The sequence below is a fragment of the Lutra lutra genome, chromosome 6 (genome assembly GCF_902655055.1).
Source record: "Lutra lutra chromosome 6, mLutLut1.2, whole genome shotgun sequence".
In the NCBI taxonomy this organism is placed as follows: Eukaryota; Metazoa; Chordata; class Mammalia; order Carnivora; family Mustelidae; genus Lutra; species Lutra lutra.
In genome coordinates this window covers 153,486,453-153,556,619 of record NC_062283.1, presented here as the reverse complement: position 1 = coordinate 153,556,619, position 70,167 = coordinate 153,486,453, and the positions used below count along the sequence as shown (strand labels likewise).

At 54.5% G+C, this 70,167-nt stretch overlaps 1 protein-coding gene across 1 annotated transcript; it reads left to right on the top strand.

The window, feature by feature from the left end:
- The first annotated feature begins 32,694 nt into the window (after positions 1–32,694).
- Positions 32,695–58,457, top strand: THBS2 (thrombospondin 2). Its single transcript, XM_047734518.1, has 22 exons — positions 32,695–32,996; positions 35,475–35,547; positions 36,953–37,509; positions 38,708–38,792; positions 41,292–41,488; positions 43,024–43,164; positions 43,656–43,752; positions 45,747–45,917; positions 46,141–46,317; positions 47,024–47,197; positions 47,635–47,762; positions 47,833–47,985; positions 48,420–48,638; positions 49,420–49,527; positions 50,156–50,315; positions 51,526–51,644; positions 52,252–52,486; positions 53,752–53,979; positions 54,395–54,666; positions 55,228–55,325; positions 56,513–56,652; positions 57,475–58,457. The coding sequence occupies exons 2-22, from the start codon at positions 35,496–35,498 to the stop codon at positions 57,480–57,482; spliced, it is 3,519 nt and encodes a 1,172-aa protein (XP_047590474.1). The 5' UTR covers positions 32,695–32,996; positions 35,475–35,495; the 3' UTR covers positions 57,483–58,457.
- The last annotated feature ends 11,710 nt before the right edge of the window (positions 58,458–70,167 follow it).

The following is a 70,167-nucleotide window of genomic DNA, read 5'->3' as shown; positions in this document are numbered from 1 at the left end:
TCACAGGAGCACAGGCTTAGGGAGAGCCACGGGCATCGACGGTAGCAGTCGTGCCTGCGTGCGGGGGTCCCGTGGAAGCCTTCCTCGGCAGGCTCGGCTGGTTCTCACCGTCTCACAGTGGATTTGTAACCTCGGGGTGTGGAGGGCTGATGCCCGCGGGACCCCAGAGAAGCCCTGAACCCTGCTGCCCAAACCGAAAGCACGTACCGTCTGTATATTGGGAGTAAGCTTTGTGTCCTGATTCATGTACATGAAAGGGATTTAAAAATCGATAATGTTTAGATGAACAGACCATTATTACTTTGTTATAAAATTCTAAATTTAACCCACAACTAAGATCATTAGCCTCTCTAGGTTAGAAGTCATGCTTTGTTTCCCTCAGGACTTAGGAAACAAGTGCAAGTGTCTTCAATGTCAGACGAAGACGGAAGAGGCCATGTCGGAAACTCGGTTTATATTCACGCTGCTTTCCCGGCTGGAGATTCAACAAGGCAACGAGGTAGAAGCACATTTAGACTGAGGAAGCGTGTTGGCTCCTGGTTGCTTCCCTGACCCACTGAGGGGACGGGGAGCTGCTTTGTGGATGGTTCGGCTGCACCTGTTGGAGAACAGAAGGACGTGGCTGTGGGTCCCGGGCACTGGGGTTATGGCAAGGCTGTCCCCTGGCGCTGTGGGATGATTTCATGGGATGCATGACCGTGAACGCTGTGGGAGGTGGTAAGACTTCAGATTCTCGGTGTTTAAGTTCGCACGTTTTGACGGGAATTGCGGATTATCTGTGTCACTTGCATTTGTGCCCGGTAAAAACAGATACTAGGGCTTTTTAGACTAAAAGAATTGTTGAGTTTTGTTTTACGGGCAAACGTATGGTGTGGTCTGGGGGGTGCTCGCTGTAGGCCTGTTGGATGCGGTGTTCCAGAAGTGTTCATGAAGTCAAGTTGACCAGTAGTTCTGGGCAGACCAGCTCTAATCCGGCCGGTGCTTTTGTTTTTTGTTTTGTTTTGTTTTGTTTGGTTTGGTTTGGTTTACCTTATATTTTTTTTAATTTTTTATTTTTTCAGTGTAACAGAATTCATTATTTTTGCACACACTCAGTGCTCCATGCAGTCCGTGCCCTCTCCAATACCCACCACCTGGTTCCCCCAACCTCCCACCCCCTGCCCGTTCAAAACCCTCAGGTTGTTTTTCAGAGTCCACAGTCTCTCATGGTTCACTCCCCTTCCAATTTCCCTCAACTCCCTTCTCCTCTCCATCTCCCCTTGTCCTCCATGCTATTTGTTATGCTCCACAAATAAGTGAAACCATATGATAATTGACTTTCTCTGCTTGACTTACTTCACTCAGCATTATCTCTTCCAGTCCCGTCCATGTTGATACAAAAGTTGGGGATTCATCCTTTCTGATGGAGGCATCATACTCCATAGTGTATATGGACCACATCTTCCTTATCCATTCGTCCGTTGAAGGGCATCTTGGCTCTTTCCACAGTTTGGCAAAATATACAGTGGAGAAAAGACAGTCTCTTCAATAAATGGTGCTGGGAAAACTGGGCAGCTGTATGTAGAAGAATGAAACTCGACCATCTCTTCCACCGTTCACAAAGATAAACTCAAAATGGATAAAAGATCTCAACGTGAGGCAGGAATCCATCAGAATCCTAGAGGAGAACATAGGCAGGAACCTCTTCGATATCGGCCACGGCAACTTCTTTCAAGATATGTCTCCAACGGCCGGTGCTTTTGTAATTGGTCGGCTGGGAGGGGTGTCGATGCCTCCAGGGAGCAGGACGCCTGCTTCTCCTTGCGCTTCTGTTGGATTTGATTCCCCCCAATTTTTCTTGTGAAGTTTGTTTTCTCTAAAACCAGTGTAGCCGATGCAGCGGTCCTTCGCTTAGTGTTCCGTGCGGATCTTTCTCCGTCCTCCTGCTTTTAACCTGTGGCGAAAGCTCTAACCTTCCAAGTGCATCTTGTGTAGACAACAGGCAGTCAGATCTTGCTTTATCCTCCATTCTTGAAGTTCCTCTTTCAGCGGGTGTTTCCAGACCCTTTACATTTAAAGTGATTGACGACTGGGGCGCCTGGGGCCTCAGTCAGTGAAGCGGCCGCCTTCGGCTCAAGTCATGATCTCAGGGTCCCGGGATCGAGCCCCGCATCAGGCTCCCTGCTCAGTGGGGAGCCTGCTTCCCCTCTGACCATCACCCCGCTGTGTTCTCTCTCTCTGACTCTCTCTCTCAAATAAATAAATACAATCTTAAAAAAAATAAAGTGATTGATTACTGGCATATTTAGATTAATATCTGCCGTGTTTCTAGCTATTTTCTCTTTACCGTACTTGTTCTCTGTTTTTTTTTCCTACTTTTCTGCCTTCTCTGGTTTTGAACATTTTATGATGTAATTTTATCTCCTATCTTAATATATTATTTATACTTCTCTTATAAACATTTTTATTTGATGTCTTAGAGTTTGAAACATGAATTTTCATGGAATATAAATCCATGAATACCACCGGACCCCTTCTTGGGTGCTGTAGGCTTCTTGTAACAAAGTGTTCCCAGTTATCTTAGCCCCTTCGGCCCTACTTGTGCCATTTATTTCATTATCCATATGCTGTTGAGCCTGATACAATGTTGCTACTCATATTACAATGTAAACACGTTATCTTCCAGGTCACTTCAAAATAAGAAAAATAAAGATTGCGCGTTACCTTCCTTTACGCTCCTTCTCTGAGGGCACGTTCATGAGCCTTCCTTTGCTTTTGGATTCTCCAAGACATTTTCTATTGCTACTTTACTTTAGAAGGATAATTATTCCGAATATGGAATTCTAGTTTGGTGGATTTTTTATACCTACACTTCTAATATTTCATCCCACTCTTTTCTTGCTTGTGTGGTTTCTGAAGAAAATTTAGTTATAATTTATATCCTTGTTCTTGTTCAGGTAGGTTGGGGATCCCCCCCCGGATTTACTTAAAATTTTCTCTTTGTCTTTATCTTTCCATAGTTTAAATGTGACTTGTCTTATGCCAAAGCGCGTGTGTGTATGCCTCTGTGTGTGTGTGAATTCACTGTTCGTCCTGCTGCGTAGTATCCTCTGAGTTTCCCGGATCTGTGGTTTGTTTTCCATCAATAACTTTCAGGAGTTGTTTTCCTTGATTGCTGAATCGGGGGGTAGTTCCATGTTCAACTTCTTGGGAACCTCCACCGGGATCTCCTGATGGCGGCACCTGTTTGCCTTCCCACCAACAGCACACGCCGCTTCCCCTCTTTCCACCTCCTCGCCGACATCTGCTGTGTCCTGGGTTGTTGATTTGAGCCGTTCTGACAGGCGTGAGGGGAGGTCTCACTGTGGCTTTGATCTGTATTTCCCTGTTGATTGGTGATTCTTGGCTGTCATGACTTCAGACGTCCTTTGAGCTCTATTATTTGTCCTTCCGGTAATGTAATGACGTGTTTGCTAAACATTTTAAAGTTGTCCTGCAATTCTTTTATATTCTGCTCGGTTTTTTCTTTTTTAATTATTTTCTCTGTTTCCATTTCAGTTGGGAATTTCTACGGACATACCTTCAAGTCACTGAGCCGTTCCTCAGCTGTGTCCTGTCCACCGATGGGCCCAGGGGTTTTCTGTATTTCTGGTCTGGCCAGTGTTTTTGTTTATAGCAGTACCTTTTGATATGTCCTTGGAGTCTCCATCCCTAGCCCTGTATGAGCCATTTTTCTTGCATTTTGCATACTTTCATTTAGCTTAGAGCCTTAGTGTACGGATCTCCATCCTTCTAGAGTCCTGCTCTGATAATCCCTAAAAGCTCCGCATGTCTGTGTCTGGTTAGCACGCCAGCTCTCTTCATGCTGCTCCATTTCTGGTCCCTTAGTGCGGCTCTTTGTCTGCTGGCTGGCGGGTTAGAGCGGACGTAATGAGCTGTGCGGTGAGCCTTCAGTAGGAGGTCGGCAGGATGTGGGCCTGGCTGTGTCCCTACGGCCGAGTTGCCAGGACTTCCATGTCCTTGTGCTCATCTCCCTAAGACCTTCTCCTTAGCTAACATCTTTGGGCTGAAATCAATTGTCATTAGAGGGAGCCCCACCTGCCCAGTACAGAGTGGGGAGGGGAAGCATTTTATTTATTTACTTTTTGGTTGACTTTCCCCATGTACTGGGCTTCTGAACCTGGGCTCTTCCCTTCATGCGCATCTTGGCTTTTTCCTTCCTTAACTGAGCCTGGGGGCCAGTGGGGGCTGGAGTCCAGGATTGCCTCCCTCCAGGCGGGACAGGAGAGTCCTTTCCCCCAGACTCTATGCCTTTGCTGTGGAGATCTCTCTGTGCATCCTGTGAAATCATGTCTTTTCTCCCCTTTCTGCCGCCAACACGAGGGCTCTTTCTTGACTCCTTATCACAAGCAACTGGGAAATCTGGGAGACGAAATCCATGAATGTGGGAGCCCCCCTGGAGACTGCCATCCAGGGACTCTCCTTCATGCCTGTCCGCACTGTGCTCCTGCAAAGTTGTTCGTCCAAACTGCCACTGAGGCATTCCCACCAGCCTGTGGCCCGTGTCTCTGTGGGTCTCAGTGTACCTGCACCTTCAGATTTCGGAGGAGGACTGAGGGGTTCCCTGTGACCTCCGTTCCCCAGTGGATCTAAGCAAAGTTGCTGAATTTCAATGTTTTTCCAGGATTTTACAGTTGTGAGGAGGAGACGGGGGTCCACGCTCTCTGTGTGTCAGGCTGGAACTGGAATTCCCATTTTGTGTTTCATTTTGGGGACTTGCCACGTCCTCTGACTTTCCTGCCGTACTTCACGGGTGCAGAATCCTCTTGGGAAATATCAGCTATAGTTCCAATTAGTTTAAAATCATCTGCCTTTCTAAGGCTGAAGAATAAAAAGACAAGCCCCACACTGGGAGAACTTGTCTGTAACCACTGCGTCTGGTCAAAGACTCGCATCCAGACATCAATCGTAGTATCAGAACTCACAGTGAGAAAACAGCCCATTTACATCAAGCAAGAAGGATGACGGGCGACAAACGATCCCATGGAAAAGTGCCCCACCTCTGCAGACGAATTAAAGCCATACGTGGCAGCACCGCCCACCACGCCCCTGCTGGAGTGTTTGCGAGGTGACGGACGGGCCACGGCCGTTGGACGTGTGTAGATGACAACCAACTTGGGAAATGGTCCGGCATTTTCTGAAAACCTAAACCCACTCCCTGTGTGCCATAGCCTCTGCTCCTACTTACCTAAGAGAGAGGCAGGCATGTGTCTTAGCAAATATTTGTACATGGATGTTCAGAGCAGCTTTAAGAGTCAAAACCCGGAAACAACTCAGAACTTTATCAAAAGGTTCATGATTAGGGTAAGAGCCAAACAGCGCAGTCCTGCTCAGCCTCTTGGAGGGGACAGCCATGTGGACCTGTCTCGGGATGGTCACGCTGATTGAGGGAAGCCGGACAGAAGAGTGTGTCCTGTGAGTCCCGGGTATGGACGTGTAGACGGTGCACATCTGTCTGTAGGGACAGAGAGCAGATCAGTGTCTGTGGATGACATCGGGGAGCAGGGAGGAGCCCAATGGAAAGATCTGGAGGGCATGTGGGATCTTGCGGGGAGTGATGCACAGACTCGTCATACTGATCACGGTGATGGTCTCACGGGCGACATACATCAAACTTCCAGACCGCACACCTCACTTCACTTACCCGTCGATAAACTCCTAAAGTTAAAAACAACTGAAAGGTCACATGTTGTTCAATTCAATTCATGGAAATTCTAGAGATGGAAACAGCAATCCGTAGTGACAACGAGCGAGTCAGGGTTGGCCTGGGGCCCAGGTGGGGGGACACGTGGGGGTCTCGGGGTCACGGACTTGTTCTGCATCTTGATGGTGGTGGTAATTCCCGCACACTTGTTTGTCAGAGCTGGTCACACGCTACACCTGAGGTGCGTAGGACACTCAGTACATAGATTATACCTCAATGCGTCTTATTAAAAACACTGTGTCTGGTTGCTGTGTTTGGTTCTGTGGGGTTCTGCTGGGGAGACTTGTGGGGTTAAACAGCCCCGAGAAGAACGCACGGGGTTCTGTGGGGAATGGATACGTGAGTCGTGTACCGAGCCTGTGCAGTGTCTTCAAGGAGGGAACGGCTCCTACGTTGGGGTGTTCCTGGGTGACTGTCAACGCATCTGTGTCAGACAAATATTTACACAATGTTTGAAACAGTGGAACGAGTCTTTTTGTTCCCCTGTAAGGAAACCCCGCCTCAGGAAGGGTGCTGACACGAGTTCAGAAACGTTCACACCATCAGAGATTCATGGGAGCAGAGAAAACACTCTGTTCTGAGGCTCTGATTCAACCCACTTATTTCTAATTCTTATTCCGCAATGAAGGAATTAAAACCATCTGATTTAGTCATGTTTGCAAGATGCTCCTATTAGTAACTACTTTGAATGTTTTAATTGTGTCTGTTTATAATCGCCTGGTAATAGCCCCCTTTTACGTTCGTATGTGGAACTTGGAGGTAGGGTGACTTTTAGCATCTATGACAGTCGTGTGTGATGTCCAAAAATATCTCGTTAGCCTTTCCTCAGTGGGCTCCTGCCCCGGGAGGCTAGGGATGGTTTTAATTATTTGTTGAAGAGCACGATCTACAAACTATTAAACTATGATGAAATGGAAAGATTTTTCTGAGGCAGCCACAGACAAGGCCCTGCCCGGCAAGATGAAAGACGGAGCATGAGTCACTTAGTGGAGGGAGCTCTGGTGCCTTTCCCCAGTGAGGGATCCCGGCCACTGCCTCAGTTGTGCAACCCACGGCCTTCTCACCACGGGGCCGTGGGGCCTGGGTGGGAGGCTGGGGTCAAGGCCCGGCCGAGCGGTGCCGCGTGTTCCAGCGGGCGTGGGTGCCAGCCCCCGCCCCACACCGTGCGGACCTGGCACCTGGAGCATCCCCCATGCATGAATCCACTGATGTGAGGCTTTCCTTCAGGTTTCTGGGGTCAAAGGGATGCAGACAGTATGCAAACGTCAAGGAGACTTCACCCAGGGGATACGGTGGTTCCGCAGCCCCGCGGCAAACACGGCAGGGGCGGGAGAAGAGTGAGGAGTGAGTGCGAGTGGCTGTGGGAGGAGGTGGGAGAAGCCGTCCGAGCCGGGCTTGGAGCTTTGGAGGAACAGGCTCAGCGTGGTGGGGGGGACAGGCTGCTGAGGAGGCCGTGAGCCCAGAGGCAGAAATCGTGCACGTGGACCATGAGGGTGTGAGTATGAGTCACAAACAAGGGGCATAGGTCATGGTTTCATAATGACCGAGAACTCCTCCTGGTTTTGTGTCCTCACTGTACACCTGCCCTAACGTCTGAAGACACGGCTCAGCCTGTGGCACTACCCGTGGTCTGAGCAGCCATCCCGATGGGCCAAGGGTTGCCAGCTCCTGGACAACACTCCCGCCCGCGTCAGAGATCCGCAGCCCCAACTTCCTGCAAGGTCGGTGGTCCCCATCTAAAAGGAGCCACCACAGACCCCGATCGTGATGCCAGGAGGGTTCTGAGCGAGGCTGGCAAAGGCTGGTACTGCTTCTGCCGGTGGGGTGGGGCTGTGAGTCTGCGAGTCTGCGAGGGTGCTCCCGGCTCAGGAAGGGTACAGGAGGTGGGGCAGCCGCACAGGACGCTGAGGGTGAAGAGGCAGCAGGGCAGCATGCAGGATGTCCATGGGCAGCCCAGTCCTCAAGCCAGCCACACAGGCGGGCAGTGTGTCTGCTGTGACCTGGGTCACGGGGTGTCGTGGGAGTACAAGGGGACTTCCTCTGGTTACTGGGAATGGGGAGCCATGAGCAGAGGAATCCCTTAGAGGTGAGTCTCCCAGGAGAAGGCCCAGGTGAGGGAACACGGCAGGAGGAGTGGCATTCAAGGCGGCGACGGCATCTGCAAGGAACAGACCCGGAAGAGCTGGCGGGTCCGCACTCGTGGTGCCCGAAGTTCTAGGCTGGCATGCGGCCGCAGCTGCTGAGGGTCTCCCACGTTCCCGGGAAGTCCGAGGTTTGTGTGCGGCCAGTGTACCACCAGCCACGGGAAGCCAGGCCTCCCCTGAACGGGATCTGTTTGGGGTGAAAGGAAAGTCCGGTACGAGTGTGGACAGGGAAGGGCACAAAGGCAAGCAGAGGTCATGGGGGGTCAGGACGGGGCTCACCCACGGAGCCCGGGTTATCCTTCCGATGATCATGCCCTGCCTCACCAGCTGCAGGCTTCAGCCAGCTGCGTGACGCTCTTGGGACTTCAGTTTTCTTATTTATAAAACTGGAATCGTAACACTCTGCTGTTCACATGGTGGCTCGTAACCGGGCCTGTCAGCAGTGATAACCTATGCACGGGCGCTTTGCCACTGCGTGCTGCTCTGTGAGGTGACCAGCCCCATCGGGTGACTTGGGACAAGGATGTGCGGGATCAGGTTGGGGGACACTCAGGAGGTAGGTGTGTTCGAGGAAGAAGGAAATCATGCTGTCGTCTATCCCCAGAGGCCCAAGGGGAGTCTGGGAAGAGACGGTCATCTGCTGTGTCTGAGGCAACCCCAGTGCGGCAGGAAACATCTGGTTCAGAGCGTTCACCTGTGACTGGAAAGGCAGAGCTCTAGGGCGTGTGGGTCTGGATGTGCGAATCTGGAAGGGTACACGGGGACACTGAGGTCATGGGAACAGACGCTGTAGTGCGGAAGGATGGGGAGGGGCACAGGGAAGGGTGAGGACAGAGGCTCGGCATCCGCACTAGGGACCGGAGTGGGTGGAGAGGAGCCGGGAGGGGCGGCCGTTGCCGCCCCGGGGTGTGCAGAGAACGCGCTGCTGGTCTCCGTCTCATCCGCATCCAGCGTCCTGTGAGTCCACCTGCGGTTGCTTCCAGCAAGCCGAGTCTGCAGGCCACTCGTTAAAGACGCGTCTCCATTCCGCCTGGAAAATCCGCGGTCGGCGCGCCTGCCGGCTCCCTGCGTGAGGCATCTGGGCCAGAGCGGCGCCGGCGTGGGCCCACGTCCAGCCTCCGAGGCGCCATCCCTGGTCCGTGCAGAGGTGCTCTGTGGACGGGAGGTCCCTGTGCTCGCCTGCACTGCACAAGTGGGTCCATGCGGGGTCCCTCCTAGCGCAGCGCATGCGGTGGGGAGCCCTCCGTCAGGGCGTCTTCACAGCCACGAGCAGAGTGACGAGCGTGGTGTCTGTGTCCTTCCTGCAATGGGATGTGCGTGATGGTGAGTCCACACACACGAACACACATGCACTCACGTACGCACTTGCCTCACGAGCGTACCAGCCTCTGGTGTCAGCACCACTGTCATCACCGAAATGGGGACCCTTCTTGATACAACACTCACCTACCAGCGTCTCACTGGGCTACATTTTAAAATATTTTTAAAATGGTTTTTGACCTTCTTTCTAGTCCTACCTGGAATGACGGGCAGCTCACGTCTCTTGTCCTCACTCCCGTTCTTGGGTCTCACTGACAGGCCCCTCACTCTGGACCTGCTGGTGGGTTAAGGAGGCCACCGAGGAGGGCGAATCCCGCGTCTCACCCCACGTCGGCCGTCGCCCTGGCTTTGCTCGTACAGTGTGCGACTCCTGTCGGCCAGGAAGGCTCTCCCCCTTCTCTGCTCTCCAGAGACTTAAGCCAGACACCCCCTTTCTTGGTGTCACTGCGGCAACCGTCCTGAGGATCATGCCCATGGCGCCAGGCTCACTGACCCGACCCTGGCGAAGGCGGTGCAGGTCTCCAGGGACTGAACCCCTGCACGGCCCTCAGAGCGGCATGGTCAGCGCCTCGTGCTGTCCCTCCCAGCCGGCTGTGGTGGGCCCACAGGAACCCTCTCCAACCATGAACATAGAAAAGTGTGGACAGGCATGTGGACTCACTTTGAATTCCGTTTCCTCAGTTTGAACCCTTGTTTCAGGCGTCTTCTTATTTTAAAATAAACCTGACGTGCCCGCGCGACCGGATTCCATCGTATGTCCTGGCATTTGGGCTTGCGATAATCCTCTTGTGGTAACTGGAAATCAGGGATTTCTCTAGAATAAGCATCCCATTATCCCCACATCAAATATTCTTTGTACAGAAAAAACAGATTTATAAGTGGGCCCATGGCTACTGTTTTCTTTTCTATTTAACTTTTACTTTTGAGTAAAAATAAGATTTTACTCAAAAGTGAAGCTAGTCAACTTTCTGGGAGCATTTGATCTCTTAAAGCCTCTTCTTAGCCTTGTGTTTGGATCCAGGCACCAGTCGTCCCCATCTAAGAAAACAAAAAACAAAAAAATGGAAAGCTTGTTTTGTCTTACTTTGTTACTCAGTGTTATTCATTTAGAATGAAAATAATTTGATACTGTGTTTCATTTGAGTAAAAACCCATTTTCTGAGTATGAAACAAACACGAAGAAGAGCCTTGCCGTTACAGACACATTTAAAAATAAGTTGGCTCGTTTACAGTAGTTTCCTTCGTCAGTTTTCAATTGCGCTTTCAATAGTTCTCCTTGTAAACGCTTATATTTGACCCAGTGAAAATTGCCTCCAAGTCAAGGGTAAAAAATAAATAAGTTCAGTTTCCTCATTTTTGTTTACATATTGATGCATTCAAGTTAGATATTAGTGATTTCGGAATAGTGACTACTTGGGTACGGTACACATGGCGTGTTCAGAGGACAGAGGAGCGAGTCCGTCCACGCCCGCTGGCTAGGTCCCTGGACCCCTGCGTCTTCCTCTCCCCGACGCCGTCGATGCGTGAATTGTCCCGCACATCCGCTTTGAAGCACAGACTGTGCCTGAGTCAGTCAGAGCCTGGACACACGCTGGGCTCTGGAGGGGTGCACCGACATGGGGGGAGGAGTGCACCCCTGAATGAACGTCCTGCAGGTTCTGGGTTGTGTAGCGAGAATGGGGCCAGAGACTATTGTAACAGCTTTGGTCGTGGAGCCGTCATCGACAATGATAACTTCCATTTTCCAGAACGGAACTACATTTTTGGGTCACGTCCATGAATACCAACTCATTGCATCGTACACTCTCAGTGACTTGCACTATTGTCAGTTATGCCTCAAAAGAGCTGATCCCATGCAGGCTTCTTTTGTGGGGTGAAGCTTCCATTCGACCTGCCCACCCGATGGAAGACTCCAGAAGCTCAGGAAGGTGACGGGGAGAGTCGGTAGAACTGCAAACACTCACTGCGCGATCCAGACGTGCTTTCCTGGACCAACCAGCGTGGAGGGAGGAGCCTCAAGTGTCTGAGGCTGAGCACTGGGCTGACGTGCTCTGTGTGTTTTCCACGAGGGACAAGAGCCCTCCCTGAGTGTCGCCTGCGATTGTCCCGGACTGCACTAGTGGAGCGCCCTGGGGGCTGCCAACCTCACGGAGCTTCTGCAAATGGCAGGAAGCCATGGGGGGCCGTCCTTCTGTGAAGCAAGCCGACCCTGGGCTCCGCGTGACGTGGCTGTGCTTTGCATGGGGTCCCCGGCGTCCTGCCTCATCTGGAGTGGCAGCCACAGGCTTCAGGTCCCTGGCTTCCAGGTGCTGGGACTCCCCGAGCCACGGCCATGCATCCAGTTGCCCTCCTCGTCCTGGGGAGGGATGGGAAACAGAACCCTGCGGGCGGCCCATCTCTCAGGGCCTGACTTCTCTCTCCTCACACGCTGAGGACCCAGAGTGAGGCCTGGGCGATGGCTGATGGAGGGGGCGTCACTTCAGATGCACCTGCGGCACGTCCGTCTTTGCCATGTGACTTTCTGGAAAGATCTGGAAAGTGGATAGAACATGGCCTCGCCCTCAAGAAAATTCAGCGAATCAATGAAAGTTGATCTGGACACATATTCATGTCCCTTTGCTCCCACCGGGACCTTCTCACGGGCTGCGTCCTCCTCCCCCCATTGAGGCAGACCCCTGTCCTCAGCGGGGTCCCCGACCCCTGCCTGCCTCTTTGGAGAAAGCCCCCAGGCTGCTGGTCTTCATTCTCTCCTCCTTCCTCAGGAATACGGTCCCCAAAGAAGCTCGGCAGATGCGGTCCTCTAACCTGAAGGCGTGCAGTCCCGTCCAGGAACCATCCTGCTACTTCACGTGGTGAAGAGACGTTGCAGGTGTGACGGGATCAGGGTCCTGCTGGGGAGGGATCCCAGAAGGGCCGTGCGCCCCTAACGCCATCGCAGTGTCCTTGCAGGGGGGCGGATGGGGATGCATGGCAGGGGAGAAGAAAAGGGGTCTGGCCTCCGAAGGAGGCGCGGGAAGGGCCTGGAGCTGACGAGTCCGACAGGTTAGAAGGGAATGGAAACTGGTCTCCGTCCAGGAAAACCGGGCTTAACCATCCCGGATAAACAGGAAGGACACAGTCCGCTTGGGTGGTTTACAGCACTGTGTTGGCTACAGACCCTTTCATGGTTGACAGCTGAAGAGTAGTTTCAGTCAACATCTGTCCTCGGAGGGAAGAGGGCGACCTCAGCAGCTCCGGTGCATGGGAACAGAGTGCGTGAGGGACAGCGTGCATGGGGACAGTGTGTGTGGGGGACAGCATGCGTGGGGATGGTGTGCGTGGGGACAGCATGCGTGGGGGACGGCATGCGTGGGAACAGAGTGCGTGGGGGACAGCGTGCGTGGGGACAGTGTGCGTGGGGGACAGCGTGCATGGTGACAGAGTGCGTGGGGATAGTGTGTGTGGGCACAGCATGCATGGGGACGGCATGTGTGGGGACAGCGTGCGTGAGGACGGCATGCATGGGGACGGCGTGCATGGGGATAGATACTGGCCACACCGGTCAGCAGAGCAGACTCAGCGGCTCGCTGCATTGTACACCCGAAACTAGCCTCGCTCAGAAACATGTAAGAGTTGCCCGTCCTGGGGGCGTCTCAGGCTTTGGGACAGGAGAGCGGGAGCGAGGCCTGCGCTGATGCGAGCCGCGAGGGCTCTTCCCAGTCAGGGGTGGCGGGCGGTTGAGCTGTTCCTTGTCGTGGAGTCCCTCTTGCTCCTCTGTTCACTTCGGGTCGGTGACTGCTGCGTAAGTGACGTTCACGAGTGTCACTAACTCATGAGAGCCTGGGGCTTCCCACTCAGGTCTGAGTCCCCGCGCTTGTTCTCGGTACGATCTTTCGTGGCAGCCGATGGCGTGGACTGTCCTGCTTGGGCATCTGAACCACGGAACAGGAGTAAGACTCTCGAGCGAAGGGTTGTCGAATCGTGTCCTTCCTTCTGCTTCGGGACAAGCCTCGAGTTGTTCTGTGAGTCACTTTGCAAACACTCCTTCCCTGCAAAGCCGTGGATGAACTTGCAGTCGCTGTTCCCACTGCCCGGGGTGAAGGGTCTCCCAGAGACCAGCGTCGCGCTGAGCCTCCCGAGAACAATCGTTCTCGTTACCGGGAATGCCGTTCCCCAGTCACTGAGGGGTCGGCTTTGCCTGACGTCATCCTCCTGCCGCTCCCACGCGGTTCCTCGGCACCTCCACCTCCTCCCTTGGTGGTTCCTCTGATCTGATGCAGCTGGGTCCTCCTGCCCCAATTTTAGGGCACATGGTGCAGATCATTAACGTGTTAATTAAAAGAAACAAAGAAAACTATTCCCCTTTTCTGCGTACTCCGATTCCAAATTCCCGAGAATTCTGAACTACCCGGTTTCTCTCGTCGCTTTCTTCACGAGGAGCTGTGTCCCCGGGAGGTGTCCCGGCCAGGGATCGGGGCATCTGTCCGCGTGTCACTATCACAGAACAACGTCCTCCAGTAGCAGGTTAGGGGTGGTGCTGGTTTGGCCAAAGGAGAGAAATGTGGGGGTTGCTTCCTTTGCTCCCTGTTTCATTTGCCTGAAAGCTCTGGGTGGGCTTATCTATACACAGTTGTGCTCTAATGGGGCAGCTCAACTCTCACAGAAACGGATCTGGGAGGAGCACGGAGACAGCTGCCACAGGCTGTACCGATGAGAGCACTGAGTGTGTCTTGTGACACACCGGGGACCCCCAGTCCAGCCTGTGTCTCCCGTGTTGGACCTGTCACACCCATGTGCCTTCACGTGGAGGCTAGCCTCGGCCAGCTCCACCCCCTGCGGCGGGACCTCCAGGGGGCGGCTGGGTCCTGTGTGCGGATGGGGGCAGGCTTGGGGGACTCTGGTCTTGTCAAAGCAAAGGTTAGAGAACTTGGCCTGTGATAACATCCCCGGTTCCCGGAGGCGGTGACCATGTGCTAGATCCGCGTGCTGGGCCATCGCCCAAGTGGGCATCTGTGAATGTGGGCGAGTGGTCCTCTGGCTCGTCCCATCACCCTCACCTGGCCTTTGTCTCTCCCTCCAGGATTTTGGCAACAAATACTGTGGAAGCCCCTAAAAAGTGGGGAAACCTTCAAAAAAGAATTTATGTATCTAACAGTTAATACACAGACAGCGTTTGGTAGAGCGTGTCTGAGGGGTTGTGAATTCCAAACCAGCTGAGCAGCGCTGTTGAGTCCGACACTGGAGGGGACCCCTGGCCCCCAGTCTGCCAACACTGGGGACGCCCACACAGTGGTGCTGGCAGTCGCTCCCCATCTGGAGCTCGGTGCCCGCTATGTGCTGCCATCTCCGATGCTCAGCAGACCCAGTGAGGGCACGGCTGCCCTCACGGCTGCTTTACAGCAGGGTCAGGGCTGCGCCCGAGCCAGTGGAGCTCAGAGTGGGGGCTCCCTGCTTCTTCCTGTCCCTGCGCTAACCCTCCTCACCAGAGGCAGAGTCGAGGCCAATGCTGGAGCTGTGTCTCTCCCTCAGCTTGGTAAGAGCTTTCAGGAAGCTTCAGGCCGCTGGGTTGCTGTCATTTGAGCGATACTTTGCGCCTCTGTTTAAAGCTAAGAAAATACTTCAGGACACTTAAAATTCTCTTACAAATGAGGCACACAGATGACGCTTCTGCAGTGTACTCCGTGCGTTTTACTGCTGGGAACTGAATGTGTTGGACAGAGTTTTCATCACATGAAAACGCTCATGAGCCTGCGTACAGCGATGTTGAAACAGATGTTTGCACGGAGCGTGTTACGACCTGAGGACAACCGCGTGATGTAAGGACCCTGAAGGCGTTATGCTTGGAGACACAAGGCAGGTGCAGAAAGACAAGCACTCTATGATCTTGCTCCTATGTGGAATCCAAAGCCAAAGTCCAGGAAGAGAAATCAGATTTGTGTCACCAGAGGCAGGGGGTGGGGCAGGGGGAATTTGAGGAAGGGGGTCAAAAGGCACCAACTTCCGGCTGTAAGATCAACGAGGGCAGACTGTGGCGGTCCCTGCTGTGGGGTGCGCAGGAGAGCCGCAGGGAGCAGGTCCTAGAGGTGCTCATCACAAGGCACAAACCCTTCTTCTCTTGTGTCTACGGGAGAGAGAAACTTACTCGTTCGTTTTAGAGTGTATGTAAGTCCAATCAATACGCCGTCCACCTAAGTTTCTGCAGTGCTGCATGTCAATGCTGTCTCCATGAGACTGAAAAGGAAACAGTAGGCTCTGAGTGCGCGGGAGTAGTGAGGGAGGATTGACTCTGATAAAAACAAGTAGAGACAGAAGCGACGATGCTAACGACTCGCCTGCAGAGAGCAAGTTGCATTTAAAGATGTGCAGAAATGCCGTGGAAACAGTGATTCTGACAAAACACCGAGGCTGGGCACTCATACATTGTTTATTCTGTTGTGACATGAAAAGGATTCATTTGTAGCCATAGAGAACGTGCTTGCTTTTACAAATGCTACTTGGTACTCTTAATTATTAATTTACCATCAGCTTTCAGAAACAGAACAAATCACTTTTGTGATTTAATGAACATGCCACCAATGTGAATGAAACATCAAAAATCTAAAATACTCCCTTATTTATTCATTTTTAGAGAGGGGGGCTATAAGAATGTGCGGAGGAAGAAAGAGAGAGAATCCCAGGCAGACATACTTGGTCCTGACACAGGGCTCCATCTCATGACCCTGAGATCGTGACCTGACCCGAAATCAAGAGTCACATGCTTCACCAACAAACCCACCCAGGTGCCCCTTAAAATACTCATTTAAACCCATCACAATTCCTGTATACAGAAAAAGTTACTTATGATCTCTTCTCAAACGAAAACAGAAACTACACTACTATTGGAACATTGAGTTTCATCATAAAGTTAGAAAGCTGTTTAGCTAGACTAGAGATAAGAATCTTTTGAGGTCTTTCTATGTAGAAAGATACATTTACATAATTAACATCCAAGTAGTGTCTATCATTTAAAACTAAAAATTAGAAATAATTATGTCATCCCTTCCTATGGAACTTAACAGTTGTCAAGGACTTTCACCCATGTTTTATTTTAAGCCAAGTGTACCCTAGGATGAACATTAAATCATTAATTCAATCCTATATCCATAAAGAATATGAACTCACGGCGGTATGGCAGGCTCCTGGTCAGATTCTGCTGGGGAAGCAGTATGATTTCTACCCGCCTAGAACCAGGCATGGAGTCAGGTAAGTAAAGAGACAGGAATATGGGTGAAAAATTTCCAGGCAGAGAGAACAGTATGTTCAGAAGGAGAACATGGGGTGCTTAAGGATCTAGTGGTTCTGAGTTCCCGGAATGAAAAATGAGAGAGAGCCAAAATGATCATTTCTTTCCCCTTCTTGAGAGGGAGAAGAAAAAAGGCAAGTGCTTCATGACATTTTCCATCAGTAGTTTACCAATTTTAATTTGACAGAGGATTAAAATTCAATGTTTAGAAATGAATTGAGTTATTGCCATTTAATTAGTTGGTAACATTTGAATATATAAACAACTTCAGTAGCTTATATGTTACCTGTGTGTAATGAAAGACCAGAAGGGAAAACATTTGCTACAAGGAGCTCCATCCTCTGACCGTGTTTTTCTACTCTTGGTCCAGGGATCCGCTGGGGAATGTCTGTCAACCAGCATTTGAGAAAACAGACGTATAAGCAAATCTGCTCATTTCCATGAGGTACGTGGTCCCCACGTGGGAATCCCAGCCCACCAGTTTGACTCTAACTGGCTCACAAAATCCCGAAAAGCTAACAACTGGATTTTGCAAAGCAGAACAAGTCTCTTCTAGCACATTGTTATTCAGTCTTGGTTAGTGTTTTTGACTTCGATAAGTTATGGTTGTATGTAATAAACTTCGTCCAGCTAAACCGAAAGATTTCATATGTTTTGACACACTTACATGCTCAGGAAGCCATCGCCACAACATACAGCACACCCGGCACGTCAGTCGCCACAGAAACTCCCTCCTGCCTCTTCGTGAGCCCTCCCTCCTAGCCCCGCATGCCACCCCGGTCCCTTCAGCAGCCTTTGGTCCTTTTTCTGTCACTACTGATTACTTTGCATTTTCTGACGTTTATGTCGATAGACTCGCGCGTTCTGTACTCTTGTCCGGATGTCCTCCCTGGGCGCACCTCTATGAGATCACCCACTTACTGTTATGGGTGAGTAGGGCTCCTTTGACGGGATGTATCACGCTGCGTTCAGCCAGTCCCCTGCTGGTGAACGATGGGTTGTTTCCAGTGTTGGAGCTAATATAATCATTCTTGTGCAAACCAGGTGGAAATAAGTTCTCATCTGTGTTGAGTAAATACCCAGGGATGGAATGGGCAGAACTTGCAGCAGGTGTACGTTCCTTCGAAGATGTGGACAGGCTATTTTCCAAAGCCGTTGTGTTATTTTACCTTCCCTGCACCAGTGCGTGGAAGTTCCCATTCTGTTCTTCCACTGCTTGCCAATGCTTGGTACGACCAATCTTTTTCACTGTAACCAGATTCTCCTTGATATGAATCTCACAGGGAATTTGATTTTTGTTGACCTAGTGACTGGTGTATTGAGCTTCTTTTCAATCTCGTCTGTTCTTTGATGACATGCCTGCTCCAATCTTATAAACTCTTTCTCTCCCTCTCGAATGAGGATGTCGTTCTCTTTGAAATGTAAGTTCTTTATCAGAGATAAGATTTGCAAATTTTCCCCTGGTCTGAGGGTTATCTTCTCATTCTGCTAACATTTTTGTTGAAAAGCAGCACAATTTAATTTTGATAAAGTCCAAATATCAATGCTTTCTTTTATGGAGTATGCTTTTGATGTTACATCAAATAACTCTGCTAAAGCATGGCCACAAAGATATTTTCCTTTGTTTTCTTGCAGACTTTTTAGAGATTTAGGTTTTACATTTAGACGTCATTTATTTTGCATCCATCTTTGTATATGGTGCAAGATATGGATCAAAAGTTATATATATTTTTTGTTTTGTTTTTGCATATATTCAATTTTTCCAGAATCGTTTTCTGGAAAAACTATCCTTTCTATACTGAGCTTTGTAACTTTGTTAGAAATCAGTTGTTTGTACATGTATGGGTCTATGTCATAATTCTTTACTCTGTTTTATTGATCTTTCTATTTTTTTCAATAATACTGTCTTGATCAGTTTTGTGACGAGACTTTAAATTGGATAGTGTTTGCCTTCTGACCTTGTTCTATCATTTCAAAGGGATTTTGTCTATTTTAGTCCTTTGCATTTCCACACAGATTTCATCATCTGTTTGTCAATGTCTACAGAAATATATGCCCATATTTTGCTTGAGAATGTGTTGAACCTACAGGTCAGTTTGGGGATAATCAGCATCTTAGAAATATCGAGTCTCCTGGCACATGAACACGGTAAATGTCTCTCTGTTGACTTAGGACTTCCTCACTTACTCCCAGTGTTTTATAGTTGTAAGCGCACAGGCATTGCACTCATTTTGTTTGACTAATCTCAGAGTATCTCATGTTTTTGTTATTGTATCTGGTATCCGAAATTTCAGTTTCTGATGGTTCATTGCTAAGTGCAGAGGTACAATTGGTTTTTGTATAGTGATTTTATATTCTGCAGTCTCACTAAACTCATTATTTGTAGTAAATTTAAAAAAAATTTTTATTTCTTTTCAGTGTAAAGTATTCATTGTTTACGCACCACACCCAGGGCTCCATGCAATCCGTGTCCTCTCTAATACCCACTACCTAGTTCCCCCAACTTCCCACCCCCCCACCTCTTCAAACCCCTCAGATTGTTTTTCAGAGTCCATAGTCTCTCATGGTTCACCTCCCCTTCCAATTTCCCTCAACTCCCTTCTCCTCTCCATCTCCCCTTGTCCTCCATATTATTCCTTATGCTCCACAGATAAGTGAAACCATGTGATAACTGACTCTCTCTGCTTGACTTATTTCACTCAGCATCATCTCTTCTTTTATAGTTCACTCAGATTTTTACAGAGATGATCATGTGGTTTGTAAATAAAGGGACAGTTTGGGTTTTATTTTTCAGCCTCAACATGCTTTTCCTTGCCTTGTGGCGCTGGCTAGAACTTCCAATGCAACGCTGACGAGGAGCAGTGAGAGAAGACATCTGTGTCTCATTCTCTGTCTTTGGGGAAAGCTTTGTCTTCGTTAGTTGTAGGACTCGTAGAGATGCCCTTTATCAGGTAGAGGAAGTTCTTGTGTGTTCTTATTTCCCACGTGTATTTTTGTTGCCTTTCTTTCTGATAGACTTCCTTTAACATTTTATATATTGTTGGTCTGTTGGTGAACAATCTTTCCAATTTGTTTGTCCGATGAAGTGTTTCTTGTACTTTTGTTTTGAAAGATACTTTTGCTGGGTATAGAATTCTAAGCTGGTATTTTTCCCCCCCACTTCAGTACGTTAAACACAGGGCTCCACTGCCTGTACATTTATTTTGATTGTTTCTTACAAGAAATCTACTGACATTATCGATTTTGTTCCTCTAAATGTAATATTTTTTTCTGGCTGTTTACAGTTTTCTCATTATTGCTAATTTAGACGATTTGACTATGATGGACCAGGATGTAGTTTTCATTTTACTTATGAGTGGGGTTCATTGGGCTTCATCAGTATGTTGCTTTGTAATACTCTACACATTTGGAAATTTTTGGCATTATTATTGTTTTGTCCCTCCTTTGGGGACTCCCAGTACAAGTATATGTATCTTCTTGAAGCTGCCTTATAACTCACTAATGTTTTGTTTATTTTAAAATCCTCTGTTCTCTCTGTATTTTCTCATAGGAAGTGGCTCTTGTTGGGTCTTCAAGTTCACTGATATCTTTTTCTTCAATGTAGAGTTAGTGTACGTGTATTTTCCACCTTTCTCATTACAGTTCTTATCTCTGAAGCTCTACTTGGATGTGTTTTATATCTTCAATGTTGCTATTTAACTTTTGGAATGTACAGAATACAGCTGCAAAAACTGTTTTAATGCCATTTTTTGCAATTTCTAGCATCTATATCAGTTCTGGGTAGTTTTATCAGTTTCTTCTCTTTGTAGGTTCTACTCTCCTTTATCAGCGGATATGCTGTAATCTTTCATTATATACAGATACTGAGTATTTTACTCTGTGGCCATATTGAATATTTTTTATAGCCTTATAAATACTCTTACATTCAATTTAGGGATTCAATTAGACTTATTGGGGCAGTTTAACTCTTCCTGGTCTTCCTTTTGAGATTTACAAGGTGGGATGAAAACAGCACATAGTTTAGGGCTAATTATTTCTCTCTTCCAAAGGCGAGAACTTTCTGAGCACTGTACTCAATGTACCATGAAATGCAAATCACACTACATGGCACACCACCCCACATTCATCGGGATGACTACTGTAAACAAAATTAACCAGTATTGGTAAGGATGTGGAGAAACTGAAAATGTGGGCACACTTGGTAGGAGTGGACGATGGTACATCCACTATGTAAAACGTTGACGGTTTCTCAGAAATTAAACATGGAATTACCATGTGATGCAGCAATTCCACTCATGGGTGTCTACCCAAAAGAACTGAAACCAGGGTCTTCAGGATGCATTTGTCCACATATGTTCATAGCAGCATCATTTATAATAGCTAAAATGGAAGCAAACCAAGTATACATGGATGCACTGATGGTAACAAAATGTGGTATGTCCATACAATAGAATATGATTCTGCCTCATAAAGGAAGGGATTCTGACACCTGCTTCAACATGGACGAACCTTAAGGACATTATGCTAAATGAAATAATATTCCCCTTATAGGAGATACTGAGTGTATTCAAAATCATGGAGACAGAAAGTAGAATGGTAGTTCCCAGGAGCTGAGGAGAGGGGAAAATAGGGAATTAATGCTTAATGAGTATAGAGTTTCAGTTTTATAAGGTGTAATGATCATAAAAGATAATTCCATTTTCTAGGGAAATGGATATTGGTGATAGTTATGCAAAATTGTGAATGTATTTAATTAACATCACTTAACTGTGCACTAAAAACTAATTCAGATGGTAAATCTTATATGATGTGTATTTTAGTACAATAGAAAATCTGAAAAAAAAAAATGGAGAGATAAAGTCTTTCCCAAACAAAAATTGAGGGAGTTCATCTCCCTAGACCTGCTTTAGAGAAGTGCTGTGGGAGTGTCTTCGATTTGGAGCGAAGGAGCACTGAATGAACACAGAAGCATATGAAGAAATGTGCCTTGTAAGGGGAGATAAGGACCCGACCCGCACGGAATGCAGTGTCACTTTAAACGCTAGTATGGAGTCAAAACACAAAATTATTAAAATAACTGTATAAAAAAGAGGCAGATTTTTTGATTTGGCCATAGATGTGTATACTAGATAGAATAAATCTAGATGGAAGGTAAATACCTAAATGTGAGTTAAATTGTAACATTTTTGTATAATGCTTGGTTTGGGTCTTGGATAACCCAACACTTACTTTGTTTTGCCCAATTTTCCTTTGACTTTGGAGCAGTGGCTTCATTTTTGAATAGGCAATTTCAGTTAAAAATATATGTATTAGGGCGCCTGGGTGGCTCAGTGGATTAAAACCTCTGCCTTTGGCTCAGGTCATGATCTCAGGGTCCTGGGATCAAGCCCCGTATCGGGCTCTCTGCTCGGCGGGGAGCCTGCTTCTCCCTCTCTCTCTGCCTGCCTCTCTGCCTGCTTGTGGTCTCTGTCTTTCAAATAAATAAATATAATCTTTAAAAAATATGTGTATTCATCCTAGGTTCTTTTTTAAAAAACATTTATTTAAATTCAGTTTATCTATTTATTCTTATTTAAATTCAGCCAGCCGACATACAGTACACCGTTAGCTTCAGATGTAGCATTCACTGACTCATGGTTGTCAGCCTGTAATGCCGCACGGGCTTCAGGGTTTGACTTAGTGACTTGTCAGTGGATTCACACCCCTCACTCATTCCATCAAGTGCCATCCTTCATACCCATCACCCAACTACCCCATTGCTTTATTATTTATAAAGCAAATTTATTATAAATTTATAATTTATAAAAATAAATTAATTAAGAATATCTCGTGGATTTTCACACGGCTCTTCAGAATGAATACAATAAAACACTTTATAAACTTTATAATTATAGAAAATTTCTTTTGTTTTTTTTCTGTTTTGCAGTAGCTTGGAAACCAGACGGACAGTGTTTCCTTTTGTACCGTCAGTGACACCAGCTCTGTAGACTCATCTGTTGACCAAGTAAAACGGTGCCCTCCTTGACGTGGGTGGGCCGCATCCGGTCCGTCGAAGGCTCGAGCACATCAAAGCCAGGCCCTCCATGGGTGACAGAGCACTCTTGTCGCCTGACTGTCCTTGGGCTGGGGCTTGGGCGTTTTTTCTCCTTCTGAACTCTGACCGAAACACGGGCTCTTTCTGGGTCTCGAGCCTGCTGGTCGTGAGACAGGAAAGACACCGGTCCTCCTGGTCCTCAGGCTGTGTAGACAGGCTGGACCCGAGCTACTGGCTCTCCCGGCTTCTGGGGGAGTCTGCAGACCCTGAGCCTGGCCGGCCTCCTCGCCGTGGGAGGGGCTTCCACGTGATAAATTTCACTTGGTGGCTGGTTCTGTTTCTCTGGGGACCCCGGCTCACACATGAGGTCTGCCAAGTACTTTGGAAAATAATCCAAAACTGAGAAGAAAATAAGGCCCGTGAGCCTTTCGTACGAGGTTGTGCGTGTCAGAGCCAGGCCTTGCCCCTCACTCGCGACGGCATCGGAAAGAGAGAAGGAACTTTCGGACCCTTCCTCGGGATTGCACTCTGCAAGCTTTCTCTTGCCCAACCCTGGGAGGCGCGTTCGCATCTGTCCTGCTAGCCGGGGCAGTTTATGATTACTGGAATTCTTCTGCTCTTTTGGACCGAATACTGAACTCCGTAATAGCACGGTACAACGTGCGGACGCCGGGTGAGCGTGGCACAGAGCCTCTTGGCCTGAGCGTGGCTCCTTTGTCTCCGCGCTCAGATTCCTGCCTAATTACAAAAAGATGCTGCAAATGTCAGTCACACGGGTCTGTTTGTGACGCCCCATCGCCATGTCTGTGCTCTCCCAGGACAGCCCACCGGTGATTCAGCACCTCGCCGATTCCCTCCCGAAAGACACGATTTGGGGCAAGTGTGGGTGACCTGCTGCCGCGAGGCCTCCCAGGCCGTGGTGCTTCTGGATTTCTCGGGTGGTGCCGGCAGCGTCCGCACCGCTTGCGTCCTGCTGGGGCCCCGCCGGTTCCGGAAGCCCCGGCCGTGCTGTGGGTTGAGCATGAGAGCCCGGTGGGCGTGAAGGTGCGAGGAAAGTAAGAGCCCTGGTCATCAGCGTCGCGCCGAACCACAGACGTCGTTCCAGAATCTCCCTTGAAAGGCACGGAGCACTTCGTTCTCTTGGCCCCACCGAACACGCAGCCGTTCTGACGTTGGAGAAGGTGCACGGCCCTCCCCGCGCGTGGATTCCCAGACAGCTTCTGCGCAAGGCCACGTGTATGGCCACCACACGGAGGCCTCGCTACCAGGGGTCTCTACGACCTGGGGGAGAGGAGCACAGACGCCCCTTCTTCCCCGGGAGACCAGCCGGATGTCCTCCCTGCCCCCGTCGCGGCGTCCGCCTCTTTATTTCTCTGTGTCAGCCGGGCTGGCTCCCGAGGACCTTCCGGAGCTGGGGGCTGCTCGAAGCCGGGGCCCCCTGCAGCCAGAGGCCACCGTGACCCAGCAGGCCAAGGCGGGCAGCCCCCAGGCTGCCGGGTCGCGTCCCCGGATCCTTCCTGCTGCAGACCTGGGGCCCCGCTGACAGCCCACGTGTGTGTGCAGCATCTCCCAGGGGTTCTCTGGACTCCGCTGTCTTGTCCAGCTCACACGAATCCCTCCTGTGGGCTCCTGGCTTCCCCGGGGCCTCACGCCCGCTGAGTTCTGTTCACTCCCTTCCCGGGGGGCCCGGCACCACGTCCGAGCCTCTCCCGGCACATGGCTGCGGGGACCGGCTTGCCTCCAGGCTTGCTGCCCTGCCTCCCTCCGCCGCACATCACGCTGCATTAATGCCGGGCACCTGCACAGGCTCAGGAGGCTGTGTGCATCAGGCCACGGGATGGCGGGACGGGACTGGACCATCCTCCCCCAGACACTTTCCTCCAGTTGCTGCTTCTCCTTCCAACACCCAGTTCTGTGGACACCTCCAGGTGCCTTCCCTTGAGCCTACCTGCTCTGCTGTGACCTGGGGATGACCGGCTGCAGGCGGGGTCCTCGAGGAGCCGTGAGGCCCGTGGAGATGGAGGTCACGCTCAGGCACCCGAGAAGAACTTAGTCCTTCCTAAGGGCACCAACTGTGTCCTTCCTTCCAGGAGGTGGGCCGGCTTGCACATGAGCCCGGGTCTGCCCTCCTTGCTCCCTGCCTGTGGCCGGCCTGAGGCGACCGGCTATCTCCCACACGGGCCGGCACTGCCGGCGTTGCCGTGGGCCACACCACCGTTTGGGCTGTCAGACTTCCTTCAGAGAATTTCAGATCCACCTGTATCGCGTCCCATAGCCCAAGGAGCAACCCCCACCGCTGAGCAGGAGGTGTTGGGCCTTGGTCCTGGTTCTGACAGGGGACTAGAAGGGGCTCTCTTTGCTCTGGGATTTCCCTCGTGGTCTGTAAACTCAGCACGTTTCTGTCTGTCTGTCTGTCAGTCAGTGATCCTGGAGCCTTCCCCTGGGTGGTAGCTTCTGGGGGGAGGAGCGTTAAAAAGACAAACTTTTGCCCTCGGGGATCTTACACACGTACCTTGGAGGACACTTACGGTTTATTCGTGGCCCCAACGTTTCTGCGAAGATGCTCTGTCTTCGGAGGGCTGCTGGATGTCCGCCCTCAGGTCGTCCCCGGTATGTCTGAGAGCCCCACCCGCCCCTGGAAGCCGGGATGCCTGCCTATGAGACACGAGACACAGACAGGCGGGGAGGGCCACGGGCGTGGTGCGGGCTGACCTCGTTGGCCAGTGCTGTCAACACCGACAAGTGACCGAACGTTTGACCCTTAGTTTCTGTAAAATACGGCTGGTCACACCCGCGCGAGGTTGTGTTGTGAGGTCTGAGAGAGTGTACCTCAGGGGCAAGGCAGGGGGCCGGCACACAGTAGGCGCTTAATACTAAAGGACGTCCACCTCCTTTTTCTAGCCACGACCCCCCAGCCTGCAGCTGTTCCAAACCATGCCGACCCGGCTCGCCTGGATCCACCTCAGGGCTCGCGGGTGCTCCTTGCGAGTGCACTGGCGGGTTCCCTCGTTCCCCCTTCAGAGCGGGCCGTCCCCCTGCTGGTCCTGCAGCCCCGTCTGTCTTTACCTGGCCGTGTGCCTGCGGGTCCGGAGGCCCCACTGAGGGAGGGATGCTGACAATGGGTCTCTGCCACCAGCAGCGGCGGAAGCAGCCCTTCCGCTGCTCCGGGGCCTCTGGTCCTGGCAGGTGGCTCCTGTCACCTGTCCTTAAGCTCGCCACCGACGTCCCTGGGCTTAGTTACGGAGTCCTGTAAGAAGTCGCCCTCAGGAAGTCAGGGCTCCTTCCATCGTCAGCCTCACCACTCCAGTGAACACCTCAGTGGCTAGTGTGGTTTCAGGCAGGTGCTGTTCGTTACTTCTATACTGATTGACTTAGGGAAAGAACAAAGATACTAATTAATGATTGTCAGACACTCCCCTCTGATAGCACAACTCCAGGATAATCTGGATTCTGGATGAAACCAGTAGGGGACCATCCACCTCTCCCCAGCTCACTGTGCCCCATGTCACAGCTGAGAGCGGGTACATCTGCACAGCCACTTGCTCGATCGTCTAATTGTCCGATATTCCCCCGAGCATGTCCTCCAGGTCGGGCTGCAGCAGAGCCCAGACAAACAAGCCCTCACCCCGATCCCCCGGACACCTGCTCACCCGAGAAAGGTGGGGGCACGGCCCTCTTTTTCGTGGGTTGGGAAGGGGGTATCAGGGCTTCCTTTGTGGACATGGGGTCTACAACACGGCACCCCCATTTTTAAAAAACATTTTATTTATTTATTTGACAGACATAGATCACAAGTAGGCAGAGGCAGGCAGAGAGAGAGAGAGGGGAAGCAGGCTCCCTGCTGAGCAGAGAGCCCAATGTGGGGCTCGATCCCGGGACTCTGGGATCATGACCTGAGCTGAAGGCAGACGCTTAACTCACTGAGCCACCCAGGCGCCCCAAACACGGCACCCTTGAATGGAGTCTGGGGGATGGGTCTGAGCCACATGAGCCATGGGCTGCAGGGGTGAGGCGGGCATCACACCCTCTGGGAGGGCCCCTCAGGGCAAGCAGTGCACCCCACACTCACCGACTCGGTCTTTCCACAGCCTCTCAGAGCATCCAGAGAAACAAGCATCTTAGGAGAGGGCCGGTGCTCCCGCATTTCGTCACCGAGACGGCTGACCTGGAGGCCAGGGCACAGGTCCGGGACACCAGTGGCCTCGGTCCCTGCTCCTGGCTGTGCCTCCTGACGGGGGTTTTTCCAGGTTGCTGCTGCCCGCTCTGCCCCGTCCCTGCCTCCAGAGCAGCCCGAGAGGTGCCCCCCAACCCCACTGAGAGGCTGGGGAGCTCTTGGGCTCGCTGCTGTTTTGGAAGAGCAGAGGGGGCAGGCAGGGTGGGCTTCTCCAATGGTAGCGTCACACGGGGCACCTGGGCCTGGCTCGGGAGGAGGCTCTGACTCGGTGTGTTCTGTGGTTGTGCCCATTTTACAGGGGAGAAAAGCCAAGGCCCAGAAGGAGACTCAGCAGCCTCCCTTCACCGGGTCGGGGCTGGAACCGGGCTTTCTGCCCATCCCGTCCATCCGATCACCTCTTCCAGGAAACGAGGTCTCCCCATAGCTGTCCCACTGCCTGCGTGCCCAGAGGGCCTGTCCATCGGACCCCCAGCTCCCCATCTAGCATTTTTGTGTGAGTGAGTGCTCAGTACACGCCAAGAATTTAAATAACCTATGACCTCATCCTGCCGGGCCCCCATCCACATGAGCTTTTTTTTCAGGAATTTTCTCCTCCTGCTACCAACCCTGGGCACACTCACACACTGTTGTTTCTCCTGCTTCCCGTAACCCGCTCCCCCAGAGGAGGGCAGGAAAGCCCTCTGCTTACTCACGGTCCAAGGAGGGACTAAGAGAAAACAGATGCCTGGATCCATGAGCTCTCACGCAGCCAGCAGCCCCGTGTGTCACAGAGACCTGGCTGCTCTGGGCCCTCGGCGTCCCCCGCTCCCCAGAGCCCAGAGCCAGCACGGGAAGGCCAAGTGGTTCCTCCTCTCCCAGCCCTCGCCCCCAGACCCCCAGCTTCCACTGCGACCCAGGGTCCTCTCCGGGGTGGCCTGGAGCCCTGACAGTCACCAGCACTGGCCCGTGCCTCTCCCTCTAATTCCATCAGAATGGCCCGCTCTTACCTTCTGTGTGGAAAGGACACTAGAGGCCACTTCATTCATTTATCTGTCAGTCCAGTCGCTCAAAGATATTTACTGAGCTTCTAGTGTGCACCAGACCCTGTCCTGAGGTATTGGGCTGATGGTGACCAGCCTGCCGGGATGCGCCCTGCCTTGCATTGACTCCCACATGTGGACTGACCCCCCTACCGAGCCCCAACCCATGGGCCCCCCTGCCGTGTGGACCCCCCACTGCATGGACCCCTCTCCCCCCAACCTCTGGCTGCCACGTGGGCCCCGCGTGGACCCCTGCCATGTCTCCTGGGGGTGGGCTGGTGCAGAGGTCCATGGTTGGTCGACTGTCTCTCGTGAGAGGAGGCTGACAGCTCACAGCTGTCAGCAGTGAGTGGGAACCCTGACCTGCTTCCTTTGTGCATGAAATCTAAATTTCCCCCAGAAGCCCCAAACCCCTTCTCCCACGTTTCTCCAGACTGCTTTCCTCCCTGCAGCCCTCATTCCCCAGCACCATGGACACCTCTGTCCTCAAATCCCATGCTGGACCCGAGCCTGGGCCCAGGGCAGCCAGGTCCCTTGGGGACTGTGTTCCCATTGTCTGAGCAAATGCTGCGGGAGCACAGCCCCGGGGCAGGTCTGGGATTCAGGCCCCCACCCTCACCCCCTTCTGTGGAGGGTGCCCTGGGTGAGGCCATGCCAAGTCTGCATGCCGTCTTCATTTTATTCTTCAAAATGAGCTCATGTCCACGAGCTCATGTCCACGAGCTGGCCTGTCCCCACTCAGGAGTATCCATCAGCCTTGAGGCAGACTAAGAAACCCCACTTTTGGCCAATCTGGTGCTGGCCATTCTGGCCTGGGGCCCAATTCCAGAGCTGGCTCTCTCACTGGGGTCTGGTGCTCAGAGGCCTGTGGACTCCTGTCTCTCCTCTGCTGTCCCCGTGCTCTGTCACAGGACCTGATGACAGGTCACATTCACATATATCCTGAGGCAGATACCCAAGGCTCAGACTTCCACCGTGACCAAGGCGTCTAGTCTTGAGGGAGGTGTGCGCGGCCAATGACCCACCGTCGGACCTGGCCCGGGGCCAACCACTAGGTGGGACATCTGCTCACTTCTGCTTGCTGGCAGAGCAGCTGCGCACCTGTCTGTTGTTCCCAAGAGGTCCAGGCTCTGCAGTCCCCTAGGTGAGGCTGGACTCTGTCAGGTATCCCTCCCTGGTCCATGAATCCTCTGGAGGGCAACCAGCCCCATCTCCTGCCCAGCCAGCGCCCACCTCACGGGGGAAGCTCAGGACACAGATCAGACTTGAGCTCTTCACCAGGCGACACCACTTCTGTCAGCTGATTTTCTGCCCTAGGCTGGGCCCTTTCCTCCTGCTCCTTTCTGTGCTCCAGGGCCTGAGGTCCTGCCTGGTTGGGTCCAGGTTGCTCAGACCTCTCAGGCCCCTCCTGGCTCCTTCTGCATCATCTGACTCTCCAGGACAGGCTCCTTCTGCAGAGCCTGCCTCCCTTCACCTCCCCTGTGTCTCCTGCCTCATTCATGTCATTTTCCCACCAAGCAGGGCATTCTAGAAACTTAGGCCTGGCCCCACCCAGTGTCCACAGAGAACTAGTGACCTCTCATTCTGACAACTCTGATGGTCATCGTAGACTCATTTTTTTAGCCCGTTGAGATCTTTTGCTCCATCTTCTGAAGCTTTAACCTTCCTGGCTTCCCCCAGTGGGAGTCTGCTTGCTACTCCCTCTGGGTGTTCACTGGGCCCTGGACAGGCATGTTTGCAGGCCAGACCTGGAGGAGGGCCCTGCATGGTCCCCACCGTGCTATTCTCAGATCAGCCTCCATGCTGTGTTCTCAACATCGGACGTCAGCCTCCTCTGAGCCTGTCTTATTGACACAGACCAGAAGACCTATCTATCATAGGATGTCCACTGGCCGGGGGGAGGGGGTCCATGGGACCACACTGAAACTTGGAAAATAATGACCATGATTATGGAAGTTTCTGGAACCTGGCAGGGAATCTGGATCAGTTTCCTAGGGTTGCCTTAATGAGGCACAGGGTGCTGGGGGCTTAAAAATGACAAGAATGTGTTGTCTTACCCTCTGGAGGCCAGAAGGCTGAGACCCAGACAGGGCAGGACAAGTGCTGTCTCCTCTACCTTCTGACCCCACAGCAATCATGAGCACTCTTTGGCCACATCTCTCTGTCTCTGCCTTTGTGCTTACATGGTTCTCTTCTGTGTCCCAATGTTCCTTTTCTTATGAGGACACGGATTATTGGCCTAAGGCTTGTCCTACTCCAGTAGGGCCTCCTCTTAACTTGGCCAAATCTGCCAAGACCCTATTTTCAGTAAGTTCCTGTTCACAGCTTCCAGGCGGACATGATTCAGCCTCGTCTGGGCAGCTTTGGTCCCCCACCCCCACTTCCTTAGATATACACTTTCCCCCTCTCCTCCCAAACGGATATTTTACCCACGTCTCTACGGGGCTTCCAAGGACTCTTGGGCAGTCCCACCACGGCACCCACTCTGCTGTGGGGCTTCACTGACACAAGTCCTCGCTGTCCCGTGAAAGCCGGCCAGGGTCCACCGTCCAGGCACAGTGGGCCACGGAGTCTGGCTTCATCCTGCCCCCGGCACCTCCCTGACTTCCATCCCCTACAGAAACATGCCCAGGACCTGGAGCTGGATTCTGCTCTAGCTCTGAGCTGCCTCTGCCCTATATGTGCCAACTTGTTTTTCTCTTGAACACAATCAGTTCTCCCTGGGGCATCTCTCTACATGACCAGTCAGCTCATGTTCTGTCTCCTTGAGAAGTCCTCCCTGATCATCCCCTTTGGAAGATACCAAGGAAGAAATATTTTCTCTGTCCCTCCTCTGAACATGCATCGTTATGTACGGATTATTCCTCCTAATCAGCTCTGAAGGTAGTCTTGCTGTCTCGTTTGCCCTGCATACCCCTGAAATTCTAAGAGGGCCTCTCAGTAGGTGTGTGCCAAGGAACACATGGAAGAAGAAATGCATTCGGAGCATCGTTTGCTGACACAGTGGAGTGAGGTGTCTAAACCTGCACTTTCCGGCCACAGATATGACCAAGCAGAAAGCAGAGTAAGATAAACCAGTAAATGGACAACTATCCACCACAGATTGTTTAAGGGAAACCTGGTTATACATTCTTCTTTGGAATTTCAGATAACATTAATTTAGTGATGTAGTCTAGGTATTTTTTATTCAAATGATGACTTCAGTACTAACTAACTGGCCACAAGAAGACATGTTATCGTAGGACATACACATTCTGGGTACATCAGGTAAAAAGACCTTCAAAAAGTGAGGGAAGCCTGGGTGGCTCAGTGGGTTAAGCCTCTGCCTTCGGCGCAGATCATGATCCCTGTGTCCGAGCCCCGTGTTGGGCTTCCTGCTCAGCCGGGAGCCGGCTTCTCCCTCTCTGTCTGCCTCTCCTCCCTGTTTGTGCTCTCTCTCTCTCCCTCTGTGCTCTCTCTATCAAAGAAAGAAAGAAAGAAAGAAAGAAAGAAAGAAAGAAAGAAAGAAAGAAAGAAAGAAAGAAAGAAAGTCTTTAAAGCAATGCAGTGAGCCGGGACCATCATCCATCCAGTTCCAATCTCCATCTCTACCTCCCCATCCTCAAACAGCACAAGAAGCTCCAGGAGCTGCTCCAGGGGCGGGGGCACAGCTGCCTGCTGTCTCTGGCCCTCTGTGACCCCAATCTGACTCCCTTAAACCCAACGGGGACCCCGGTGAAGTGAATGTCGGGTCCCTCTTGATCTTATCTTGCTAATTTATATCCACAATGGCTTAGAGTTAACCCCATTCACTCTCTTTAACATTCTTCAGTGGAAACTTGACCTGTTCATTGCTGCACACATTGATGCCCACTTAGCATGACGGCTGTCCTCCCAGGACCAGCCCATGCAGCTGACCCCACATCACTATTTCTGTCCCCTGTCCGCCCTGCCTTGGGTGCTACCTCATCTCCTCTCTCTGTCCACCTCCTCCTCCCTCTGTTCACCTCCTTCTCCCTCTGCTTCCTCCCCTATTTACCTCCTCCCTCTGTCCACCTCCTCCTCCCTCTGTCCACCTCCTCTTCCCTTTGTTCACCTCCTTCTCCCTCTGCTTCCTCCCCTATTTACCTCCTCCCTCTGTCCACCTCCTCCTCCCTCTGTCCACCACCTCTTCCCTCTGTCCACCTCCTCCTCCTTCTCTTCACTTCTTCTCCCTCTGTCTACTTCCTCCTCACTCTGTCTACCTTCTCCCTCTGTCTACTGCCTCCCTTTGTCTGCCTCCTTCCTCTGTCCATCCCTCCTCCTCTGTCCATTTCCTTTTCCCTCCGTTCACTCCTTCATTTGTCCACCTCCTCCTCCTCTGTCTGCCTCCCCCTCCCTCTGTTACCACCTTCTTGTGACCACTGTCTGCACTGCTGTGGGAGAAGTTGATCTCTGGGGAGGGGCAGGGTGTCTGACTGCTGCCCCATTACTATTCTTGAGTCTTTACTCTGTAGGCTGTCCCGTAAGGGAGTCCATGGAAGCTGATGAGGGGTTGTCTTGACACTGGGATAAAGTGCCAGAGGGCTGTGGCCCCGTCCTGGGCGTCTGCAGGGGAGGCTTCCCCTGGGGTCCAGATAGCACATGGTGCAGGGTTTGGATGAAACGAATCCTCCCTCTCCTCTTTCTCAGTCATCTAGCTGCAGAAAATAAAAGTTTCCAACTTCTTGGGCCAAATTCTTATTTTGCACATGATAAATTAATTCAGCCATAGAATAACCTCAGCCATACATCGACTCCTCCCCCAGCATGCCGCTCTGTACCTTACTGACAGGGACCTGTCTGCTTACAGAGCCCTTCTCCGTCTGGCTGATGTGAAACTTACTTAAAACCCCAGAACTTGCAGACTTTCTCTTAAGCAAAAAGGGGAGTTCCGGCCAATCTTGCTGGTTGTATTTATAGCTTTCTATTTCCTGAGAGAAGACAGGAAAAGCGAGAGCTTGCTCTCCCCTTGCGAGGCTCCTCCTCTGTGGTCCGCAGCTGGAGGGCCGGCCGGGGCGGGGCGGCACCAGCACCCGTGTGCCAGGTGCTCCGAGCGAGTGTGGGATGGGAGGAGGATTATGTCACTCCTTCGAAGGATGAATTGAACGAGCTTCCTCCCGTGTCGGACTGACAGCACCACCCAGGAGCCCAGAGCATATAAAGCAGCGGCTGCCGCTGGGCGGCCAGTGCGGTGCCGACCCGGCTCGTGTGCTGCGAGGGCTGAGTCTCCGGCTCGCCGCAGACCCCGTCCTCGGCCTCGGCCCCCGCCTCCAGCCTCACCACAGCTGCCTCGCGGGCCACGTAAGAGCTTCATACAATTACTGAAAAATCATTGCATTGTCTTTACTTTTTGGAAATGGCTATTTTGATTTCTAAGAAGGGAGAAGGAAAAAGGGCCGTCTAGATGGGCAGGGTGAGGTCTTCACACTGCGAGCAGGGCTGCCGGGACCAGGTCCCCGGAGCGTCCTGTCTGCTTCCTTGGAGGGCGATGGAGCTCACGGTCCCTGTGACACTCACTCGTGTACCTGCCTGTGAGCCTGCCGCAGGCTCGTGTTTTCAGCTACAGAGTAAGCAGCCCCCAGAGTAACGTTTGTTGTGGACGTGGGGACCATGCGGGAGGTGTTCGAGAAAAATCCTCCTCAGCAGCGAGAGCACAGGGAGATCACAGAGTCTGCGATTCTAAACATTACTAACAGCTCAAAAGTGTCTTTGAATGTCACTAATGGGTCACGTACAAGCGTGTGAGGACCCTGGAATCCAGCTGTGATGCAAGTGGGGGCCGATCCTCACAGGAAAGTCTGGACTGGTCCCCGGAGGGGGCGGCTGTGCGGCCGGCTGGGAGGCTGTGGCAGGGGGGAGGGGGCTCCTAGGTGATCATGTCCCTCTGATGGAGGGAGCTAGGATTTGCTCAGGAGAGTTACTGCTGCTTGGATTGCTGATATAAAAGAATTTTAAAAGGTTTTTATGCGTTCTAACTATATTCTGTTGCAGAAAGTCTTTGAAAGTCGTTCTTTGGCAAACTGAGAGCCCAAACACAGTGAGTGTGTGGAAGTCAAGGGCCCAGAGAGGGCAGCGTGCGTCCCTGTGTCCGTGCTGCGTGTTGTACAGGGCACGGCACGTAGTAAGTGCAGTGGTTGTCCCTGCCGCTCCCACTCTTGCCTCGACCTTGTGAGATGAGATGCGACCCCCTCAGTCATTTGGCCAGAGTCCCAGTTCCGGCGACACTCCTTTTTGGGGGACTAGACAATTTGGTTTTGTTAGCAACAGAGTACAAACTGCTGTGTTTAAGCCGACACCCAGGAAGCTGGGCCTTTAGAGCTTGAAAAAAGTGCTTTTTGGGGGGATCACACTTTGCCAGAGCCAGCCATCCGCCTCGGTCTGCAGGGGACAGACAGCACACATCTGGTCTAGGGGACAGGGGGCCTTCCGGATGCAGTCACTGCTGTTCACACTGAGTGGCAGGGGTCACTCTGGGTTGTCTAGCCTGCTTCCTTGTGACCTCGGTCCTTGGAGAACCCAGATAGCAGGTCCGGGCATAGCCGTCCAGGGCGTTGAGCACATGCCCGTGCCTGCCATGCCCACCACGCCACGTGCGCCCTTTACCTTGTGGACTCGCTTAGCTCGTTTCTCACAGTGACCCTGTCTGTGGAAGCTTCAAAGAACTACTCTTCATTTGACAGGGGACCAAAGTGGGGTGGGAGGGTGAGCAGGCCGCCCCGGGGCACGGCTTTGAGCCTGCCCACTACGGCCCGCCGCCTTGCAGTGCGCTGCTGGAAAACAACCCGGCCCATGGACTTGTTTGTGGAGAGGCTGTGTGCAGCAGAGTCAGACTCGAGAGGGGCCCTGCTCCTGGGGAACCATCCTCCATCCCAGGAACCACTGCTTCCAGGTCACCAGATCCTTCTGGCGAGGGACGCTGGTTGGCTTTCTGCAGCCCTGAGCAGCTCATGAGCTTTGCTCTCCTCCTGGAGGAGACGCTGGGGGCTCAGCGGGAAGCAGCCTGCTGCTGGGAGGGACCTCCATGCCCCCCATGCCTGGCAGGATGCTGGCGTGGGAGCACCAAGGCAGGGAGGGCAAGGGTTAAGAACAGAGCAGGCTTCTGTCCAGCACTCCTGAGTTCTGGCCCAGTGTCTGCTGGCCTGAACCATGCCAACTGAAAATCCTCAAAATGGAAAAACAGGCCTGCAAGAAAATAGAACAGCCGAACAAAAGCGATTGCTAAGTGGAATGCTATTTGTGTGTGTGTGTGTGTGTGTGTGTGTGTGTGTGTGGTTAGGATACACCAAATTAAATTTACTTCTCCTGCATGTAGTTAATATTTATTTAAGTTATGCACTTATTTTTTTCTTGACTATTTACTCAAAGATGCCTTCATAGATGATTTTCTAAATAATGCTGATACTTTCCTAAATTCATGATTCCTGGGTTTAAGTCTTGGTACACTTCTCACCAACAAGCACTTAACTCTTTGGGGTCTTCATTTATCCATCTGTAAAATGGGCATGGTAATAACAGTATTTGCCTCTCAGGTCAGTATGAGGATCAAATAATATGAACATTGAGATGTGATTAGTTCAGTGCTTTGTCAGCACGTGCCGGTCCAGCTGCAGTCAGAAGTAACCCTTCGGAAAAGACAACTTCTTATCAAGCGTTTACTTTCCACAAATCCACTTGTTTTTGATTCTGACGCACAAACTGTCTGTGTGAGTGAAAATCCCAGGCCACATGGAGAGTTGCCGCTGTGTATGCCTGTGTGACCAGGGTCTGCTTCCTCCGTAGGGCTCGGCTGCGGACGGCAGCATGACCTGGATGCTGGTGCTGCTTGCCCTCTGGGTCTCGTGTAGTGCTCAAGGTGAGTGCAGAAGGTGTCCCTGGTCGTCCGGGGCTGTTGGGTGCCAGCAGCTGATGTGATTGCCGTTCCTTAGAACATCTGGAACCTCCTTCTCAATAAATATTTACTTACTTTTGAGTCCACATAATAGGAAATTACTTATTTTTTTGGAAAATCTAAGTATTAGAGAAAGATACTTTCTCCTAGACACACAGCATTGGCTGTGCACACTGAGCCTTTTCCCACCTGCTGAATTTATAACTGGAAGTGGTTGGTGCTTTTTCCCCACTTGAAAATGTATCGTAAGTATTTCCCCACGCGTGTATTTTCATACCACATGGTTTTGTGTAGTATGGTCGGGAGAGAACCCTGATATGTTTAAGGCCAATCTCCATCGACACCATAAGTTTATTATCGTGAGTATAAATGACGCTGCCGGAAGTCCTTTTGTGAATAAATCTTTACTCGCATTTGTGATTCTATCTTTAGAAAAAGGTCCAAAAGTAAAATTGCTGAGTCAAAGGTTTAAACTACTGTAAAATTGTTGTTACGTTGCCCGATGGCTGTAGTAAGGGTCGTGGAATTCACAGTCGGATCAGCAACACTGTGAATGTAACGTTTGAACTTGCCACGTAGGAGATGGAAAGCTATGCTTCCCCTAATATTTCTATTCAGTCAATTACTTTGAATTATTTAACCCATTTTATTTTGGGACGGTCTGGTCACTTTTCTTTCTAGTCATTCGCATGGTGACTTAAAACTATTGATTTGCAGACTTGAGACCCACCACTTTCTCAGAGCCTTACCCAGAGCATTCAGTAAGACTCTCAAAATGTACTTCTGCAAAATAAAGGGATACAATGTAACTTGTGTAATCACAGAATATACTTCTGCAAAGTAAAGAGATACAATGTAACTTGTGTAAGTCACACGCTCTCTATAGGAAAGCAACATGTAATGTAATCCTAACAAGACAGAGGCCCCTTTCCTTTGCAGGATTGTTTTCCTGGGCAATCAAATGGTAGACACAGGGCCACACCTAAGCCTCAGATCCGGGTGGGAGAGCAGGAGACAGATTCCAGAAGGTGTATGGAGCCTGACTCCGGGCAGTGCATCCTCCCCTGAAAAAGTCTGGCTGCGGAGAGTGCCAGCTAATCTAGACAAAGTGCTCGGTTTACCTTCTGGCATGTGCTCCCACTGTCTTGGGGCCTCACTTTGGGAAGCAGCCCAGAGACAGAGGATAATGGTTTTACGTGAGAGCTGTCATTAAAGCCCTAGGAGAAGGGGGGGGGGGATCCGGGGACACTGAGGCTGCAATGGCTCCGTCACACGTGACATCACGGTTTGCTCCCTGCCAGTAAAAATGCCCTCTGGGCTTGTGCTCATCCTGTTTGCTGGCAATCACTCCCCTCTGTCCCCACTGCAGCCGATGCCCAGGACGAGGACATGGCCTTCGACCTTTTCAGCATCAGCAACATCAACCGGAAGACCATCGGGGCCAAGCAGTTCCGGGGGCCAGACCCCAGTGTGCCTGCCTATCGCTTCGTCCGCTTTGACTACATCCCACCAGTGAACGCAGATTACCTCAGCAAAATTGCCAAAATCATGCGGCAAAAGGAGGGGTTCTTCCTCACGGCCAGCCTGAAGCAGGACCCCAAGTCCCGGGGCACGCTCCTGGCTCTGGAGGGCCCCGGCGCCTCCCAGAGGCAATTCGAAATCGTCTCCAATGGCCCAGCAGACACGCTGGACCTTACCTACTGGACAGATGGTACCCAGCACGTCATCTCCCTGGAGGACGTGGGCCTGGCTGACTCCCAGTGGAAGAACATCACCGTGCAGGTGACCGGGGAGACCTATAGCTTGTATGTGGGCTGTGACCTGATTGACAGCTTCACGCTGGATGAGCCGTTCTACGAGCAGCTGCGGACAGAGAAGAGCCGGATGTATGTGGCCAAGGGCTCTGCGCGAGAAAGTCACTTCCGGGTATGTGTGGCAGGGTCACGGCAGATGCGTGAGGTGGGTTGAGGGAGCTGGGAGTGGACCAGCAAGGGCCTCTCTTAACCTGATGCCCGTGCTGGCGCAGGTCAGGCCTGGCCTGGGAGACACATGCCACCATGTGTGGACACACAGAGACACGCACATGCAAACGTCACCTGTGTATATACACACGCACAGACCTACACACTCGCGTGCACAATCACACGCATGCACGCACGCCACTGCACACGTACATATACACACGCTCGCGCACACACCTTTCTCAACCGCAGATAAGCAGAGGTGTGCTTTCTCACAGTGCAAACGGTCACGGGTTTCCAGACGGAAGACTGATTTGATGACTGAGGCATCAGCCCCCTTCCGACGTTCTGGAAATCCCAGGCTCTGCATGAGGAGTCTGCTGCCCGCTCCCCGTTTAGCACTGAAATGCTAGGAGATCTGATTTACAGCCATGCTTTTTAAGAAAAGGGCTGTTGATTTACGAGGGGCTAGCTGCACGTTCGTCTTAAAACACATTCACGCTGAAGTAGATTTTGGAAGCTCTCTGTGACCACAAGCGTCTAGAACCCTCAGCGGGGTCAGTGCTTTGCTTGCCTCCAGATCTGCCTTCTTGGGAAATCAAGGTGCCATTGAATTCAGTTTTTGGAGGAGAAGGCGAGAGTCCTCACCAGTCGTTGAACTAAACTCTTGTGGCCATCAGGGAGGTCCTGTGGGCCCCGCCGAAAGGGCCGCTGACCCCTCACAGGGTGGAAGGCTCTCTCCCCGAGAGAGTCCACATCTGTGAGTAGAGCACGGGCGTTGTGAGAACAATAGCCAGGCGCCGGCAGCCAGCGGAGTCCCCTGCAAAGGACGTGCAGCCCAGAGTGTCTGACTGGACGTGTTTGGAAGACAGATCCACACACGAGTCATGAGGCCACCCTCATGGTCTCCCAGTGTGCGATCCCTGGTCTGCTGTGCTGAGAGCTGAGCCTCCGCAGTAACGGACACAGGATGATCTGCGACAGAGAGTGCTAGTGAGCGGAAGCACAGAGAGAAACGTTCTCGCTTTTCCTTCTATGTTTGTACATTATGTATTTATATTATATGTCTTTTTATATATTATGTAAATACCTTATGTGTTTAAAATGTCACCCAGCCCAGTGTCAAACGTTTGATGTCTGTCCGCTGCTCTCTTTCTCTCCAGGGCTTGCTGCAGAACGTCTACTTATTGTTCGAGAATTCAGCGGAAGACGTTCTGAGCCGGAAGGGCTGTCAGCAAAGTCAGGGAGGTAGGTGTGTTTGAGCACCACATTCCGCGTCTCCTTTTTTGTCTTGGATGGATTTCTACCATGAGGTGTGTGCATGTGCGTGAGCATGTGTGAGTGTGTCTGTGCATATATGTGTGTGTGCACATGTGCATGCGTGTATGTGGGGGGAGCTCATGAGGGTTTAAGAAAAGTATTCTAATAAAGAGCCATTACTGTCCTTGAGTGAGTTTGCTGGTCAACTTAGACATGTTGACATCTGAAAATTTATAAACTGCCTGAAAGATTAATTTTGAATATATTTTAATAATCTAAAATAATCCATTTTATGAGCCAAAAAGCCAATGCATGCATTTTAACATGAATCCATGCAAACTTTCCAGTCTGTTAGTGTGTGAAGACCACCTCTGCAAACCAGCCGCTCTGGTGGCCGTGGTTAGCGGGGGTTTCTCACGCTCCTCACAGCTGCGGACAAAGCCCAAGGAAAACCTCCACACTGTGGGACCCATTGACATGATCTCACATCGTCTGTTCATGGCCGTTTGCCTTTGCCTCCGGCCGTAACCGGACAGCCTGTTCCCAAGCGTTTGCTTTATGAAGCTCATTCCACTGGTTCTGTAAACTCAGCGTCCGTAAATCTGCAAAGTGCCTCTGGGACGGGGTAGAGGCGCCGGGGCTCTGGGTGCATGGTGGGCGGAGTGACTCCCTGTGGGCTGGCCCCCCGCCCGGTCCCCCTCGCGGCTCCTTCTGTGAGTTCCTCTCACAGAGACCCTTCTTCGCGTCAGACGGTGCCGTCGAGGTGGGCACCGATCACTTGCTCACGCTCGGCAGGTGGCGTCTGTAGCGCGACGGCGGCTCTGAGACCCACGGTCCCCCTGCTGCGGCTGGACTCGGCCTGCGTGGGAACTGGAACCCTCGTGTCCACCCTGCCAGAGCTGGACGTGCCGCTTGGCCGTGCCGCTCGGAGGCCGTGCCCCTACCGTCTGCACCCGCTCCCGGGCTGGGCAGTTCGCCTCCGGGGCAGGAAGGGAATCCCGAGAGCGATGTTTGGTGGACGGTGACAGGGGAGAGGCTTGCAGTGCCTGCCCCCGCCACACAGGCTCCCACGATAAGCCCCTCGTGCGTGGTACCTGCTGGGGCTCTGGCCTCACCCCGTGTCTCCAGCCCAGCTAACAGGCCAACTACCGGTCCCTGTGATTTAAGCCACTGCCTTTTTGGGAGGAACGTGATTTTTCAGAAAAGGCTATGACAGTAAACGGACGTCTAACGCCAACTGCTCAGGAAGGTTCCACAGAGAAAGCAGAGTGGCTCTCGGGGTGTCCTGACACAGGGGGCTGTGCCGTGTGATGGGAAAGCTGAGCCCCACCTGGGTGTTGAGTTCCTGGAGACCCTGCAGTCTCCACAGCAGGACAAGAGGCACCCGTCTGGGTCCAGGTCTAACCACAGGCAAGACTGCCGCACGTCTAGTCAGAGGGGGATGGACGCTGTGACTCTGGGGTATCCTGTCCTAAGGAAGTGCTCTGCGGTCTGTCCGAAATCAGGCGGCAGTGGGCCATGGGGTGCATTCCTGGATGCAGTATTGTTTTTAATCTGATACCCGGGAGCACCGGCTGACGTGCTTATGTTTTGGGGTACGTGCCCCTATCCAACCAGCAAGCCGGGGGAGCTCCCAAGGTCAGGATCGTGGTAAGGATTTATGACAGTAATAAAACCTCAGCAGCAAGAGGCCCCACAGGGCGACAGTGTCCATGAGGTGTAACTCAGCAGTGAGATGCTGAGAGGCACGGGACAGCTTACTCCCGTGACAGTCCTGTGGTGGGGGCCACGGCCACGTCCAGGCTGGCCCGGCTCCTGCGAGGGACAACCCCTCTCTGGACTGGCCCAAGCCTCTTCCCAGTTTGGGTCCCCAGCACGTATGTCCTGTGGTGAGGACCCAGAGGGTTTGTGTGGCTTTAGGGACAGCAAGGGGGTCCCCTGGTCGAGCGTCTGAGGGGTCTGCCCTTCCCTCCAGGGGATGGGGCAGGACCGCCAGGCAGAGGACGTGAGTGCGAGGGAGGCCCGGTGAGGCCCGGTGAGGTCCTGACCAGCAGGAGGACCGTTGCGTCTGCCTTGATTAGGAGCAGGCGGCCCCAGTAAACGGTGTTTGGAGTAGAAAAAGGGGCTATGAGGTTGGGGGAGCCGTGGATTTACCAAGAACGGTGGTCGGAGGCAGGTCCAGCTGGGACTGGAAGAAACAGGCTGTCCCAGGAGATTGTCTCCTCCTGTCGGTCTGAGTCACTCATGGGCCGCAGTCCCCAGGCTTCCGCCTTCTGCTGCTGCCTGCTGCTGAGCACCATGGTCGCGTGGCCAGTGGCTGTCCGTGGTGCTGTTGGCAGGTGTCCCCGAGCAGGCAGAGTGCTGTTGGACCAGCAGCGCCGTGATGGACACCGTGCCATCACGTGCCATTCTCAGGTGGACCTTATGCCCGTGGCACCGCCTCCCTGTGGCCAGGCCACGCTCACCACCATCCTTGTGCTTCTGCAGTTGAAGCCAATGCCATCAGTGAGACCACAGAGACGCTGCACCTGAGCCCTCAGGTGGCGCCCGAGTACGCGGGCCCCGGCGCGCCCAGGAAGCCGGAGGTGTGCGAGCGTTCCTGTGAGGAGCTGGGCACCATGATGGCCGAGCTGGCGGGGCTGCACGTCATCGTCAACGAGCTACACGAGAACCTGCGGAAGGTGGTGGGTGCCGGCGGCCGTGGCAGGGAAAGGGGGCAGGTGGGGGCGGGCAGGGACCTCGGAATCCCAAAGGCCCACGGGCTCCACGTGCTCAGGATGGTTCTCAGCCAGGGGACACCCGTGTCCCCAGCAGACACAAATTCTGAGGGAGGGGAGGCACTTCTGTGGGAAGGATGGGTGCAGTGAGGAGGGACCACAGAGGTCTGGGAAGTTAGGGTGTGGTCAGGACAGTACCAGCCTGGTGACCAGCACCTCAGGGAGGAGGCAGTGACTCGTGTGACAGCAGCCAGCTTCCCTAGGGACGCACCCTCCACTGGCTTAGGGGACGGGAAGAGGGTGGCGCCCGTGAGAAGGGAGAGAGGCAGCGGGGAGGACCCCCGGAGAGTCTGCCGGTCTGGGGGTGCCCGTTCCCACCCTTTGCCCCACAGGAAAGGGCCTGGAGCTGTGGTCTGACTGTGGCCCAGGATAGGGTGGGACCAGCTCAGTTTCCACTCCATGGGGAGGTAGAGGCAGTGGGCATGGTGAGGGCAGCTCATGGCAAAGGCTTAGCGTCTTCCGGAACCTTCCAGTGTGTCTGTGGCTCTGGAGCAGGAATGGAGGCAGGAGTGCCAACCGTAGCCCCACGTCCCCTCCCCCCGTGTGTGAGGGCGCAAGTGGGGATTGGAGGCAGGGGCGGCTGCTTTGTGGGCCGTCTCACCAAGCGAGGGGGGTCTTCCTGGGGGGCGTGGGTGGCCTCACTGCCACCGACCCTGCATCCAGGGCTGTCATGCAAGCAGAAGGGGATGAAAAGTGCTTTGGGACAAGTTTGCTTAGCTTGGAGTCGGGGACAGGGACATGGGTGACCTCCCCAAAACCTCCTGGATAGTGTGTTTCTGTGCGTTTTGGGGCAAGAGTGGGCCCATGCCTTTCTTGTGATTCTCTTGGGGACTGTGACCCCGCCCAGAAGCCCCTGCATCTGGGGGGAGGCACCCACAGCCTGTTGGCCGGAGGAGTACTAGAAACACCTATCTGGGCAGCCCATGTCCTTTTCACGTACTTGATTCTGTTTAAAGCCTGTGGTCTTCTCCTCCAGTCTGTAATCCCCAAGACAGCAAGAATTAGGTGTGTCCTTGCCACTGGGTCAGTTTTCAGTGGTACTTGGCTGGCAGGGTCCCTTCTCTGTCCAGCACTGCCAGGTGCTGGGCCCCAAGTCACGGTCACACCCAGGGCTAGAGCCCTCTGGGCAGACGTGCTGAACAGCGAGCTCCAGAACGTCTGTCAGTGGGGCGCCGGGTGCGAGCGGGGATGCTGTGGAGGGTGATGGTGGCAGGCCTGCTCTATGATTGCCATGACATGACCCTGCTTGGGGAGGTTCCACGCGGCCTGATGCTGTCTCATCGAGGGGGCCATGGTGCCCCACGCAGAGCCTTCTGCACAGCCAATGGCTCCAGTCCAGACCACGGGCACTCTCGGGTCACGGAGGCGCTTTCCTTCTCGTCTGTGGGCATGAGTGGGTACGTTGTACTCATCGACACTGAAACGTTGCCTCAACCTTCCAGTCCAACGACAACCAGTTCCTCTGGGAGCTCATCGGCGGCCCGCCCAAGACGAGGAACATGTCCTCTTGCTGGCAGGACGGCCGGTTCTTCGCAGAGAATGAGACGTGGGTGGTGGACAGTTGCACCAAGTGCACCTGCAAGGTAAGACGTGGGGACACGTGTCCTCTGAGGGCAGAGAGGCCTGTGTGGGTGGCCGCACTCCTGGCTTCCCTGGTGAGCCACGGAACGTGTGCAGCCACTTCGGGAGACCCAGTGTGGGGACCTAAGTGGGCACCAGCCAACCCCACTGCTTTGCACAAAAGAGACGAGCTCCAGGAGGTGAACAACCATTTCACGGGAGGCGGGAGGCAGCTGGGGCAGAGCTGGCCGGCACCTGTAACTCCAGGCAGCTCCATGGGGCCTGGGGGGCAGGTCACAGACCACATGGTGATCGGTAGGTAACTTGGCCTCTTGCCCTTGGTGAGCGCTCCCTGTTTACACCAAGGGCGGCCTCGGGGGTCAGCAGCATGCCGAAACCTGGCCCTCCCACCCCGTGCACGGGCACAGCCGTCCTCCCAGCCCTTCCCATCCAGCCCCGCACTGATGTTTGCTCGTTTGAATGAGCGTTTCACAGACCCCTTTTTCGCCTGCAGAAATTTAAAACCGTTTGCCACCAAATCACTTGTCCCCCAGCGACCTGCGCCAACCCATCCTTTGTGGAAGGAGAATGCTGCCCATCCTGCTCCCACTGTAAGTGCGCGTGGGGCTCGGGCCACCGCCTGCGCATCCGTCTGTGCCTGCTTGCCACTCTGCTTGCTCTGCCGCTGGCCAGGGCCTCACACCTGTGAGCTGGACGTGGGGGAGGACGCGGGGGAGGATGGGGGGAGAAGTGGGGGTGGACGTGGGGGAGGACGTGGGGGTGGATGGGGGGAAGGACGCAGGGCCACCTCACCCGGAAGCGGTTGGCACTCACGGTCCACACTGACTGGGAGTCTGAACATCCTTGGAGTTCAGGCTCCTGTCCTGTCCCCCGGGTGAGGAAGTGGACTCAGTAGCTGCTGTACAAGGATAGAGCACCACTGGGAGCCGGGCACTGAGGGTGTTAGGACAGCTTGTAACCCTGTCAGCACACCCCACAGGGAAAGGACAACAGGAACAAAGCCCATCAGAGCATCACTCCTCCCCACTCCTTGTAGACGCATCCCCAGGCGCAGACACGGGGTGGGAGGCCGCCGCACACCCACGGGCCGAGCCTGCGTCTGTGGATAGCTCCTGGCCTGCAGGGCTCTGGGGAGCCAGGGTCCAGTGGAAGCTCAGGTCCTCACCCAAGTCCTGCTGTGCCGTGTCCCTGGCCCCTCACCCAGGGGTGGTGCCTTTGCGCGGATGCCTTCCCAGGCTTCGCTGCCCCTGTGTCCCAGCCGGGGTCCCACCCTGCAGCCCTGTGCAGCTGTCCTCCTCTCCTGCCACTGAGCTCTGCCGCATTTGTCCTTCTGGGAGCTACATGGGCCCCTCTCTCCTTCCCTGTGTGAGTGTGCCGGCCACTCCGGGGGCGTCCGGGTTCCTGGAACATTTGTTCTTCTCTCACTGGTGTTCATCCTCCCCTGCCTGGTCTGGGCCTTGAGGCCAAGGTCATAGGCTGGGGACGCCCTGTAGGCTTTGCCCACAGGGCCGCCCCTTCTCACGTGCCCTCTGGATGCAGCTGGAGAATGGCAGGGGCAGTGAGGTCAGGCTCTGACGCTCTGATTTGGGGCAAAATATAATTTTTCTGGGGCTCAATTCATTGTCTGTAAAATATGGGAGGATTATGCCCACTACTCGGGGTTAGTTTTTTTTTTTTTAAAGATTTTATTTTTTTATTTGAGAGAGAAAGACAGTGAGAGAGAGAAGGTCAGAGGGAGAAGCAGACTCCCCATGGAGATGGGGGCCACATGTGGGACTCGATCCCGGGACTCCGGGATCGTGACCTGAGCTGAAGGCAGTTGCTCAACCAGCTGAGCCCCCAGGCTCCCAGGGGTTAGTTTTGTGATTGAAATGGACAATGCTGAAGCAGACGGCGTGTGGGAGAGCCTGATGCGCCTTCCAAGTTGGTGCGCACCACGCTGGCGCGAGGCAGAAGATGAAAACACGATCCCGGACGGAGCCCGCGTCTGACTAGGGGGGCGTTCCGTGCTGCTGAGCGAGGTCCCCGGGACCTATTCTCATCTGGTTTCCTGCTTTCTGGAATGTTTACGCTGAGTACGATGAGGGAAAGCAGTGTGTGTCCTGCTCCCCAGACAGACCTCCTGCAGGAAGTTACCTACAGAAAGGAATCACTCAGGATTTCCTTTGCAGGAAATTGCCTTTTTATTTAACTTGTCCTGATTAAGTCGTCTGGGACTGAATTTGGTGACCTGTAACTCCAACCAACACTGAAATATTTCATTATCATGTGTCACTCAGCAACGGGGGTTAAAAAGGAGCATGTTAAGTCTTAGTACGTCCCATAAAGCCCCGTGTGGACCTGATTCCAGACTCTTTCCTGTGAACCATCTTCAGAAATCCGTAGACCCCTTCCCCGACCCTGGTGGTGAGCGTGGCTCGGAGCGCAGACGGTGAAGCCCAGGGCCTCCGCAGTGCTCCGAGGGCACACCCCACGCACCTGCCTTCCCCAGCACACGGCTTCCGCCTCGCAGGCCCTTCGCGGGCCAGTCTGTCCCGTGGCCACCCTGGGCGAAGGTTTGACAGGCCCTGTGCTTCCCACCCAGCGCTGGATGGCGAGGAAGGCTGGTCCCCCTGGGCAGAGTGGACGGAGTGCTCCACCACCTGTGGCTCAGGCACCCAGCAGAGAGGGCGGTCCTGTGACGTCACCAGCAACACCTGCCTGGGGCCGTCCATCCAGACGCGGGCGTGCAGCCTGGGCAAGTGTGACAATCGCAGTGAGTGTCCGGGCCTCTGGGTGTCAGGGGCTGGGGTCGGCATTGCTCTCCTTTGGGTGTGGGGGTCGGTGGGGACGGGCTGGGTTTCGGGGACCCCTTAGGCTTGTCCGGGGGCTCCTGCGGGAGAGGGTCCTTCCCCTGCCACTTGTCCTCTCCACTCCTTCATGTGAGCAAACGTGGGGGCCACAGCTGCCCTGACATGTTGTCCTCGTCTGTGTGCTAGTCCGGCAGAACGGGGGCTGGAGCCACTGGTCACCTTGGTCGTCCTGCTCAGTGACCTGCGGCATCGGCAACATCACGCGAATCCGTCTCTGCAACTCGCCCGTCCCCCAGATGGGCGGCAAGCAGTGCAAAGGGAGCGGCCGCGAGACCAAGGGCTGCCGGGGCGTCCCGTGTCCGAGTAGGTGCCGTGAAGGCTGGGTGGGAGCGGGTGTTTGCAGACGGCGGGGCGCAGGGGTCTGGGGCCAGGCCCATTCTTGCTGGCAGCAGTGGGACTGGGCCCGAGCCATGGAGACACCACCAAACCTCGGCTGGCTGCGTGCTGGAAGCCGGCCTCGGAGTAACTCCGGGTGGCCTGCGAGCCCTGACCTCACCAGAGCCAGCCCAGGGAGACTACAGCTCCCCCACGATTCAGGGAAACATCAGCTTGTACCGTGGGAGCTCTCGCTGCTTGCCCTTCACTGGGGGCCGTGTGGAGGGCCCAGACCGGTGGGTCTCAGGGGACGGCCGATTCTGCAGCTGGACCGGCAACCAGGGTGCCAGGAGCCTCTCCAAAGCCCGAGTCACGCCTGCAAGGACAGCCGGCGACAAGGAGAGTGCGGGGAGCCTCCCCTCACTGCCGAGCTGTCCGTTAGAACGAATGTGAGCTGTTCCATGGTGGGGCCCCTGTGCCTGCAGGCCCTGGCCAGCGGTCAGCTTCTACTCACAGCGTCCGTATGATTTTCCAGAGGAGAAAACCACACCCGCCGACACCCGCTCTCGGCATTACCCCTGATCTTAGTGCCGCGAGCGCACACTCTTCCCAGTGTTCCAGCCCCATGCGGAGACCCTGCTCCGTCTGGCTTAGGTCACCTTCCCCACCGACCCTCTGTGCTCTCTGCCTACAGTCGACGGCCGGTGGAGCCCGTGGTCGCCGTGGTCAGCCTGCACTGTCACCTGTGCCGGCGGGATCCGGGAGCGGACACGGGTTTGCAACAGCCCCGAGCCGCAGCACGGGGGCAAGGACTGCGCGGGGGACGTGAGGGAGCATCAGATGTGCAACAGGAGGAGCTGCCCCATAGGTGGGTGTTGGGGGCGGCTCCGGACGCGGAGGACGTAGGACCGAGCTCAGGACGGGCGGGGGCGGCTCCGGACGCGGAGGACGTAGGACCGAGTGCAGAACAGCAGAAAAATAGGGAAGAAAGCTCAGCTCTATGCACTCAACCGTAACTGCTCTGATCACCGAGCTTGTCTGTGTTTTCACATAAACACGGAGACGCGCGCTGTGAGGGAAACGTTTTGTGCGACGACAGCCATCCAGGCTCCCTGCAGCCCCTGTACTCTCACCACCTGAGGATCTATTCTTGGAGGTGGCGACTCCACCAGAAGCCCCGGCCCCCCCGAGTAACTCAGTTTCCCTGCAGCGAGCTCCTCCCGATGTAGGCAGCGCCTGCGTCCTTCTGCGAGGGGCTTGGGGGCGCAGTCCTGTGCTGACCCCGCTCTGCGTCCTCCCGTGCAGATGGCTGCTTGTCCAACCCCTGCTTCCCGGGAGCCCAGTGCAACAGCTTCCCTGACGGCTCCTGGTCCTGTGGCTCCTGCCCCATGGGCTTCCTAGGCAACGGCACTCACTGTGAGGACCTGGATGAGGTGGGTCCCTGCCCCAGGGGAGGGGAACTCACGGGGACGGGGCCGGGGCTCACACCAGTGTGCCCCACAGTGTGCTGTGGTCACCGATGTCTGCTTCACCACGAGCAAAGCCCACCGCTGCGTCAACACCAACCCCGGCTTCCACTGCCTGCCGTGCCCCCCTCGCTACAAAGGGACCCAGCCCTTCGGCGTCGGCCTGGAGGCAGCCAGGACCGAGAAGCAGGTGAGGACCCTGGCCCGTTGTGTGTGGGGAGAGGCTGGAAACCCGTCGGGGAGAGCCTGGGCATTGGAGAGGAACAGAGGTGGCCTCCCTAGGGCAGGCAGAGGGCTACGGGAGTGGGAGCCTGTCCACCAGCCTCCCTGGACCACCCTGGTGGGTGCAGAGCACAGCTTTCCTGCAGGAGCCCAAACGGACCGGCTGACAGCCCACGGTTCCCTGTGGGCTTGGACATCATGCCAGAGCCGCTCTGAAGCCACTGAAAAGCCTCCAGAGAGAGCATCGTCCTGAGTGTCTGGACGCCTTCCTGGCACCTGCTGTCCCCACAGCATCTGAGGGGTCCCTGCACCCCTGCACTGGTCCCTGAGTGCCCACTGCACACCCTGCCTGGGAGGGGTGGGGTCTCCATGTGTCCTAGCCATGCGGCCCTTTCCCCACAGGTGTGTGAGCCCGAGAACCCATGCACGGACAAGACTCACGCCTGCCACCGGCACGCGGAGTGTGTCTACCTGGGGCATTTCAGCGACCCCATGTACAAGTGTGAGTGCCAGACGGGCTACGCGGGTGATGGGCTCATCTGCGGGGAGGACTCGGACCTGGACGGCTGGCCCAACAAGAACCTGGTCTGCGCCACCAACGCCACGTACCACTGCATCAAGGTGAGGGCCGGGCGCGGCCCCGAAGGTGCCCACCCACAGGCTCCTGGGCCTCCCACGTCCAGGAGCCCCCATTTGGGGTGGTTGTGGCTATTGGGACATGACTCATGGGTCTACACGATCGGGGGCTCTGGGAGGTTGCAGCGGCGTCCTGTGCCCGCTCCCCGCGGCTCCCTGTGCTGGGGAACACTCGTGTTTCACCACATCTGTGGGACGGGGGGCCTGGGCGTGACGGTCCTGGGAGATCTTCGCTGGCGCCAGCCGTGGCCCCCGGAATCTAGTCTGCTTGGAGGGTGGGACTCCTGGGGCACACGGGGACACAGAATTGAAACGCAGCTCAGGTTTGAATTATGACATCACTGGAGTGAAACAAAATGATTTTTCTAACGACGTCAGTTACCCACTTGTGTGAAGAGCTGACGGGGACGTGATTTGGACTCTGTGATGGGAGCTGGCATCACGGCGAGGAAGGGGACCCCGCGGGCTCAGCCCTGCTCCAGGCTCTCAGAGTGGCGGCTCTCCCCCCCTCGGGTTTTTGCTCTCTGGTGCTGTTTCGCAGGGGTCCTGGGTGAGGGATGCGAGCCTCCCTGTCTGGCCACACAGGGGTCCTGGGTGAGGGATGCGAGCCTCCCTGTCTGGCCACTCTGGCCACAGGTTGTCGTCTCCAGTACGGCCTTGCCGGGCTGAAGACAGCTCCCAACCTCCCGGCGACCAGCTCTGTGCCCACAACGTTACTCCCCTGCCCCCGCATGTGTTATAACTCACGTGCGTTCTCTGCTCGCAGGACAACTGCCCGCTGCTGCCCAATTCCGGCCAGGAAGACTTTGACAAGGACGGCACCGGGGACGCCTGTGACGATGATGACGACAATGATGGCGTGGACGATGAGAAGGTGGGGCCAGTGGGGCGGCTCTGGACCTCGGGGTCGGGTAGCCAGGGAGGGGAGCCTCATCCCAGGTCCCCAGACACGTCTGTGAGCAGCATTCCCGCACACGCAACGTGGCACTGGCCGGGCATGGGCCGCAGGTGCTCTGCTGGGACGCCAGCAGGAGTTAGACCTCTTGGTGGCTCAGAGTCCTGCCCGCCCTCCTGGGGGAGCCGGCGATGAGCACGGCCGTCTCCCCAGTGAGTGATGTGCTCCCCGTCACCGCAGCCGGGACACACTAGCGCTTCCCGCGGAAACTGTTATAGGACGTGAGTGAGTTTGCATGCACACGGGTGCACAGCGCTTGTGGGAACAGACCCCGCGGCTCCTCATGGCTCCGCCACATCCGCCTCCCACTGACCCACGGACCCCTTCACCACCTGCCTGCTCACGTGTGTGATGGGGATGCATGTGTTTCCACCACGAGGCACACAGTGTGTCATCATTGTCGCAGGACAATGTCGGATGCATCAATGGCCACCAAATGACTCGGTGGCAGTGACGTGTTTGCTGGGGCTGACTGCTCCATCCATGAGGGCTGCTGCCCCTCCGTCTCCCACGCAGGTTCCCGACTCCTTTCCTTGCCTTTCCCTAGGACAACTGCCAGCTCCTCTTCAACCCCCGCCAGTTCGACTACGACAAGGACGAGGTTGGGGACCGCTGTGACAACTGTCCATACGTGCACAACCCTGCACAGATCGACACGGACAACAATGGCGAAGGGGATGCGTGCTCCGTGGACATTGATGGGGACGGTCAGTCCTGCTCCTTGGTGTAGACATGTGTTCGCGAGTCATCGTCCCCCCATGAGTGTGGCATAAGCTGGCCGCCCCTGTGGGTTGGCACCGGATGAACCGTGACTTAGCTGTTCTGGCGGGAGTTCAGCCTCACCCAATCCGTCCCTCCTGGGGTCAGTGGGGGGTTGCCAGCCTCAGGACCTCCCTCCTAGAACTACAGACATGGCATCTTCCTTCTCATGACCCAGGCCCCAGCCCTGCACCCTGTGTCCTTCCCGCTCATCCCCATCAGAGCCCCAAGAGTGCAGTCCTGTCTCCTCAACAGATCGTGCCTCTGAGACGTGTCAGATGGCAGCGCCCGCCTCCCTGTCTCCCTGTCTTGGGATATCCCTCCCTGGCCCTCGTTTCTAACAAGTCATGAGCTGGCCATGGTGAAGCTGCCCTGGGGGTCCCCCAGGTGTCAGGAACTCCAACACCTCCAGCTGGCACTCCACCCAAGAGGCTGGGGCCCCGGCAGGCAGCTGTGGCTCTTTGTCTGCGGGCGTCTGCAGGCTGGGGCCAGCGGGTGCCTCTCTGCCCTGGCCATGGCTGGAGCACCAGCCAGCCCTTCCTGGGGGTCCATTCTGGGGGTCCGTTCTCGCTGCCCTCTGCATCCTACCCCCTCGGGCCCCCGTGGTCCAGGCGGGAGTGCCTCGGTCTGTCCTGTGTGTTCCCGCTGACTCAGCAGTTGAGCTCTTTGGGGTTTTGCCAGCAGCGGACGGGGTTGTGTGACCCACTGTTCTGTCATGTTTCTGTGGCTCCGGTGCTGACGGGACTCATTCCCGTGGGGGGGGTTTCTTGCGATGAGGTATCGCCTGGAAACCCTGCTGGCCTTGGCCTCTATCGCTTTTCCTCTGCAGAGCAAATGGTGACGGGGAGGGAGCGTGCCCCAGGTCAAGGCTAGGGGATGGAAGCGAGGGAGACGGTCCGCACGGCGAACTCAGCTCGCCGTGAGAACACAGCTTCTTGTCCTGCCGCGCTGCCCGGAAACCTCCGCGAGCGGCTCTGGTTCAAACTAGGGGGATCTGGACTTGGACAGGAAACCTGACGTGTTTTCCCACGAATGCAGTAATGTTTACACTTCACCATGATCTTAGATCCGCGTTGTTAAATGGAAGTTTGGCTCTAAGTTGCTTAATGCAGTAGGAAAAGCTCTGCCCTCTTTTGTCTTTCCCTGGAATGCCCACAGACGTCTTCAACGAGCGGGACAACTGTCCCTACGTGTACAACACTGACCAGAGAGACACGGACGGGGACGGCGTGGGCGATCACTGTGACAACTGCCCCCTGGTGCACAACCCCGACCAGGTAGCTGATCTCGTGATAGATCCGCTGTGTCTGCGGGCAGCTTGAGGTCGGGGGGTGTCGTCACTTGTAGACAGTCGTGTGCTTGTGGCTTTCCGGCCGCTGTGCCACGAGCAAGTGGCAGCACCGGCGTTTCAGGAGTTTGATTGCAACCGTTACTGAACCGAGCGGTCACTCTCGTATCTCGGTGGCCACGGGCCAGATGCCCAGTGTCTTCCTGCCCTTCCTGACGGGAGCCGTGCCTCCCTCCACTCATCTTCCTTTCCCGGAAGCAAACGGGGAATCCACTTCTCCTCCAGATTTGCCTTTGGAAGACACAGTGAACGGAACGCGTCATGGTTGGACTTGGGCTAGCCTGTCGCAGACATTGTCAAAGAGGCACTTGGTTCTGTGGTGTTAATTCTTTCCAGTCCTCTTCCCGTGACATGAGCAGATGGAGAGCTCTCACGGTGGTGGAGTGTCCTGGAGCTGCCCCCCGATGTGGACAGCCCTCCTGGGGGCACAGCCGCTCATGCGCATGAGGTGGCCCAACCCCAAAGTCCATGGGACTTCCAGCCTGGCGCCCCACTTGCTGGGTGACACTCAGCGTGGGTCTTGCTCTGTCCCCCAGACCGATGTGGACAATGACCTTGTGGGAGACCAGTGTGACAACAATGAGGACATCGATGAGGACGGCCACCAGAACAATCAGGACAACTGCCCCTCCATCTCCAACGCCAACCAGGCCGACCATGACCACGATGGCCAGGGCGACGCCTGTGACTCAGACGATGACAACGACGGGGTCCCCGACGACAGGGACAACTGTCGGCTGGTGTCCAACCCGGACCAGGAGGACTCGGACGGTGGGTGCCTCACAGGGAGCCCCGGGGCCAAGTCCGTGCAGGAAATGGGGTGCTGTGCTCTCCTGGGCAGCTCTGCTCGTGCCCACCAGCTGCCGTGCCAGCAACAGGCTCCCCGTGCATCGTGTGTCGGGGTGGCCTGCGTCACAGCCGTTGGTGGTCTCTGCAGAGAGGCCCTGAACAGGCAGGATGAGGTGGGGATCTGGGTCACCTCATGTCACCTCATGATGGTGAGGGTTGGGGTTTGTCATGGGTAAAGCAACAAAAAATGGTGGGTGTGAAATATCAGGAAAAGGGACAGTTTTTCTGGGAAGCTAACCCCACCCCGGGGGTTGCAGGGGGACCTGGGACCCCAGGAAGATCTCCAGCAGACAGTGATGTGCATGCTGTGCCCGGGGCTTCTGGGGGAGCGTGAGAAAGTGGCGGCAGGCGTGGGAGGCGCTGCTCGGCCTTCAGGAGCAGAGATGGGGGGTGGGCATCTGAGCCACGGAGCCACAGGTGCACAGGGACTCGGGGCCTGGGGCCAGCTCCAGGGGTCCCCTCCCCACCCCCAAGCCATGTGCCTGACTCCTGTGGGACACGAAGACCTATCTGGACCCACAGCACTCGGCTCAGGCCGCCCTGCTGTCGTGTGGGGGAGGCTTCCCCGTGTCCTCATGTGAGTGCACTGGCCTGCACCCGTTGGTGGGACATGCACTGCCGGTTTCCAGAATGTGATGGGAAATTAGCTGCACTCGGTACATTTTTCTCTTTCCAAAGCTATTGGCACTCACACGTGCTAGTGTAGGAAGATGCCGTTGTCCTGGGGAGGGTCGTGCTCACTGCAGACAAGCCACCGCGGGGGCCGTGGGTCCCCCATGAGCAGCCAGTGGTCTGTTCCCGCCGCACACCCCACCCCTTCCACCACCTCACTGGACAAGTTGAGAGAAGCTTCCAGAAGAAAGAAGATTGTACGTCCCCAGGGATAGTCATTTCTAGAGTCAGAACTCTGCTTCAGATCTGAAGGTTTGGGGCAGGATGATGAAGAAAGGTCGTGACAGAAGTTCTGAAAACTATCAGAAAGCAAGCCCCAAGGTCAGCCCGGTGGTCCAGCGACAGCTCACAGAGCCGGCAGCCCAGGGCTGCGTGGGGACCCTCGAGGGCTGGCCGGGGCTGCCACACATGGTCACCGCTCCATGGAGCGTCTCTGCGAGCATGTGAGGACGCTTCAGAGAGGCAGACGGCAAACCATCTACTCTGTTTTCTCCTTCTGCTTGTGCTGGTGGCAGGTGATGGGCGCGGGGATGCTTGCAAGGACGACTTTGACAACGACAGCATCCCAGACATCGATGACGTGTGCCCTGAAAACAGTGCCATCAGCGAAACTGACTTCAGGAACTTCCAGATGGTCCATCTGGACCCCAAGGGCACCACTCAGATCGACCCCAACTGGGTCATTCGCCATCAAGGGAAGGAGCTGGTGCAGACGGCCAATTCGGACCCTGGCATCGCGGTCGGTGAGCCCTGGGCATCCGTCCTTCCCGGTTCCTGGGGATGAGGTGCTGACAGAGCAGGCGGGAGGGTTGTGGGGGTGAGATTAGGGAGGTCTCGTGGGAGACCCCACCCTTCCATGTCGGCCTAAATGGTCTTGACAAGGGCCTGGGGAGTCACACGTTTGGAATTTCACACCCAGGATGGCATTTTATGCTATGGATGTGGTCCGTGAGATGCTACAGGACACAGTAAGGCTCTCCAGCGTCCAGTCCGTGGGATCTGAACATGAGAACCCCCCCCCCCCCGCGCCCGGAGCGCCCGAGGCGTGGACTCGGTGCGGCCTTGTCCGTGCGCATCCGCGGGTCCCGGGCCAACCAGGCATCTCCCCGCAGGCTGTTCCGACCCAGTCCTGTGACTGAATGTTTCCTTGATACCCAGGGTTTGATGAGTTTGGGTCTGTGGACTTCAGCGGCACGTTTTACGTCAACACCGACCGGGACGATGACTACGCCGGCTTCGTCTTCGGCTACCAGTCCAGCAGCCGTTTCTACGTGGTGATGTGGAAGCAGGTCACGCAGACCTACTGGGAGGACCAGCCCACCCGCGCCTACGGCTACTCCGGCGTGTCCCTCAAGGTGGTGAACTCCACCACGGGGACCGGCGAGCACCTGCGGAACGCTCTGTGGCACACCGGGAACACTGAGGGTCAGGTGAGGGTGCTGGGGCACGCCAAGCGCCGGGCCCCTCCACGTGGCCTTGCGGCTGCTGCGTTCTCCACAGAGCAGGCTCCGCCCCGTCCAGAGACGCCCTGCCTCCGGGGCATCATCCGCTGGGACTCGAGCTACACCAGTCCTAACGCTTTCCTGCGCAGAACCTCGCTCCCTGAAGAGGCCAGGCCTGGCGCTCTGAGAAACGCAGCTGATGATCCTCTTGTAGATTAAGTCTGTCGTTTCTACCTTCTTCTAGAGAAAGGGAGAACCCGGTGTTCAGTTGAGGTTTTGCCCCAGGCCCCGTGCTGAGGCAGAGGATGGAGGACCCGAATCCCCGGCCGGCTCTGGCCTAAGCACCTGCGCTCCGAGCCCGGGACCGCATGGCCTCCTGTCAGGGGATCCTGTCCAGGCTGGAGATTTATGCCATGAAACCCCTCAGATGGCGACATGGTTACCTGAACCCTGGGGATTAGTTTGCCCAGTAACATCTTTGTTTCGTATTTGGTGACCGCGGTTAGGACTCAGGTGCCAGCTAGACCCGGGACGGGTGTGTTTTCCCAGGTGCGTACGTTATGGCATGACCCCAAGAACATCGGCTGGAAAGACTACACCGCGTACAGGTGGCATCTGACCCACAGACCCAAGACAGGCTACATAAGGTGAGTGGGACTCAGGACCAGCCCCGTCCCCCAGGGGACTTCCCTCCGCAAGGATGTCTCCCCACCGTGGGGCAAGTCAGAGCGTTAGCAGACGCGTCTGCTGGTGGGACTCCCACTTGCTGCCCTTGTCTCCTGCACGTCACAGGCCTTTTTCCTACCCTGCCTCTCCTCCTGCACACCAGTTATGGGGAAAAACCTAGCTATGGAAGCGGAGAACATTAAACTTGCCATGTTCATGGAACTCAGAGGAAGATAAATGACTTTCCTCCTAATGAACATTCTGGGCAGGGGACAGAAAGTATCAATCGTTACGATTTTTTAAAGATTTTATTTATTCGTCAGAGAGAGAGAGAGCAGGGGGAGAGGCAGAGAGAGAAGCAGGCTCCTTGCAGAGCAGGGAGCCCGATGTGGAACTCGATCCCAGGGCCGGGCATCATGACCTGAGCTGAAGGGAGACGCTTGATGACTGAGCCACTGAGGTGCACGGAAAGTGCAAATCAGCTCCATCTTTGCAAAAGTACCATTGGCCTCATTCAGAGAACAGATTCGTGTTTCTGTCTGACATCGTGAACGGCCGCATTTAAAAGCCATCACGGAACCCTCACATGAGTCAGGCTGAGAGTATTTTGCCCTTCCGGCGTGACAGTGTTTGTGAGTGGTTTGGATTAGAACAAATATGGATGATTTAAATCAGGTGCTTGTTTTCTCCCAAAGTTAAATTTGGCTAGAAAGTGCAGGGCCGGGAGCGTGAGTCTGCGGCAGGAGTGAGTGGCCCGGGGCAGGGGAAGCCCGGGCTCGCTGTCTGGCTGTGGTGCTCGCTCGCCCGCAGGCCACCTTCCCGTCAGGGAGGCCTTTGTGCAGGCCGTCCTGCTTCGGGCATTCAGAGATAGCCCCGTCCTTGTCGCCACGCAGGGCTGCCTAGCGGGTGGGAACAGTTGGCACGTGGCTTCCGTGCCAGGGCAGGCTGTGGTGCCCAGGCAGTGCGGCCCAGAAACAGTCCCCCCACCGTGGGCAGCTGTCTGGCTCCCCGGCACTAGGGACCGAGAGGCCCCGCTGAGACCAAGGGGCCAGCTATGGGGAGCGGCGAGTCTTGGAGCCGTGACCTGTTGCTGCTGGGGGGCTGTGCGAGGACAGAGCTGACCCCGACCCCCGGCCCTCACCCCCACATCATTTCCCTCTGTTTGCAGAGTCTTAGTGCATGAAGGAAAGCAGGTCATGGCAGACTCAGGACCCATGTACGACCAAACCTACGCTGGCGGGCGGCTGGGTCTGTTTGTCTTCTCTCAAGAAATGGTCTATTTTTCGGACCTCAAATACGAGTGCAGAGGTGGGTGAGAACCCCGCCACGTGGTGGCTCGCAGCGCAGAGACTGGGGAAGGGACGTGCAACTCAATGGTCCTTTCGTAAAGCAGCACGCTAGGCAGTGAGCGCGGTTCTTTTCGGGGAGCCCGGTTTGCTTTCTTTCCGTGTCTGTTTTAGATCGAATGTGAATTCCTTCGGTGGAACCAACACTTCCCAACTCACAGGCTCTGCCTGTTCGTCGTCTCTGTCCTCCGCACATCTTCTGGACCACTCAGGGCGTGTTAGACTGCGACCTTGCTAAAGGAGGGAGGGAGGGAAGGAGGGAGGGAGGAAGGAAGGAATAGGGAGGGGAAGGGAAGGGAGGAGGACTGGAAGGGAGGGAGGAGAGAAGCAGCAGGAGGGCAGTTCTGGGCAGTGGCAGTTACTGGTCTAGGAATATATTTGAATCACAATACGGCAGACCTGGAAGGCTGCCCCCGTCTCTCTGACCCGCACCTTCATGAGCACGTGAAAATATTCCCTCTTGCTGGTGAGGTCAGGGAGGCTCCAAGGTACCTTTCAACAATCACACACTGGAAAGCCACGTAAAGAGGGAAAGGGAACATGAGAATGTTGCTTCTGGTGTTGTGTTGTTTTGTTTTGCTTTTCCCTCTGTTGGGTTGTCTTTCAAGACGTGACACGTTCCCTCCCTCCCTCCCATGCACGCATCGGAGCATCCATCCGTCCATCCGTATTGTGGATTTTTTAAAAATTAGGATGATATTCAGGTTACAGGTAGAACCAAATAAAAGAAAACAAAGCCCACGGTCCAGCTGTCCTAATTCCACTTACCGCTGTTTGTTTGTAGATGTGTGACAGGGCCTGCCGCACCTCCAGAGACGTACTGTAGACGCTGCGCCCTAGACCCCCAGCGCGCGGCTGCTTCCAGCTTCTCTCTCTTCAGCAGCGCTCCTGTCCTCGACCTTGACACTGAGGGTCGTGCACCATCATTGACCCCGAACCCGCGTGCCTTCAGAGGATACGTGTTGAAGGAGAACGTGCAGCCCACTCCAGGAACACAGCGTGGTGATGCGCGAGACTTTCTGTGCAGCGAAAACCGAGCATGGCATTACATCGTTTTTTCCTTGTTTGTTTAAAAAGAACGACGTTTACATATAAAATGTAATTACTTATTGTATTTATGTGTATATGGAGTTGAAGGGAATATTGTGCGCAAGCCATTATCATAAATTAAGCAGGAAAAATATTGCTATGTGACTTTCAATGTTTAAAGCCATTTCCATTCCAGTAGCAGGCAGTCCCGTCCGGTTGACCCCAGAGACGGGTCTGCCGGAGTATGGTGAGCCGTGGGGGCAGAGAGGTCGGGAGACCTGTCACACACTGGGGAGCCAGCTGCCTAATCGGCACATTAGCAGTAAGGAGAACGAATGAATGCCCCTTCCCCCACACCCCTGCCCACAGCGGAAGCCCGTGTACTTGGCAGAGAGGGGCAGGTGTATCTGAGAGGGGACATCCGGGAAAGCAGCACGAGCACAGGTCCCAGTGGGGGTCCGGCAGAGCCTCCCACCCAACGGGCTTGAGAGACCTCCTGGCTGGCTGTCCCCTGACTCTGCTCTCTCGTTGCCAGAATTCCTGCTCAGCCCCCTTGCCCATCTCCGCTGCTGGAGAACAGACCAGCAGATGGACGCCTCCGCCAGGACACCTTAGCCTCTCAATCCTGTTCTAGACTTTGAAACCCGGCCAAAGCGGCTTACCGAATCTGGCAACACTTTCCACTAAGGTTCCCATTACAGATGTTTCCTTAATATTTATTAAAAGACTGTCAGTGCAGCTTCATTCACTAATAACTTATTTTAAATATGTCACGTGACACGAGTTGCAGGATTTCTGGGAATAAATGTGTAGCACGTCTATGATAATATAAAAATCCAGTTACCACAAAATGCCTTCCTGTCAAGATACAAGCTTTACCATACCACAGTATTATGGTGCCGTGATAAAGCTTAACACGGGAGAGAACACATCACTGGTCGTGGGGAGTTTATAGCGGAACCTAACTGGGGTTGCTGCCGGCGGCCGTGATTCTGTCTTTGTTCCCGTTGCCCGTCGCTGTGCATGGGATTTAAGACTTGGAGCGCTAAAGCAAGCCTTGTCAGATGCAGCCGTTAACCAGTCATACAAGTGTCATACGTAACGTGTGTAATTTACACAAGTTCGGGTGTGTTTGTTCTTTGCCTTCAATTGCATGATCTTTCTACAGAAAGTATTAATCTCACTCCATGTGAGGGGCTTGAGAAGAGAACTTTGTCTTGTCAGAGGCGGGCAAGTCCTGCTCCCCTCTCCACTGACCGAGTCCTCATGTCCGTGTATGGTAGAGAGGACGCACAGCTTTGGTCCCAGAGGGCACATTCCATTTGATAAAGTCACGCGTTGCTTCCTTCGAGGTGGATTTTTTGTTTTGCTGCACTTTTCTGTGGAGCCGCGTCCCCAGGACAGGGGCGTGGGAGCTCGGACTCGACCGGACGGTCGCGGAAGCCACGGAGACCGCTGTGTTGGCGTCCCTAGCCAAACAACACAGCACCGTGGGAGGCGATGTGAATATTTAGACTGTACCATAGTTTTTTTGGTAAATTATTTATGTTTTTTTGAACAAACTTCTCTTCCAGATTGATGAAACGTTATTCATTCTGCCAAAGACTGTAAATATTTATTTATTTGTTCACATGGTCAACATTTCACCACGGAAACCCTGCATTTAGCTAGAGCCTCATTTTTATACTTTGAGGATTAACAATAGGAAATAAATTGTAAAAAGGTTTTCTATAAATGAATCTCTCTCCCTTTTTTAAAAAGAACTAGCAGGGCCTCTACTGGGGGGAAGGGAGCCAAGCCCCAGCAGGGGAGAGTCGATGTCTTGCCCCGCTAACGTGAGCTCCTTCTGGTGTAGGTCTCCCCTCTGCCCTTCCCAGGCGAAGGTGTAGGCGCCGGGGCCCCGTGGAGGAAGCGGCTCCGCTCAGGGCCGACCTCGCGGGTTCCATCAGCCGCCAGAGCCGAGCAGACGTGGTCGCCAGGCGCCCCTTCCCTCCTGGCACTCCTCAGCTGAGCGGGAGGGCAGAGGTGTGCAGTGGTTTGACCAGAGTCACTGAGGCGATTCGGAGGGACGTTAGCGACAGAGGAGACCCCTCCCCCACTGAGCAGCTGCCTGTCTCCGAGCTGCTCCCGACCCAAAGGAGAGAGGAGCGCACGTCCGTCTGCGCGGATACACACAGCTGCGCTCCGGGGCAGGAGGTGTGAGGTTTCCGAGGGCTTCAGGGGAGGCAGGGATGGGGCAGAGACGGGAAACGCGCGTCGGAGCAACCAGGTGCTGGCAGGCTGTCTGGGGACACAGGACAGGACGGAGCCCTGCTTTGATCTGGGAGGTGAAATGGTGGCTTTTGTGACACAAATGTGGAGGGAGAGACCAGGTCTCTGTTCCTCAAGTCAAGGAAGTGACTCGGGCTGGCCTGTGGGGACTGGTGGAGGGGGCTTAGCACATCTTACTCGAGAAATAAGAACGATAAGTCTTGTGCGGATGCTCAGGGGGCTGGCATGAGGCTGAGATGCGTTTCTCCCCACGTCGTGTTTTATGATTTATGGTGGAAGTCGTGACGGGCTGGTCTTCTCCCTGTCTGAGGCCCCCGGGGCCATCCCCTCCTGGGACCGACGGTTTGTGACCGACAGGAGCGAAGCATCGCTGAAATGGAACGCATCACGCGGAGAAGCTTGCCATGTGGTCTCTCATTCCCTTCTGGGCAAGGTTCCCACATGGCACGATCCACGGGTCTCCAATGGGCGGTTTGTTCTGGAAGGAGCTGCCCCTGCAGGGTGTGGGCGGGCTTGCTGAGAGTGGGTGCGGGGCCCACACCCTTGCTGCATGCCCGCCGGTGAATGAGGCAGTGCACACCCTGACTCACGAGGATCCGGAGGTGGGTCCGTGATGGTCAGCAGGGGACCTGGTTCCGGGACAGAGCCCCGCCCCTAACTGCCACCGGCCACCGGCCGCTCCCACTGTAGGTTCAATGGGTCCTTCCTGCGGTTTCTGTGGGTTTCGACGTCTCAGGCAGGGTTTGCTCAGTCTGAGTTTCTCCAAGTTGAGTTTTGGCCCTGGCAGCAGAAGGGGACTTGAAGAGAAGCCCACGCACTGCCACACACACCCTGAGGCCCGGGTCCAGCGGCCCACCGTGGAGCCCAAACCCAGTGTCCGCCGTGCAGGGTTCTGTGAAGGGCGGAAAACCCTCAGACAGATGGGACTGGGTTACAGCCTGGAAGCCCAGTGAGGAAGGGAACAACCCTGGACTTCTGCGCACGGCCCGAGCCTGGCCAAGCCTCTTTCCAGGGGAGGGACTTGTGGGAGAGGTGAGGTCTGGGGACGGGAGCAGACATTGTCAGCCCGGCGAGGGCCCGTCCGCGCTGGGGAAGCTGGGGGGCCCTCCTGCCAAGACATCTGGGTCCTGAGCTGCCAAGTGTCTGTCCACAGCTGCCAGCTGACCCTCACTGTCCTTGCACAAGGCGGGCGGTCTGGCCGCTGGGTGGTCACGGGGCCTGGTAGTCACAGGCCTGCCTCACAGACTACTTCTAGCTCCCACCTCCCGGCAGAGAGTGCCAGAAAACTCTTAGCACTTTTCAGACATTGCTTCCCCCCCCGAACGGCTGTTCCATTCCAACACTCAAATGCATTGTAAGAAGTGACTTTTTGACTCCCCAGTGTCCAGCAGATGCCCTGAGCTGACACCTCGACACCGTGGCTTTAGTCAGGATGTCACCTGGAGCACAGTTAGGCCGAGTGCCCATGGGTGGACACAGCATGGTCAGAGTTGGGACCCGCTGCCCAGGAGGACTGAGAAGGAGGGAGCCCCCAGCCCCCGGCCCTGTCTGCCCACCTGTCCCCATGCCCCCGGGACACATTGGGACTCACCTTCGCGCTGTCCCAGTGGGTTTTCTCTCTGCTATAACTTTAAGTTAAAAGGACAGTCTGACTCATGTTAGCTGGGAGCATCCAGAAAAAACCAAGTACAAAGAAGAAAAAGTGTTTGTATAATAAAACTTAGTTACATTTTATTTCATATGGTATTTATTCACTTTCAGATTGCTGATTATTATTTATATAGATTTTTTCTTTTATCCATGGATTTATTTTTCTATTTGTGAAAATTGTTTAGTTATTCTGGGTTGGGACAAAATGCATGTAATCTTTCCTGCCTAAAGATGGAATTATTTTTCTTTTTAATATGGTTTCAGGAGCAAATTACATTATTAAACAAGACATTTACATTAAATGTGCTACTATATGTTTAATGTGGGATATTTAAAGCGATGTATTTAACGTTGTATTGAATATTATGCGCACGTTCCACACCACCTCGTGAGGACAGGCCATCTGGAGGGACGGGGGACGGGGGACGTCCTTGGACGTCGTCTCGCCGCAGGTCAGAAGCCCGGCCTCCAGCTACTCTGCAAGGAGGGTCAGGAGCTTCATGTCAGGAGGATCCCACCCGACTCTGGAGTTTCCGTCTGTGTTTGTGGAGACTCAGCCGGGACTGAGGCTCGTCCACACCAGGGGACAAGGATGCAGGCTCGCAGGGCCCCTCCAGGGAGCATCTGTGCCACCGGCTGCCTTCTGGGCTGTCACGTGTCGCTTGTTAAAGGGAACGAGATCTGCTCCTTCTGGAACCCATCGCTAGAATGCCATAATGGCTCATTCAAAGTCTTCTCAGATAATTTCTTTTTTTTAAATTCCCAAGGTCTTTCTTTTCTAACGCCATATCTTTCAGAGATTAAAAAATGGGAGTACACCTTAATTTTTTTTTTAAAGATTTTATTTACTTATTTGAGAGAGAGAGAGAGAGAGCGCACAAGCACGGGGAGGGGCAGAGGCAGGGGGAGAAGCAGACTCCCCGCTGAGCAGAGAGCCCGATGCGGGACTTGATCCCAGGACCCTGAGATTGTGACCCAAGCGGAAGGCAAAGGCTCAACCCACTGAGTCCCAGGCGCCCCTGTGCTGTTTATTGCTTAATTAGAAGATCCATTGCTATGGGGAACAGTCTGCTGGTTCTTCAGAAAGTTAAATACAGAGTTGCCATTTGGTCCAGCTAGTCCACTCCTGGACACACACGGCGAAGACCTAGACACAGAAACTCAGACAAACACTCGTCCCCAGGGCATGCCCGGGTGGCTGCACGGCTCTGAGCAGAGCTGCCCGCAGACAGTAGGCAGCCCATGAAACCCAGTCGTGTTGTTCTTCGTGTGGAACGTTACTAGTCTCAGCCTGGGGGACGCTGGGATACTTCCAGCGTCGCATCCCACGTCGGGCAGCCCATGGCTCTGCAGCCCTCGTGGACGCCGCCGCAACCTGGCCGTCTGCGTGCGGCCGGCACAGCATCTCCAGTCCCATGAGCTTAAGGTTCCTGTCTTCTATGACAGCGGTAACATTCCTTATGGGGTCACTGCCAGAACTAAAGGCTATTAAAGGCAGTAGCAGTGACCGAAACTAGACATGAGGTGATTTGGAGAAGATGGGGGGTGAGAAGCGACCAGGAGCCTGCGGGCAGGAGAGAGGTGCACGCCCCACAGGAGGAGGGCGCGGACTCTGAGAGCCACCGGGGAGTCTGAAGGAAGAGCTGGGCCCCCGGAGCTGCTGAGCATGGAGCCGGCGTGGGGAGCCCGAGCCCCCGGGCGCAGGGAACTGGGCAGCACTCCCTGCAGGGGCTCTGCAGGAAGGACCGGGCCCCGGGCTCACGGGAGGGGAGCGAGCCACCACGTGAGGTCACCCCGTACTTCGGCTCCTCCTCAGCCCGCAGGACGGCCATCAGCGGCCTGGAGAGCTCAGGATCTGGGCCTGACCTAGAAGATCCTGAGCGCGCGAGGAAGACCCACAGAAGGGGTCTCGAAGCGAAGATGTCGGTGGCAGGGAGCGAGCCTTCAGCTTTGTCTCGCCCCTCACACTGCTGTCTTATGAGAAAAAGTGCAAGCTCCCACCAAGAATTCTTAGGACAAAATTCCTAAAAGAACTGAAAATGGGAGGGGGTCTGGATGCAAACTCTCTAGCCCTCGCAGCTGTGACAGGTGACTTGACACAGGTGTGCACCTGCTGAGTCCCCCTGGGTGCCACACGGACAGATGGACAGGCTGCACAAACGGCCTTCTGCGATGGAACCTCTTTCTGAGGAGAATGTCCTTTGGGTGTCAGCAAAAGCAGAACAAGGCCAAGGAAGACCGGCGGGAAAGTGAAGTCTCAGGGCTCGGCGGGGCTCAGGGCCCCTCCCCGCATCTCACGGATGATCTATACCATGGCCCCAGCCAGCCCTGGGCAGATGTGAGAGCCAAGGGCGCTCTGTGCGTGGGAGAACGGAGCTGGGAGTCGTGAGCCTGGGGTGGGGGGGTGGCGGCGGCCAGCCCAGAGGCTAAACTCCCCAAGCAGCAGCCTCTGAAGGAGATGCAGAAGCTTCTCAGAAACACCCAAATGCTAACCAGAACGTCCTGGGCATAACCTTGCACAGGCATGCATTGTAAAAGTTTCAATGTGTTCCTCTGCAGGTTGATTCTCTGAGAGATGACTGTACTCTTGGAAAGAGGGTGGTGAGCCATAGAGCCTAGAAGAAGGGGCGGTAGGGGGAGAGGGCCGGCCACGGGGCCGGCCAGTGGGCTTCCCGGGAAGCGGGCAAATGCCCAGACGGCCCCATCCTCAGAGGACCGGGCAGTCATGCTATGATGCTTATCAGAGTTGGGTGGTTACAGCTTTTATGATAACAAAAGATTATTTGTTGATTCTCTAATAACCAAGAAAACTTTGCAATTGGGCTTTGTCTTAGCTCATTTGCCTTGAAGCAGAGTGTGGCCACGGGCGTGGGATGAGGTCATCTGTTTTGGAGGGTGGTTCTGGGAATCTGGACCGGGAGCTGGGAAGTGAGAGGCTTAACACCCACACCCAGAGTGCGAATCGCTGTGGACATCCCGGCTCTGCACTCCCCAGGCTGTTGAAAGAGCCAGAAGGTCCTGGGGAAGGAAAGGAGTCCCGGCATTTGTCCACCTCCTGTCCCCTGGCCCCGGGTGGCCTTCACCTGTGGGCTGATCAGGAAGAACGGGTTTGAGAGGGGCTCAGGGCCAGAGGTCATCTGTTTGCATGCAAGGCAGGAGGGACGGAGGCAGCCCAGGGGCTGGGGCTCCCACAGAGCAGGTCCGAGGGCCTGGCCCCAGCCCAGGTGTTCCTGTGGTGGAGACAGTTTTACCCAGATGGTCTGTCCTGGGATGGACAGGGCATGTCCAGGTGTTCACGTCCCGGGAGAGCAGCAGTCCTCCAACTGTGCTCAGTCCTTCACCCAGGTGCCTGCCCGGGACGCGGCCCCCATGGCTTGCCCAGTCCTGACATCGTGCCCTGGCGTCCAAGCTTGGCTTCTGCCATGTCCACCCCAAAGACTGGCCTCCCATGGGCCCAGCTTAGAAGTCACCATTTAGAGTTCAAAATAGCATTTTCCACCATGTGCTGGGACTCCTGAGGCGCAGCCTATGTCTGGGAGGGACTCCTGTCCTTGGAGGGCCCCATCTTCTGTTGTGGGGTGCACCGCCTGTGAAGGAAGGGGCGTCCCGAGCACCGGGCCCCTGGTGGAGCTGTGCCGTTTCTGTCTTCCTCCCCCATCTTGCGCCAAACCCCGACCTGGACCCCATGTAGGCATGGCTGCTTTTGCAAGATCTGAGGACTGTTCCAACAGATTCACTAGGTCATAGAGTTCAGGACCTATGAACACTGAGTGGGACTCCGCTGGGGACCAGGAGCTGGAGTCCTGTCGCCCTGGCCTGGTCCCCTTGGCAGGTCCCCTCTGTCCTGCAGCAGCATCTGTCCGGCCTTACCTGAGCCCTGCAGATCGCTTCGCAGGTGACCGGCAGAGCAGAGAAAGCCTGGTGTCCCTGCGCATCTCTGCAGAGCCCTGGCACTGGGGGAGGGGAAGCCAGTGGCCCTTGAGCAGACAGCATCTGCCCCGCCAGGCTGAAGGAGCAGGAAATGGGAAGGCAGCACCTCCTCAGATGCGGAGGGTGGGATCAAGGGTCTGGTCACGGGTTTACGTTCAGAGTAAACTTAAACGGGTTTAAGTTCAGAGTGTGAGGATGAGGGCGAGCTTGGGCCAGTGAGAGGACGTGTGCTGAGGCTGAGAAGGGCCACGCGAGCTGTTCCTGGACCTGCTGCCCCCGAGCGCAGGCCTTCTGTCCTGCCTCCACATGGGAGAGGGCGTCCTCGGGCAGCATCTTCCTGATCTCACTGTAGCGTTAATGAGGGCCCGGAGCTCAGAGAATGCTCCAGACAGGTCTTCTGCTGGGTGAGAGCTGAGGAGGGCATGGTGTCTCTGAGGGGTCTCTGCCTGTTCTCCCAACGCCCCCCACCCTCCTGCTGCTTGTCCTGCTTGGTGGCAAGGTGAGGAAGGGAAATGCTGCGAAAATACATTCTGGGTGCAGTAATGTTAAACTGAAAATGCCACTCACTTACAAAAAGGAAGCTAGAGATTGGAAACCCTATTTTCTCACTTAGTTTTAATAACAAATGAGCTGGTCCAGGAAGACGGAATGATCCTTTTCTGTAAACGGGGGCCTCAGCGGAGGCATTAAGAGCCTGCGCGTGAACTTCAAGCAAACGGGGAGGGAGTCAGGATCCCTGATTTTGTTCCTATGGCTCTTGGGCTTTTACCTTTCCTGTGCGTGAACATAAGCTACCTTTCGTAGATGGGCTATTGACCTTAATGTGGTGTTTCGTATATTCTCTAATTTTTAAACTGAAGTAGTCTTCAACATCTTAAGTCCAGAAACCTTAGTCAAGAAAAGCTCAAAACCCAGAAATAGCTATTATATTACTTGCCAAAACATGACTTAAAAAGCATTTCTTTGAAAAAAAAATCATCAAGTCATTTGTGGTTCCCTTAATGGCTAGTGAGAATACATCTTGCTTTTACTTTGTTATAAAATGGAAAGTTTCAACATTTACCTTAGATAAGTGACATAAATTTCACCAAACACCAAGATCCCATTTCCCAGAAAAGAGCAACTGGGATGGGCCAAGCTAGGAAGAGCCCAGATTCCTGGGGCTGATCACCTCTGACCTCACACAAGGCTCCCCATATGCAAACCCAGACCCTTGTCTCCTCAGGTCCACTGATGTGGGAGAGCACTGACCCCCAGGGCCTGGCCAACAGACATGCGTGCCTGGGGTCAGGGTTGGTGCGGGGCCGGGGGGACTGGCCAGGTGGGGTGACCCATGGTGCCACGTCCAGCTTGGCCTGAGGGAGGCTTACTGCACGTGTGGGAGCGTGGGGGACACAGAACCAGGAAGGTAAGCAGACCCAACAGAGGACGAGCAGCCACACATGAGCTTAGAAAACCCTCTGGGCACAAGTCATAAAGGGCTGCGCGCCGTTCATTCCCTCCGCCCTCCAGCAGCGGCATGTCGGACCCTGCCCGGGAGCCAGGGTCTTCGTGGGTCTTTCACTCTTTGGACCAGAGAGAAGAGGACCTCGCGGAGCAGACTCACTCCTGTGAGGGGATCCCAACCATTGGCACCACATGAAAAGTCACAGGGTGACCGCCAGCCTGGACATGCGGCCCGTCCTGCAAGCTGGCTGCTGTGGCCGGTGGGCGCCGTCGTGCCCTGTGTTTGCCCACGGAAACGGCAGTGAAGTCTCACGTGCTGGTGACAAATGTGTGTTTTGATCTCACGTAACAGTTTGGCTCCTGACGCCCAAAAAGGAAAGTCTACTGGTTCCACCTTAAACGTGGTTGCGCTTTGCAGTTACGAGTGTTTCACGTCTTGTGGTGCGATCCCCAAACAGACCCTCACCCCTGTTCTCCTCAGCCTGGACGGGCTGGAGGCGCCAGTCCTGGGCTCCCAGGGCCTGACCTGGCAGAGTTGCTAACTCTACATGGAAAGGGACTTTATTTTCTAGCTGTAGAGAGTAAGAACAAAAAACTCGGCGGGTTCTTCAGTCCCTAAGTGTGTCTCCAAATTTGAGCAAGGACCTGGGGCTGGGTTATTGTGCACGGATCTTTTTGTGTAAAATAAATGTGACTGCTAATATTTGGATTTTGAAAACTTGAAAAATACCTTCCTCGTTTTCTCTTCAATTTCTTGTATTGCTACACTATACACAGTGACAGAAGGAGGGAGTGGGAACATTGTAACAAAGCAGTCGACGTGCAACAGTAGCTTCGCGGGGCTACTCGTCTGCGTTCACGAGCCGTGTCTTCTCACTGCTGCAGTGATACGACACTAACTCCAGATTTCGTAGGTAAGAAAAACACTATGTGATCGTCTGTCCGCACCACCTACCATTTTGTTGACACTCTGGAACACAAAGGCTATCAGTTCAATGGGTTAGATCAGTCCTGGTCCCACTGAGATGGGCTTATGGTTTCCCACAAGCAAAGTGTATGCTCTAATTTCAAGGCTATTTTGCTTCAACAATGCAAAGGAATATTTACGATGTTGCATTGCAAGTATGTGTGAATCTGTCCTTCACTAGACCGAAGTCCATCAGGGACAGGGACCTTATTTCACATATTTGTACGTGGACAGATATTGAAAGTGAAAACGGCTCTAGTTACCTTGAGAAAGCAGGTTTGGCTGAAAGGGCCTGTGTTCCATGGGGGTTTGGGGAGAGTCAGCCTTCTCAGCCTGCCGAGAATAGAATACCTCCCCCCAGATGCTCTGAGAGGCTCTCTCCTACATGGTCTGCGGGCCAAGCTTTTCCTTAAAGCAAGAGGAAAGACTAAACCTCTTGGTTTTTTATTCAGATCATCAGATGTATGATGGGAAGCGTTGATGTTGAAATGCAGCCTCTGCACGTACGAGTGTTCTTCCCTGGTTGTGAAGCCCAAAACAACCTTGAGAGATGAGTGGGGCAGGGGTGGTTGGAGGCCAGGAGAAAGAGCACGAATGTGTCATCTAAGGTCGGCTGCCCGTGGGCCCTCTGAGTCTTGGCTGAATGACTGTCCCTTGGGCTGTGCTTAGGAAGCTTCTCCGAGACGCTGGAGGAGGCTCCAGGGGCGGGCAGCTCGCTCAGCCTGTGGACTGACATGGGCTTGAGTTGGACACCTGGTCTCGAGTTTCCCCGACGCCTGCCTGGGCAGAAGCTGGTACAAAGAGTGAGATATTTTGGCAGTCAACTCTGCTCAGTGCTGTGTCATCAATGACAGGACGACACAGACACAGGTTGGATAAAGGAGGCATCAAGGGGTGGCAACAAACTTACCAAATTCCATAGATTTTGTCTTTGAAGGCAAAGCTGTCTGGCGTGAACGCAGAGTTGGAGAGGTCTGTGCCATATTCACACCCCAGCCTCAGAAAGGTCCAGAGGGCCGGGAAACCCGGAGACACCCCCATCAGGGAAGGCCAGGCACTGTCAGGCCAGCGCCGTGTCACACAGATGCCCCGACATCAGCCCTCGCAGCTGCAAGGCCCGCAAACCCGTCCCCAGCGGTGGACCCTGTAACTCACAGTCTGCTGAGTAAGAAAGCCGTGAGCACCAGAGCAATGAGACAGAATAGGCTCGTCCACGGTCAGCAAACCGCAGCACCGTCCATCGTGCTCGGGGGCTGCCACTGCTCTCCGCCAGAGTGTGCGGTGACCACCCAGGGGAGTGCAGCTCTGAGGGATTCTGGCCAGGCCCGAGGCTGTGCCATGTGTCACAGCCCAGTGGTAATCTGGCGTTGTCCATGCCTCCTTGTCCTCAACGGGTGAAACAGACTGCCCTTCTGTGTGCGGACACGAAAGCACAAGTATCAGAATTTCTGGGAGAGGGAAATGTGTGAGGACCCGTCCGTATGTGCCACTGGCCTTCCAGCGTGGAGGAAGGGTCCTCTTCCCAGGAGTTTACTGTCTTTATGTTTCTCGTGGTAAAGTGTGTCTGATGTAACATTTCTGAGGGCCAAACACCCTGGGAAGCAGAACTTGCTTCGTGTGACGACAGGACACACGCTCCGTCCTTCCACAGCACAGCTGTGGGCACAGAGGACCCTGGCAGCTGCTTGTCTCTCAGCCCTTCCTTCTTCATCCCGACTCAATTCTCACAGATCACGGCTGAGGGTAAGTGAATGCTCGCCCGGAACCATCCACGCCTCTTGTGAAACGTGCCACGGCCAGACTCCACGTGGCATCCCTTTTTATAAGGAAAGTCTCAGAAGGTGGCCTCCCTTGGAGCCACATAATGGAACTTAGGGCACCTGGAGAAGGCACTGGTGTGGCCTGCAGACTTCCCCGCTGTGCCCACTGCCCTTGTGCCTCACCTCCCGCTATCTGCCCGCCAGGGGCCGGGGTTCCGCCTCTCCTGCAGACCCTCCCTTCTCCACCTAACAGCTGAATGAGCTCTTAAAAACGGAACTCTGAGGATGTTTCTTACTTAAAGCCCTTTGGTGAGTGTTGTTTTAGCTCAGTTCCAAGCCTTGATATGAGACAACACTGAAGAAGCCGTGGGATGGCTTGGGTTTGCTCAGATGGGTAGAGGGGGAAGCAGCCATGGTGTTGAGC

What these genes read in the sequence shown, in the direction of transcription:
- THBS2 (XM_047734518.1), top strand. Translation starts at nt 35,496, where the DNA reads ATGACCTGGATGCTGGTGCTGCTTGCCCTCTGGGTCTCGTGTAGTGCT. An exon ending in GGGCAAGTGTGACAATCGCA is followed by an intron (nt 45,918 to 46,140) that starts GTGAGTGTCCGG and finishes TCTGTGTGCTAG; the next exon opens with TCCGGCAGAACGGGGGCTGG. An exon ending in CCCAAGACAGGCTACATAAG is followed by an intron (nt 55,326 to 56,512) that starts GTGAGTGGGACT and finishes CTCTGTTTGCAG; the next exon opens with AGTCTTAGTGCATGAAGGAA.